Source organism: Tauraco erythrolophus, chromosome 25 (assembly GCF_009769465.1).
Source record: "Tauraco erythrolophus isolate bTauEry1 chromosome 25, bTauEry1.pri, whole genome shotgun sequence".
NCBI lineage: Eukaryota > Metazoa > Chordata > Aves > Musophagiformes > Musophagidae > Tauraco > Tauraco erythrolophus.
Window position 1 is genome coordinate 898,122 of NC_141489.1, and position 52,468 is coordinate 950,589.

A 52,468-nucleotide genomic window follows, 5' to 3' on the forward strand; every position below is an offset into this window, starting at 1 on the left:
TTGTCTGAGATATCGGCACAAAAATATTGTTCAGCAAATTATTCTTGGCACAAACAACAAGGTTGGTAAATGCCCCGGGAGAAGGAAACACCCTGATGGTGACACCCACTGTCAAAGTATAAATAGAGAGAGCTGGGGATGAAAATTTGCAGTCCTGAATCTTATCAGGCTGTGCAGCTAAACTTGGGATTGGGGTTAGACTCCTGCCTGCTGTCACTATGAGCTGTGGCACTAAGTCTTCGACTAGTAGCACTAGAATTAGCTGTGGAGGTGGTGGTGGTGGTGGTGGTGGAGGATATAGTGGTGGAGGTGGTGGAGGGGGTAGCAGCTCTGGAGTACGTAAGTCTGGTGGATACTCCTCAGTGTCCACAAGAAAATACACCTCTTCTGGAGGAAGTGGAGGCTTTTCTGGGAGAAGCTATGGTGGAGGAGTTTCCAGGAGCAGCTATGGAGGGGGCTTTAGCAGTGGCAGTTGTGGAAGGATTAGCCGCAGTAGCTACGGTGGGAGAATAAGTGGTGGTAGTTACGGAGGAGGAATAGGCTGTGGAAGTATAGGAGGAGGATATGGATCAGGTGGAGGTGGTTTTGGGGGAGCAGGAGGTGGTTATGGAGCTGGTCTCGGTGGAGGTAGTTTTGGCGGTGGTGGATACAGTGGAGGTGGATTTAGTGGCTTTGGGGGTAGTGGTGGCTTTGGTGGTGGCAGCTTTGGTGGTGGTGGCTTTGGTGGAGGTGGTTTTGGTGGAGTGGGGTTTGGTGAAGATGGTGGCTTGCTCTCCACAAATGAGAAGCTCACCATGCAGAACCTTAACGATCGCCTGGCTTCTTACATGGACAAAGTGCGACGCTTGGAGGACGAAAATACTCAACTTGAACATCTGATCAGGGAGTGGTATAAAAATCACGGTCCCACTCACGCCAGGGACTACAGCCAATACTACAGAACAATTGAAGAACTGCAAAACCAGGTATGATGTCATTTGACTGACTTTGAACGGATTCTCATTAGGACAGCACTTGCCTCCTGCAGCACAACATCCCTCTTTGGGCTGTGCTATCGCTCGTTAGTCCTCGGACAGGGGATAAGACAATTGCTTTGCCGTGCTACTGGTGCCGTCCTAACTGCATCTTTTCGTGAAGGACGAGCCCACATGTGCACTTAGCCCAGTTCAGCCATTTAATAGTCCTGAATCTGCTACACGAATGTGGTTGTTGCCAAATGCAATGGTAAATGTGTTTTCCCACTGGTTTTGGAATATGAAGAGTTTATTTAGTTACTCTTTCCAACAGGTATAACATTTTTAATGGATATTTGTAAACCAAAATTGACAGCAAAGGCACTTTCTTTTAACTGGAAGCAAGAAACTCCTCTCTCTCTGTAGCTCCTGCAGCACTAGTCAGGCTTGACATTACCATAAACAGTCTCTGAAACGTGTTTCCAACAGGAATTCTTTCCCCTATCTGTGTGTCGGACTGAAAAGACAAGTGATCAAATAACATCTGCCCTCTCCGTTTCAGCTTATTGGTGCAAACGTGGACCTTAACAAGATCCTTCTTGACATTGACAACACCAGAATGACTGTGGATGACTTCAGACTGAAGTGAGTCCTTCCCTTCCTGTCTCACTCCCTCTTGCCTCCCTTTACCCCCCAGGAGTTCAGATCCCAAATTAATGTCTGTAGATGCTATAGCCTCTTGGTTCCGATGACAGAATAAATAATTGTTGAGAAAAGCATGCTAGGAATGGTTTTGTGTTAGTCTTTCATTATTATCTTTCTCTGGACACGTTACTGGAGAGTGCTATTTAAAGGACATTTTGAGTTTCTCCATCCTTACACGTAGAGTTCTCAGCATAATCCTCATCGCATACATCTCATAGAGAGAAATTCTACTGAAATCAAACAAACCTATTGGAAACGGAGAGAGAATTACGTCCTTTCTTTTAAGAATTGAGCAATGGAATTAAAGACCAAAAATGTACTGATGGGAACTGTTCATAATCAAGGTAACAAAGAAAGAGTTCTGGCAGCACGTTTACTATCCTTTTTGTCTGTTTTTAGATACGAAACTGAATACACTCTCCACCAGAGTGTGGCAAGTGATATTAATGGATTACGTCCACTTCTGGATCAACTGACCTTGGCCAAATCTGACCTGGAGACACAGTTTGAATCCCTAAAAGAGGAACTGATCTATCTGAAGAAGAACCATGAAGAGGTAAGTCTCTCCACTTTAAAATAGTAACTAATGAAAACTCAGCACTCGGAGAATTTCCTGTGGATTTCTTCCACTGGCAGTAGGCAGATTTTGGCTGCTGGGTTTGATCATCCAACTTGACACAATCTGGCTTTGGTTTCAGGAGTACGTAGCGTGCGTAGCTGCCGCAGGGATGTGATGAGACACTTAGGTCAGCATGTGGCAAAATGAGACCAGGGAAACAAATGGCTTTCAGCACAAAGCACAAGTTTGTCGCTGAACTCATGGAAGGAAAATTAGACAGACGATAGGCAGGAGTCAAAAGGAAATATTTGTACTATCTATCTGCAGTGATATTTGCCACGGAGAAGAAAAATACATAAAAGGATTTTTAGAAAGAGCATGCTGCATAGAATTCCTAGGACCCTGAGGAGAAAATGTCAGGGTGCGTGGTGCCTGGCTCCTGGTCACTGCGAAGTTTGGCTTAGGGATGGCAGAACTGGTCCCTTTCACGACTGGGCAGATGAGGTCCCTCTTGCAGGAGGAGTTGTGGCTCTTTCTTTTCCTTTATTTGAAACTGTGACATTTCTCCTTCACCCTTTGAGAGCCTGGTGCACTTTTTGTGTTTTTTTTTTCAGGAAATTAAAGGACTGCAAACACAATCTGGTGGTGATGTCAATGTGGAGGTCAATGCTACCCCTGGCATTAATTTGATGGAAAAATTAAACGAAATGCGTTGTGAATACGAACGGCTCATTGAGAACAACCGCAGAGAGGTGGAAAGCTGGTATGAAACCAAGGTAAAGCACAGGCTTTTTTCGGTTACTAAATCTTTCTCAAAGAACTGGACCTATTTCCACCCAGCAGAGGAAAGGCTCCTTATCGCCTATTATTTAAGGGACATGAACTTTAAATGACTTTAAGCAGTTTCCTGTAACAGGTCAGTTCTGGAGTACTAAGGTTGTGCAGTAAAGGACGTGGGATCTCTGTGTTCCAGCAGCAAAGTGAATTACAGAGTGAGCGAGCTGCGGGGCGCGTGGGAAATACACAGTCAGCCTGCACTATGTCTTGCTTTATTCTTATTAATTGCTTTCTCAATGCTTTCGTGATAACCCACAATGTTTTCTCATTATCAGAAATGTCTCAATTGTGTATGTGAATTTTTCAGATGGAAGAAGTTAATCAACAAGTCCACTCCAGTGGCCAGGAGATACAGTCCAGCAACCAACAGATCTCTGAGCTGAGACGTGAATTTCAAAGCCTGGAAATTGAGCTGCAGTCGCAACTCACCATGGTGAGTAAAGATGTTTGTTTCTGCTTCACCTGTGGCACAGGCTGCATGTGTCACTAGAACGAAAGAATGGCTACACCTAGAAAGCACTCCGGCTGCAGAGAACAGGATACCAGGTTACTTGTCTTCGAGGAGATGCTTTTTTCTGCTTTGTGAAGGTATCTGATTTTTCCATGCAAATGAGTTAAACTCGCCACGTTCCCAGTGTATTTTGTTTTCCATTTGCAGGCGGACTCTTTGCAAACCAACCTGGAAGACACAGAACGTCGCTACAACATGCAGCTGCAGCAGATCCAGGGCATGATCGGCCCCTTGGAGGAGGAGCTGGCCAGCATCCGCTGCGAGATGGAGAGTCAGAACGAAGAGTACAAGATGCTGCTGGGCATCAAGACCCGCCTGGAGCAGGAGATTGCCCAGTACCGGGCACTGCTCGAGGAGGGGCAGCACGACCTTGTGTACGTACACTGAGAAAAGAACACAGCGAAGTGTGAATCCCGGGGTGGCCAGATTAGTCACCCAGGCAGGAAATTAACAGTCTAGATTAACAGTCAGATTTCGTGCTGAAATGAGGCTGTTCAGCTGTCTTGGCCAACTGCCTCTCAGCTTTGAGGTACTGCACATTTCTTGGCAAACCTCTTCCGAATATAAATCATGTGAGGAAAAATTAATGCAGAAATTATGAACTACTGATTTGGGGCTGGAGAGGGAAACCCATGTGCAGAGCCTTTCCTTTTCCCTGGCTCCAGGAACGGAGCAGACAGAAGTCACCTTGGAAAAGACTGTAAACAGAAAAATGACCATAGTTTTCCAAACTTTCACAAAAGTCTCAGCGTGCAGCTCTCTGAAAGTTCCCGCTACTTTGGTTTCCCTTATGCTTTGAAGTGGCGCCCGAAAAAACAGCTAAAACTTCCTTTTCTGCCTTCCAACCTGGAGCGCAGCGACACCACACAGCAGCCATCCTAAACGTTGCAAGAAATGTCTGAGCAGAATGTGGGAAATGCTAAAAGTCTGCACTCAAGCCGAAACTGCGAGACTGATTTTTGGCACCGCGTCAGTTGTCTTGCTGACCTGTGCCAGGCTCTAAAGCAGAAGCACAGGCAAGAGAAGTGCAGGCTCCCGTGCAGTACCTGTAGACACATTTCCTCTGGAGATCAAAAATGCACGTGATTAACATTTTTTTCCCTTTTTTCTCTCTCTTTGCAGAATCCCAGGAGGAGGAATAGGAGGAGGCATAGGAGGTGGTAGAATAGGAGGTGGTGGCTATTCTTCTGGAGGAGGAAGAGGAGGAGGAGGAGGTGGTAGTAGCATAAGTGGTGGATATGGAGGTGGTGGCATTTCCTCCGGCAGCGGAATAGGAGGAGGAATCGGAGGAGGAGGAATTGGAGGAGGAGGAATAGGAGGAGGCAGTGGAGGAATAGGAGGGGAAAGCGGTGGTGGATGCAGTAGTATTGGAGGAGGAGGAGGAGGAGGAAGGATCTCAGGAGGCATCAGCAGTTCCCACTCCTACTCTTCATCTTCCCAGTCTCAGTCCTGCAGAGGTGGTGGTGAAAGCCAAGGTGAGAACTGTTTCATGGGCACACTGCTCCCTCAGTCCCATCCTTCCTAACTTACAGGCTGTATCGATATCCTTTTCCAGAGGTAAACAGCACCGAGGATAAACTAAAATTTCTGGAAAGTGTTAGATAGACTTTTAGTAAAAATTCTTTCCTATTTGTGTGAAAACAACCAACTCCGCTTAAGAAACACACGTCCAACTTCTATTCAGTTTTGTGGGTGACATCAGCTACTTGTGCCGTTAAAACCTCAGCTGTCATCTTCACCTCTCTCGCTCTTTGCAGAACCTGAAGTTTTCCTTTGTGCTTTTGGAATGCTTCTGGTCATCTATCCCATAATCAAGCTTCTTTCCAGTCTGGTAAACACTGCTGCCTCAGAGATCCAGTGCCAGTGCTGAAGAAATTAACCCTTGCCTTATTTCTAAACAGGGTATGGCAGAAAATCTTTTGACTAAGAATACACCTTGAGGATCCTACAGCGCAAGACCTTTCAAACAGAAACTGGCCCAAATCCTCTACGTTCCCCGTGCTCCTGAGGAAAGAGATGCTCTTAATAGTTCCTCAACGTTGCTGATGCCATCTATCCACCTGCCCGCCTGCCCCGCACGCTATGCGCCTCTTCTGCCCGGAATGCTCTGTGACTTCAACCACTGGCACTCGAGCTACTCGCTTGACGGAGTCAGCCTGTCTGTTACTGGGTTGTTCTGGATCAGGAAAGTGTCGCTAATAAAACTTCTTTTCTTTCTGATGCAACCAGAATCCTGTGTGTGGGTTTTCTTCCATTCTGTAGGAGTAAACACTTAAAAAGAAAATACAAAGCCATGCCAACACGTGCCTCCAGGTAGAAAAGTTGATGATACTGTTACTTAAAAACATTTCTGACTGCAGTTTGCCAAAAACTTGCTTGCTCGGCTGCTGCAACAGCTCGGAGCACCTCAACAACCAACCCACCAGAAAGCACTCCCTTGTTATGAGCCATCTTGTGGAGCTGCATTTGCTTCTGTCCAGCTTTTTATAGGCTTTTGTACAGTCACTATGTCAAAGAAATCATAGAATAGCTTTCTCCAGTAACTGGGACAACTTCGTCCATGAAAACAAACAGTAGCTTGTTCATCACAGCCCACCCCCATGGATAAAACCCATTTCCAGAGACTTAGTTAAAAAAACCCTTTGCCTTCTGGCACATAACAAATTCAGAGATCCAAGGAAATGAAACGTGTCGTCCCAGGCCTTTCGCGGCAGTCTCTTGTGTTTGAGGGATCTCAGGAATTTCTGCATGAGACGACAGAGGAGAGAGGGCTGCCACAGTAGGCAGATCGTAAACCACAGCTTAATTAATTAAGCTTAATTAACTTTAATGAGAAATTAGAAGCTGAATTCATAGAATCATAGAATGGTTTGGGTTGGAAGGGACCTTAAAGATCATCTAAAGATCATTCCTCAGGCTCGTTTGAAAATCTTAGTCCGCTGTACAGCCACCACCCAGACAACACAGAACTGAAGTCAGCCACAGGCTGTGCCACTCGCGGGCAAACCCAGCAGGGGCAAACCCGGGCAGGAACATGACAGCCCAGTGCCCACCTGGCATGGCAGCCTCCCACAGCCCCTCTGGGGCAGGCTCAGCTCAGACAGCTGTTTGCAGGAGGCTCCGTTGTCACCCGGCCAACATGGAATGTCAACGTGAAGCTGTTCTAACAGGCGCACAGCGGTCCGCGCTCCGAAGGCTGGCAGAGTGCCCCGGGCAAGCAATGGGCCACAATCACCCCACGGCTGCAGAAGTGAAGGGTCTATTTCCCTGGTGCATGGACTCGCAGGCGGAACCGCGACGGCAGGGCTGTGCCCAGGGAGCGGCCCCCAGTGCCAACGCGGAGTCACCGCCTGCGCGGGGCTGTGGCACAGGGGCCAACACCACCGACTGGAGGTGAAGCCGGTTGACGCAGAGGGGTGTGGATGGAAAGAATAGATGCAAAATTAATTTCAGAAATACAGGAGACGCTGCCATACAAACTTTCTCAGCACTTGCAAACCATTCAGGGAAACAGGAACACCCGACCTGCCCCGAACCGAAGCCTGTACTTGTGTGTGAACCAGGCTCCTCAGACTTGTGTCTACACAAATGCTCCCAGGGACACACGACAGGAAGAAAGAGATTCCCGCAGTGCTGATTTCTGTCTCTTTGCTTTACTCAGACTACACACACCATCCAGAAAGAGATGTGATGTTCCTCCTAAATGGTATGTGGATTATTTCAAAATAATCAACTGTGCTTATGCCAGAGCCCTCTAGAGGGTACTATCTTGTTACCTTTTGCACCTTGTGTCCACCTCCACAGATGTCAATCTACACTTTAAATCGACCTTTAAAGAGATTTATTTTCCTGTCTCGTAATTACCTTGCTTCCCAACAGGCACTGAGTGCTACGCACCAGTTCAGAAGAGGTTAAAACAGACAGAGTGGAGACAGGACCTAGTAGGCGACTCAGAGGGAATGAAGGATTTTCAGGAGAAAGCCACTGGTGTGGTTAAGGAAATTAAAAATTAGTATGAGAGAGGAATAAGGAATCTCACTGTATCTTGAACAAAGATTGAGGAAAACCCTGTGCATCTAGACAGCAAGAATATTTTGATGAATGGAATACAGCTGGGGTCTTCCATGGAGAACTGTGAAATTTGAGGATATTTCCTCCTGAAGGTTGTGGCCACAGAGATGCTTCTCCACTCAATACACAGAACATCAAAATGAAGAATGCCACTAACTCCACTGTCAGTTCAGGGCACGTAGACAGCCTGGGCTGTATTTCGAGTGCTGTAACTTTGGAGGCCCTGTCTCAAAAATAATATGATGGTGCTGGAAAAGATTCAGAGAACGGTGGAAAACGTATAGAAAAGATTTCTGCATGTGCACTAGACAGTATCCTGGAGCATTTCAGCCTCAGGAGGAGACACATCATGACCAACGACATCACAGCACTCTCTCTAAGCACAGCCATAGGCGAAATCACGACTGACATGAAGGTGTTTCTAATTAAAGTTAGTTGATAAAAAGTTGGAAAGTCATAATTTTGTAGATGATTTTCATAATTCAGTTTCGCTTTAAGTTCAAAATTTTGTTTCTCTCTTAAGGAGTATTTCCCACATAGGAAGTCCCTTTCCTTCTGGAGTCAGAGCTAACACCTCTCGGTTCTCGGGAAATCACCGGCAGTATCGACAAGGACATGCCTCTAGGCACCTGAACCAAAGCTCTGGGACTCAGCACCTCAAGATTATAACTCATCTCATATGCAGCCTTTAAGGACTGAGCACTTCTACAGATAGAAGTGGGAACGGTTCAGACCCCTCCCCTTCCAAGTCACCAACATTTTGTTGACAAGCCTTTCTGTATAATTCCTCGGATAAAGAACATCAGATATAAGGATATACAAAAGCCTATTGTCAAATCATAAACCTATTAAAAAACCTCAAACCAGAAGACTCTACAAGAGTATGGCTCCACCCAGGGCGAAGCTGTACTATTCTCAAGTAGTTCTCCGTCAGCTTCCAGAGGCATGGTGGGAGCAGGAGCCTTGCCTGTGCCCAGCTTTGTTCAGTGCCCGCGCTGCCCCGGGAGACGGGCGGGTAGGAGAGCTGCTTCACTGGGGCTTGAGAAGCTGAACGGCAGCACCCACGTACCACGGCCAACGCACCACCCAAAGGTGCTGCTCTTTGTACATCCGTGGGGCACACGCAGGCACTGTCCTCCAATTCAGACACTCCTGCTCCCTCCTCTGACGCGTGCCTTCATGTGCAAGGTGACTCAATTCCTTCTCACTCTTCTTTTGCTCATTTTAACGAGTTCATTTCTTCTTCGGTAATATAGAACCTCTTCCTAAAATACTTCTAGGTGGAATTCATCCTTCCTCACTGTGGCTACGTTGATTTCGAGGTGGTAATTCACAGCGGGTTCCACCAGCTCCTTGTGCTTCCTTTGCACCAGCCACATGACTCTTCTGTAGGAGTTACAGGGCCAGTATTCAACGCACAGCTGGGAACCCCAGAATTCCCGTCTGTCCAAGGCTTTCCTCAGTTTCACAGAAGGCTGATTAGCAAAGATGGAAAAAGCAGCTCACTGAACATCCCATACTGCACAGGCAGTGGAAAAAAATACACAATTGTTTCTTACTGTGTTTCGTGTTGCAAGACACTCTCTAACCATTGGTAAACACAATTCACTGTAACGAGCTCAGGTAATTATTATATTTTTTCAGATCTAATCTTTGGCACTGCATCACAGTTATTAATTCAAGGACATATTCTGAGGAATGGCTATTTTAGTATGATTGTGAAAATACAAAATATTTTCCTCAATTTTCTCTGAGTCCATTTAAAACAGCTAAAAAAAATAATAGCTGTTTGACAGGAAAAGTTTTAATATGTTTTCCCTTTCAAAATACTACTTCAGTGGTTGTCACCCCCTCTTCTTCAACAGGAAGAATGGCTGCAATCACCACCCTGCACTTTCAGAATGAGTTAAATGCCAGCAGGACCTTCCTCAACATAAGCAGTGACAACAGAGTAAAAAATTCAGTGGGAAGTTCTCTTCCATAACAGACATGGAAACGCGGTTTTAAAAATTAATAATTTATTAAAGCAGATTTCTAAATAGCTAATGTAAATTCCAAATAAATGAAGGAATGAAGAGTCCCCCGGAGGCTGCTGGCCCTGAGGAATCGCTGTCTGCGATCGGAGGAGGAAGGCAAAAGCTGAAATACCGAGTTGCGCCACAGAAGGCTGAAGGAGACAGACAAGCAGGTGGAGCCTCATTAACTCCCGTTCCTGGTGATAAATCGCCAGATTAATGGCAGCTGTGAGATATTACAGTATCCAACACAATACCCAACAAAGAGACACCCACACGAAATTAGAGCGAATGCTTCGTGTGAATCAACACAGACATACTTGAGCGGAACGGTAATGCGCTTTGCTCACCTCACACTAAATTTCCTTAGCACATCACTTTCGGCATGAGCACGAGGGCTGGCAAACTCCCTGGGAAGCTGGCCGGCCTTCCAGCTGACACCCACCCAACACGGTATAAATAGCCACCGGGCAGGACAGGAGGCTGCAGTCGGATTTTCTGTCTCAAGCTGTGCAGCAGGCTTTGCATCCGGGGCTGGATACCTGAGTAACCTCACCATGAGCTGCAGCGTCAAGAGAACGACATCCAGCACCTCGTACAGGAGCGGTGGCGGCGCAGGGGGCTGCGGTGGCGGCAGCGGCAGGAGCTCCTCCGTCTCCTGCCGGCGATACGCCTCCTCCGTGATCGGCGGTGGGAGCTATGGCGGGGGAGCGTGCGGCGTGGGCTACGGAGGGGCCGTGGGCGCCGGCAGCCTTGGCGGGGGCTTTGGGGGTGGCTTTGCAGGAGGCTTTGGCGGGGGCTTTGCAGGAGGCTTTGGTGCTGGGGGGGACCTCCTTCTGAGTGGCAATGAGAAGGTCACCATGCAGAACCTCAATGACCGCCTGGCTGCTTACTTGGACAAAGTGCGGCGGCTGGAGGAAGAGAACGCTCAGCTTGAGCACCACATCCGCGACTGGTACAGGAAACAAGCTCCCAGCGCCTCAAAGGACTACAGCTCCTACTACCAGACCATCGAACAGCTCCAAAATCAGGTAGGACAGCCCCCGCTAACATGGCTCCATCTCCCCACGCTATTCCCACCTGTAAGGGCTTCCTCCTTCCCACGAGCACAAGGGACGTGCTCTGGGGGCACAGCCCGAGGCACCAAGGAGCGCTCCACCAGGCCCCAACGTGCTGGGGCACGTACCTGCAATCCCACCTTGCGCCGGTGGCTCCACGCCAGGCGCGTGTGGCTTCCAGGCTTTCCCTCTGCTCCCACCCAGTTCAGCTGGATGGAGAGCAAAGCCAAAGCACCTGGACTGCAGGAGCTGAACTCCCTTTGCCTCTGCACACTGCTACGTACGCCTGGTGGAAGGACCAAGGCTTGCCCTTACAAGCAGCTTACATTGGGAAAAAATATAGAGTAAACACACTGTGAAAAAGCAAATTGCTGAAAACATTGGTTGGGACACAAGGAGAGCTCTAACTCGGGAAAGAAAAGCAAAGAGTTGTGTTTTGGAGGGATGGTCTGTGAGAGCCCGAGTTTCCTTGATAGGTAAATTGGGAGCATTACCCTCTCATATGGCCCCTGCATTACAGCAGGAAACAATTCCAAGACCTGCAATAAAGCCCCACCAAAGATTTGGGGTTTTTTCTCTTCTTGTCCTGAGTGCCTTGAACACAGAAAGACTCATCTGCACCTTCCCCTTTCGTAGATCATTGCTGCCACTGTGGACAATAACAAAATGCTTCTGGACATCGATAACAGCAAGATGACTGCTGATGACTTCCGAATGAAGTGAGTACCTCTCTGTGAACCCTACATGCCTTTCAAATCCTCCTCATAATCTCAGGAGACAAGGCAGCACTGCCCCGAGAGGTGTTACTGAGTCTCCATGTTTTATCGGGATACTGACCTTGGAAAGATGTGTGCCATTGACTGTCATCATCGCATTTCCCATTTCTTTGTCTCCCTTGTCTGTGGTACAGGTATGAGAACGAACTGTTCATCCGTCAGACTGTGGAGGCTGATATTAATGGCTTGAGAAATATCCTGGATGACCTGACTCTGGTTAGATCTTCCCTGGAATCCGAGCTAGAGTCCTTGAAGGATGAGCTGATTGCTCTTAAGAGAAACCATGAGGAGGTATGATCCAATGATAAGTAGCAAGTCCAAGACACAGTCCTTTGATTCTTCAGCCTTCCAAAAGTTACCTGTCAAGTCAATCCAGCCTTATGTCATGTGATTGTCACTCCTCTCTACCTTGCTACTGCTTCTGCATTGCCCACTGTCCCCAACACAAGAGATGACCTCTGCTCTTTCTTCCTCCCTTCGGACTCCGCAGGAAATAAGACAGCTGCAGTCTCAAACCAGCGGCGACGTGAGCGTGGAGGTCAACGCTGCCCCTGGCGAAGACTTGACAAAGATACTGAACGACCTGAGAAACGAATACGAGCAGATCATCGAGAAGAACCGCAGAGAGGTTGAGCAGTGGTATGAAGTCAAGGTACGGAGCACTGCACAGGGTGGAGTGTCCTTCTGGGGGAAGACCCAGACACCCTGGTGCTGGGAGTGCGATGCTTTGGCTAAAAGGAGGAGCTGCTCAGTGGGCCCGCACTTGCACAGCTGGGGAATGGGAAGGAAAAAGGGGGAGCAGGCCAGGTCTGATGGGCAAAGGTGGGTGGAACGACAGGATCTAGGGAGCAATGCCCAGGCTGTCCTCGGAGAGGACTCCAAGAAAGGGAGAAGCTCCCTGGCTATCTCAGTTCTCAGTCAGCAAACCTGCTCCCTGATGGGATCTTCTCACTCAGAACTTGTGTTTGGGGTTTCATTCCTGCAGATTGAAGAAGTCAATCGCCAGGTCACTTCCAGCAGCCAGGACATCCAGACCAGCAACCAACAGCTGACTGAACTGAGACGTGAAATACAGAACCTGGAGATCGAACTGCAGGCGCAGCTCAGCACGGTACGTGGGGCAGGATGGCTGAGGGCCCTTCCCTCCTCAGAAGGGGAAACTCCTGCCTTGGGCAGCAGCGGGTAGAGCTCGGGTCCTAAACTGCTGCGTTTCCACTTCCAGAAAAACTCTCTGGAAAACTCCTTGGCAGAAACGGAAAATCGCTACGGCTGCCTGCTGCAACAAATCCAAATGCAGATTAACTCCGTAGAGGAGGAGCTGGCCAGCATCCGCTGCGAGATGGAGAGTCAGAACCAGGAGTACAAGATGCTGCTGGGCATCAAGACCCGCCTGGAGCAGGAGATTGCCCAGTACCGGGCACTGCTGCAGGAGGGACAGCAGGACATTGTGTAGGTGTTCCATGTTAGAGTAAGGGAGTAAAAAGAGATCCTTGTGTCCTTAATTGCTAATAGAGACTTGCCCATAGAGCAAGCTTTTTTGACTGAATACCCAGTTGTTAGGTGTTTTGTGGTGAATTAATTATTCCCCTTTTACAGTGTCTCCCAAGGAGCTTTCCAAGGAGGCGGAAAATCCTCCCATTCATACTCTTCTACTTCGTACTCTCATTCCCAGTGTGGTGATGTGTCAGGTAAGACAACACTTTGTTCGGCTGTTTATGAGTGGGTTGCATCTACCCCAAGGACTACACTGCATTTTGTCAGAAAAAAGTTTTGCATTTTGGGCTGGGCAAGATTCCCAAGTCCGGTAGCTAAGGAGCGAGAGAATCTCATTGACTCCATCATGGAGGAATCAGGGGTTAAAACACAGCAAGTTTTGCCCTTCACTCCACCTAAATATAAAACACAGACTATAAACTTTACAGAATGGCATATGCTCATTGGAATAAAAACCCCACGGTTGCGAGGACGTGCTGAGGGCATCGCGGGGCTCAGAGCCTCTCAGCGTCCCCCCAGTGCCCTGTTGCTAACACAGCGTGTTGGGTGAAAGGATGCAGTCGAGCAGAACATCAGATCTCCCTCCCCCTTTGGCAACGCTTTGCTCTGCCTCTCCCCAGGCCAGTCCAGGGTGTGCTAGAGCCACAGCCGCGCCGCTGCAGCCTCCAGCCGAGACGCACCGACCACGGACGGCGAGAGACTGGACCGAGCGCTTCTGCAGCACAGCTGGTGCAACCGGGATGGTTTGGAAGGAGTGCCTGGTCACCACCTCATCACCCCCTTCTGCAATGCTTGTCTTACTCAACTCATTCTTTGTCAAAGGGCTTAAATGCTGCTGCTAACACTGCCTCTAATAAAACTTTACTTCTGCAATGCAAATAAAACCAGTGCGTCTGAGAAATTTCATTTACCAAACTGCGAACAGGTGTTTATCAAACTAACCGATCGAATACACCTTGTCCTGTCACACTTCGTAGCAGTCCAGAACGATCTCTTTTGCACTAAGAAAACAGAGACCACGCCGAGACAGTATCACTGAGGACAAGGTGACGTCGCTAATTCCGAGCACGGCTGCACGAAGGCCGTGCGACATGCGGCAGGGTCCAGGCTCTGCCTACGGGAGCTGTCGGCCAGGTGAGACCATCACAGCCCTCTGCTCGAAAGCAAGAGGCATAAGGTTGAAACCAGAAACCCATTCTTGACACAATTTTTCTCCTTCCTGGGAAATTACAACCCATTTACCATTTTGTTCTCTAAAGGCTGCTACCAGACTGCTTGCTGGCCCCTCGCCTTGCTGCTTGTTACTGAAGGCTCTCTGAATGATGGGAGTGAAAGGAGAAAGAAAGTGCCAATGATGGGTAACTCCCTGAAGATTATTTAGTTACCTGTTAATGCCCCAAACTGTGCTCAATTCCACTACTGTGACTCATGCGAGTTCACTAATTTTTGGCTTCACTCAGCTCATCACGGCTGGGGTTGCCCGGGAAGGTGTGACTCAGTACCGGCAGTTCCAGGACAAATGGGCTTCCTGACTTCAAGGATTTCTACACCTTTGACTACACAAAGGATGACGTACCGCTCACTCTGTTAGGAAACACGGCCACCAGGGCAGTGTGCCGCCTTCCTCCAGTGCCAGGCACCAAAAGCATTCCTATGTTTCATGACAGAAATCTCGATTTAAATGCCAGTATAACACCAAGAACCCAGTTTCCGTCAGCACACCCGTTTGGTTGATGCTGTGCCGTAAGAGGAAGGAGGGACTGTGGCGAGCTGTTTCTCTCACGCAGTCCCACTCCTCTCCCAGGTTGCAGGTTTTTCCCCCCCTTCTTAACTATGTCATTGCTGAGGCGCTACCACCATCGCTGATGGGCTCAGCCTTGGCCAGTGGCGGGTCTATCCTGGAGCTGGCTGGCATTGGCGCTATTGGACACAAGGGAAGCTTCCAGCAGCTTCTCACAGAAGCCACCCCTGTAGCACCCCTTGCTACCAAACCCTTGCCATGCAAACCCAATACACAGACACATTTCATCCACTGAAATTCTTCCCTATACTTTATTTTTCTGTCTAAGAAGATAAATCATGCAACAAACTCGGAGATGAGCAGGCGCTGCTAAATGAGAAGAGCTATTTTGTACCTGCTGTGCTTTCTGAAGATGACAGTGAAGCCCTTTTCCAATCTATAACTGTGCATCGGATGCACAAAATCAGTCAGGTTTCATTCAACTATAAGTGCCTGTTGTTCCCTTCTCCACTTACCAAATCTGGTCTCTAGTATTTGCTGTTTCATTTAAGACTGAGAGTGTTCTGTTAGGGAAAGATGAAAGGTTTTCTCATCATAAACAACTTACAAGAGTATTATTTGCATTAGGTTTTCTTCCAGTAGTCATGTGGCTTGGCTCTGCTATCGTAACATCGTAATTGCAGTCTGCAGCAAGAAGCCACAAAGAAGAGAGACCTTCTATTCATGTCAAAAAACTGGGTTTTCCAAACCAACTTTTTTCAGTTAGCATCAGGAATTTGGATGAAGAAAAGCCCTCCTCCAAAGAAAAAAAGGCTCATTTCAGGTTGAATCAGTAAGGAAAGTGATGTAAAGCAAAGGCAAACACTGCTTTCCTCTCCAAGGGCTGCCAGAATTCGTTCTTGTCTCAGCTGTACTTAACACGGGCAAAACAGCTGAAGAAGACACCTTTTTGGAGGCAGGATTATGGAAACTTGAACTACAGTTAGTGTATCTAAATAAGCACTGAAAGGTTGTTTTGCTTCCTCCTAATCTTCCAGAAGCACAGACAAGTATCAGAACGGTCAAAAACACAGTCTCCCCAGCCAGAGAACACACGGGAACACCAGAGCTGCGGTGGTCTGTCCCTGTTTCTGAAGGGTGTAAGGCGTTTGTGAGACAGGCGGCACTGAGAAGAATCTCACGTTAAATTGCAAACCCAAAGCTGTGCAAAATCTTTAGCCTGAAAGGAGCGGGCACGCTGCAAAACCACCTGCGGCAGGTCGGATCGCTGGCGGAGTCCTGGTGCTGACAGCATGGTGCCGGTCGCACATCCCCGCCGGCTCCCGAGGCACTAACCTCCATCCGCGTCCTGGGGAAACGCACGGAACACGCCGTGGGCATGGAAAGGCACAACGTGCCTCACCGCCTCCATCTGAGGCTGGCAGCTGCTCCAGAAACTGTAATATGTTCACTCAGGTATCCTGATACCCCTGTCTGCTCCCGGCACAGCCTCCGCTTCCGCCACGGTAGTTGGCAAAAGCGGTAACAGCTGCTTGTTGTTCTGAAAAGATCTCCAGGAAAGGAAAAACAGGGCTTTGGCAGGGAGGAACTTAGAATTCAATTCGTTAACACCGTTAATAACAGCAGCACATTGTAGCAGGTAGAGAGAAAGAGAAGAGGAAAGGATTGCTCTATTGGAAGAGCTTCACTTCCCTTGGGAATTACTGTTAAACTTTTCCTTTCTCAGTGGTAGGAAGGACTGCTGAGTAACAATTTGCACAGACTGTAGGACTGACACAGCTCACGTTTAATAGGATTTGCTGTAGGTCTCCATATGTGCAAGCTATAAGGGTCCGTCCCAGGGAGTCACATAAGAGAAAAATGAGAACAGGATCTGGGGCTGTGGAAACGGTTCCTGTCGGAACAAACTGAGGTGAGTGACGCTGGAGGGTGACGGGGATAGATGAGGAAAGCGCAGATGGAGCTCCTGATGAAACCGATGGGAGCAGCACTCTTCTTACCAAGACCACAGTTGACTCATTTGTTGAAGAACAATTAATTACCAGTAATTGTTTCTGAGGTTGTCCTCTCCCTCTTGCATGACTAAAGATGTATATCCAGTAATGGCATCAAAGCTTCTGTGAAAACCACTGACTGCTTTTGGTTCTTTTGCCAATTCGGAGTATCTGTTTGTGGCTCTGCATCCAGTTTCACCAGTGGGTAAACAGCACTTGGAAAGGCTTCACAACACTGTTACTTCAAACAAACTTTTCTGATTTGCAGAGGTTCATAAGGTGCATTATGAGCAAAAAGTCTTCCAGGATAATGTTCGATTTCAAAGCTCTAGCAGTCTCTTCACATGGCTGAGGAGCCTCTACACCCTACAAGAGCCAATGTCTGACCTTCCTGTCGTCACTGGGATTGTGACTGTCAAGGGCACCTCAGGAGACCTGGCTCTTCTGGCCTGTAAGGCAAATTGGAACGTCCGAATTGACTCACAACAGCCATCTCAGGCCAGAGAGCTGTGTCCACAGGGTGGGAGACCAAAAACACACAGGGGACATGGAAACACCCATGAGTTCCAGAACAGAAAGTCGAAAGTCAAAGTATTTGTGACACAGTCCGAGCAGTAAGCACAGTTAGATCAGCTATTCAACAGAAAGGAGAGAGGGACGCAGAGCCAGAGAAAAGGCATCTGATGACAGTATGAAATTTCAGCATTGGGAAATGTTTGAAATTGTTGGGTCAGACATTATGACGCAACAATGTCGAGGAGATATAAAATCAACACCTCTGGCATTAATGGCAATCGGCAATAAACATCTCATAGGGAAGAATAAAGGTGCATTTCAGCAATCTAATGAGGAAAATATGACTAAGGAATCACACCCTATGAGAAAATGATTTTTATTTTTTAATAATGATGACTCAGTCTCAGTAACATATGCAAAGCAACTGGTTCTGACGTGCAGATAATTAGAGAGCTACCAATAAAAGAACAATCATAATTATGAAGATCAAAGTATTATGTTATCTTCAGCATATCTATGAAAGTTTGTGTAGGGGTTTCAAGAGAGAGGGTAAACAGCTTGCCCTCATTCTTCAGCCAGCCACAATACGCATCAGGAACTCCTGTGGGTCTCATAATCCTTGTGGCTCAGAGACTAGATGTTGCTCCAGCCACAACTGCAAGCTCTGTATAAGTAAGACCATAAATGAAGAAATCACCAACAAAATGAACTCGCACTTTTTAACTTCCAAACAGAGAGGAATACCCATCAAAGTGTAACTCTGATGTAAAGAGGACCCTTGGCTTTCAGGTTTAAAATTTATGTCTTCCATAAGTTATTTAAAGGCAAAATTGCATTTCCAAAGAAGGGCTGATCACATCCTGCTGTCTTACAGAAGTGCTGCAACTGTGCAGCAGTGTTTGAGATCTCCACGGTGTCAGAGAGACAAAAGATAGAAGGTCAGGGGGACCTAAAGGGTCATCACAGCTGCCTCTACTATCCAAGGATGAAATCCCTACCATCAGTCGGTCGAAGCCAATCTCAAAACTGTTTCTCTTTTCCATCTAACATTCCCACAATGGAAGCACCTTCCAGACCCTTATACCTCCCAGAGACAAAAAGCTCCCCTTAGTTTCCAGTGCAAATACACTCAAAATCAGATTATGCCCTTTCCTATGTGGACAACAGGATCATCCTTTGTTTTAAACACCCTGGAATCTCCTTCCTCAAGAGCAAGCTGGTAACCATCTTAGCCTTCGTTTTGCTAAGTTGAAAAGCTGAATCCTTTTGCTCTCCTCTCCCAAGACAGAGTCAGTGATGCCTTACAGATTCTACACATCTATTTCATTTTAAAATAATCTTGGAGTGACTGAAAATTGGCACAAAATTTTAAAAAATCACGATTTTAAATTCCGTCACTGCATGTCCATCGCTCTGCGCAGGACATAGAATTATCTACTGGAAGTGATACTAGTAGAGTTTGGTGAAAACAGGAATACCATTGCTTCGTCAAACGTTCTTCTACTGAGATTTACTGCAGAGCATTCTGAAAGACAGCACCCAGCTGAGCCCCCTTTTCGGGAACGACCTGTTTCTTAGAGATTCAGTTTCCAGTGGCGCCAGTTACCAGCAGTTCTGAAGGCAAAACGGAACCGGACTCACACACGGGGTGCCTGGGTTCATACTTCAATTTTGGAACTAAAAAGGAGTAACGAGGTGGTGCTTTCACCACCTGTCTTCAAGACAAAAAAATGACTACAAAGAACAAAGAGCAACTAATAAAATGAGTCTCACTCACTGAGTAGCCAGCACCACACTATCTGAGACACAATCTAACGCAGAGCCACCCACCTGAAATGAGAGGCACGCTTGGTGTGAATCAGCACGCAAGCACAATGTCTCTGGGGAGGGCTGCCCAAAGCCCCACAAGAAATTCCCCTTACACATCACTTTCGACACAAGCACGAGGGCTGGCAAACTCCCTGGGAAGCTGGCCGGCCTTCCAGCTGACACCCACCCAACACGGTATAAATAGCCACCGGGCAGGACAGGAGGCTGCAGTCGGATTTTCTGTCTCAAGCTGTGCAGCAGGCTTTGCATCCGGGGCTGGATACCTGAGTAACCTCACCATGAGCTGCAGCGTCAAGAGAACGACATCCAGCACCTCGTACAGGAGCGGTGGCGGCGCAGGGGGCTGCGGTGGCGGCAGCGGCAGGAGCTCCTCCGTCTCCTGCCGGCGATACGCCTCCTCCGTGATCGGCGGTGGGAGCTATGGCGGGGGAGCGTGCGGCGTGGGCTACGGAGGGGCCGTGGGCGCCGGCAGCCTTGGCGGGGGCTTTGGGGGTGGCTTTGCAGGAGGCTTTGGCGGGGGCTTTGCAGGAGGCTTTGGTGCTGGGGGGGACCTCCTGAGTGGCAATGAGAAGGTCACCATGCAGAACCTCAATGACCGCCTGGCTGCTTACCTGGACAAAGTGCGGCGGCTGGAGGAAGAGAACGCTCAGCTTGAGCACCACATCCGCGACTGGTACAGGAAACAAGCTCCCAGCGCCTCAAAGGACTACAGCTCCTACTACCAGACCATCGAACAGCTCCAAAATCAGGTAGGACAGCCCCCGCTAACATGGCTCCATCTCCCCACGCTATTCCCACCTGTAAGGGCTTCCTCCTTCCCACGAGCACAAGGGACATGCTCTGGGGGCACAGCCCGAGGCACCAAGGAGCGCTCCACCAGGTCCCAACGTGCTGGGGCACGTACCTGCAATCCCACCTTGCGCCGGTGGCTCCACGCCAGGCGTGTGTGGCTTCCAGGCTTTCCCTCTGCTCCCACCCAGTTCAGCTGGATGGAGAGCAAAGCCAAAGCACCTGGACTGCAGGAGCTGAACTCCCTTTGCCTCTGCACACTGCTACGTACACCTGATGGAAGGACCAAGGCTTGCCCTTACAAGCAGCTTTTTTTATGAGACAAATTACAGCATCAGGGACAAAGACATTTCCTTATACACCTAGAGTGTAGAAACCCATAGGTGTTGGTGATATCCCATTATAAATGATCTTTTGTTCTTTCCTCCATCAAAGTAGTCTTTCACCAGAATGCTTGAGGAGGTCAAAATCTGGCACACACCAGTTCTTGAGGCATGGCATTTCAACAACTTTCTGTGGCCCCAGCATTACGGCAGGAAACAATTCCAAGACCTGCAACAAAGCCCTATCAAAGTTCTGGGTTTTCCTTCTTCTTGTCCTGAGTGCCTTGAACACAGAAAGACTCATCTGCACCTTCCCCTTTCGTAGATCATTGCTGCCACTGTGGACAATAACAAAATGCTTCTGGACATCGATAACAGCAAGATGACTGCTGATGACTTCCGAATGAAGTGAGTACCTCTCTGTGAACCCTGCATCTTTCATGTCAAGAATATTACGAGACTCATGAATGCAGGTGATGAAACCATTTCCCAAGACATATGACGAAGCCTATGCATGTTCGTGAAATGAATGTGAAATGCTTCTGTTTTCTTTGGTGCAGGTATGAGAACGAACTGGTCATCCGTCAGACTGTGGAGGCTGATATTAATGGCTTGAGAAATCTCCTGGATGAACTCACTCGCACCCGGTCTTCCCTGGAATCCGAGCTAGAGTCCTTGAAGGATGAACTGATCGCTCTCAAGAGAAACCATGAGGAGGTATGATCCAATGATAAGTAGCAAGTCCAAGACACAGTCCTTTGATTCTTCAGCCTTCCAAAAGTTACCTGTCAAGTCAATCCAGCCTTATGTCATGTGATTGTCACTCCTCTCTACCTTGCTACTGCTTCTGCATTGCCCACTGTCCCCAACACAAGAGATGACCTCTGCTCTTTCTTCCTCCCTTCGGACTCCGCAGGAAATAAGACAGCTGCAGTCTCAAACCAGCGGCGACGTGAGCGTGGAGGTCAACGCTGCCCCTGGCGAAGACTTGACAAAGATACTGAACGACCTGAGAAACGAATACGAGCAGATCATCGAGAAGAACCGCAGAGAGGTTGAGCAGTGGTATGAAGTCAAGGTATGGAGCACTGCACAGGGTGGAGTGTCCTTCTGGGGGAAGACCCAGACACCCTGGTGCTGGGCGTGCGATGCTTTGGCTAAAAGGAGGAGCTGCTCAGTGGGCCCTCACCTGCACAGCCGGGGGAATGGGAAGGAAAAAGGGGGAGCAGGCCAGGTCTGATGGGCAAAGGTGGGTGGAACGACAGGATCTAGGGAGCAATGCCCAGGCTGTCCTCGGAGAGGACTCCAAGAAAGGGAGAGGCTCCCTGGCTATCTCAGTTCTCAGTCAGCAAACCTGCTCCCTGATGGGATCTTCTCACTCAGAACTTGTGTTTGGGGTTTCATTCCTGCAGATTGAAGAAGTCAATCGCCAGGTCACTTCCAGCAGCCAGGACATCCAGACCAGCAACCAACAGCTGACTGAACTGAGACGTGAAATACAGAACCTGGAGATCGAACTGCAGGCGCAGCTCAGCACGGTACGTGGGGCAGGACGGCTGAGGGCCCTTCCCTCCTCGCAACGGGAAACTCCTGCCTTGGGCAGCAGCGGGTAGAGCTCGGGTCCTAAACTGCTGCGTTTCCACTTCCAGAAAAACTCTCTGGAAAACTCCTTGGCAGAAACGGAAAATCGCTACGGCTGCCTGCTGCAACAAATCCAAATGCAGATTAACTCCGTAGAGGAGGAGCTGGCCAGCATCCGCTGCGAGATGGAGAGTCAGAACCAGGAGTACAAGATGCTGCTGGGCATCAAGACCCGCCTGGAGCAGGAGATTGCCCAGTACCGGGCACTGCTGCAGGAGGGACAGCAGGACATTGTGTAGGTGTTCTGTTTGCCAATAAGGGCACAAATTCGGTCGCAATCTTTTCTCTATTGAGACTCAGAGAAGACAGAGCAGAATGTTTCAGCAGTCTGTAGCTGAAACCTAAATACAATAGGTTTTTTTCACAGCCTCTGCACTGAAATGTATTTATCATAAACTCAATAAGCACATCAAACTCAGAGGGAAACACGGAGCTTATAATTACTGGTGTATTTTCAGTTAAACAGTTCCTCTCGGCCTGTTTGTGCAGAGAGAATTCCGTCTCAGGAATCCCCATGCAAAGCCAAACGGTACCATACTGCCTTCTCTCCCAGCTGGGCTGTGAAAGTGGAAGAACTGCACTTCTACGGCCTTTTGTTATTTCTGCTTCTACAACTTTCTCAGAAAATATAGCTGAAGGGAATGAAATAAAAAAATATAAAGAAATATTTTCAAGGTCCAGGAAAAGCCAAGCTGTTACACGCGCTGCACATCGTGTCGCAGTATGTCTCTTTATGAGTGTTATTTGTCATTGCCTTAATTAAAACTCCTTTCCTTGCACAGGACGTCTCAAGGAGGTCTCCAAGGAGGTGGAATATCCTCCCACTCTTATTCTTCTACTTCGTACTGCCATGGTCAATCTGGTGAGAAGACAGGTAAGAAACATCTTCCAAAGAGGATCCTAATTTATCCTGCTCCCACGGCTTTCATATTTTGTGTTTCACCTCTTTTCCTGTTAATACTATTCCTTGTGTTATGGCTTCCACATTTGCCATTGCAACAGGGATTAAACTGTTCACAATCAAATCTCTTAATTTCAAGGTGTCCCAGCTTCAGGTACAGAACCAGGCTGAGCTCCTTTCCCACGCCTGTGCTAATGCAGACGGACATTTGAATAGTGGATACATCTGAACTGTCTGTGTTGCAAGAGACTCTTGATTTCCCCATCAGAGTAATGGTTTGTTCTTTCACTCCACAGGGCAATCAAGAGTGTGTTAAGATACCACCAACGCGCCGGTCTTCCCCGACCCACCTATTGCCGTGCAGCGCGGTAATTCAGACAGCACACGGGCTGCGTGCCCACCCAACACACCGACTGCTCTGCAAACGTTACTGCTGAAGTTGAGATGAATAATTTCTAGGACTCTCCTAAAATTATCTACTTCTTCCTTTTTATATAATTCTTCATATGCAATCACTGTATCTACACACACCTATCTGCAATGCAATCGGTGATCTACTTTCTGCTGATAACAATGCCTCTAATAAAACTTTTCTGCAATGCAAAGAAAACTGTGTGTCCAGCGATCTGTTTGGTGCAGTAATACTGTATTGAAATGTAGGCGGAACAAATGAGAGACACCTTCACAGAGAAATCAAAGTTAGGCATAGTATATAATATGGCCCCAAAGAAAATTGTGTGTCCTAACGTAATCAGGTGATGTCGGGACAAAATATAGGAGATGAAGGAATACATTCACATTAAACTCAAGAGTGACACCTATAGGGAAGAAAACAGGATGGCGAAACCCTTTTCCTAGCGTTCCCTAAAAGGGATGTGCGAGCGGCGGATCTGCCAGTTCAGCAGCTGAACTGAAACAATCAGGATTAACTAAATCCAAAACTTCGCGAAATTTTTGAGAAATCAAAAACATTTTCCTTTGGGTCACTGAATAAGAAATCAGTCATATTCAGGCAGCCCTCTCTTCCCAACTTTTAGATGAGGGATCTCTCTCTAATCTTGTTCAATAAAGGCAAAGGATCAGATCAGGAAATGAGTGATGAGTATGCCAAGAAGTTCTCCTTATAACACAAAGTTCAATTGTCAGGATTATTCCTCCTGACATGTTGGAAGATCTGGACTCAGGTCTTTTATCTGATGGTTCCAAACAAAGGAAGTGTGTTCCCTTATTTCATCAGACAGTATTCCCAGATCTGTGGCTGTACGGGGTTCTGGACGGAGGGTGGAGGATGGCAGGGCGGAGGGAAGGTTCAACCTTTCTTACTAAAACCCCCGTTTCATGTAACACACACTTATTATTTGGGCTTGACAGAGGAAGAAAAATCGGTGAAATATCTCCCTCGTTTAAAACTTACAAACCAGCCTTTGTTTTGCACTGGGCTGGGAAAGCAGCTGAACAGGGTCTGCCACGTACCAGGGGGGTGATTCGACGCTGCCCGTGACAAACCCGGTGGGTCTCACACGCCTTCACTGTTGGCTGGGCAGCACACAAACCACTCGCGGTTTTTATTCCGTCAAATAGCTCTGCACTTGCACTTTGCTTTGCAAACAGAGTCAGGTCAGGCCAAATACCACCTTTTTGTACAACAACGTGTTCCTCAAAAAGGCATCGAACCGCCTACGTGATACACCCCAACGCCGGATTCTCGGCCCATCATAAAGAAAAAGACAGAGGAACTCTATCCCTAGAAAACAAAGGAGCTTTGTAAAGTCAAAGCAAAAATACCTCTCCCTTGAGTCACAACAGGGCTGTGCTCCTCCTGCACCGAGACTCCTGCTCTGCCTCATGCTCCATTTTACTTCCCATAGCAGCCAGTGCTGACTACCTAAAAAAAAAAGCTCTAAACCTCAGCATTAGCCGGCTACAGCAGACTTTGGGATGAAACATCTTATTTGACCAGTTTAAACAGAAAGAATGTTTCTGATCCTAGAAAGGGCCCTGTCTGCCGGGAACATTCGAGTCTCCCGCTCCCCTTCTGCCATCTCTCTTAAGTGGGAGAGAAAGCCCCGTGCCGGGCGTGCTGCCCTCGATCTCTCCGGAGCATCTTAACGGCAACGAACCGAGGGTGCGCCCACCGCTGAGCCCGCACACCCGGCCCTGGCTCCCCTTTGCTGGATGGAGTTATGGGGCAGGACTCACCAGAGCATAACTCACCCATCGTGATAGCAAAGTCATCAGCACACGACGGAGCGAGCTGAAATCAGCCTGCTCTGGCAGTGGCAGGGCAAGGGAATATCGTACTCCGCACAGCTCTGCTCGGCGGGCGGGCGGCACAGCAGGATACATCCCGCACTCGGTACCAGGGGCACCAGGGCAGGCGGTTTGGGAGGTGCCAGTGCAGCGTGTGGGCTCTCACAGCATCCTCTAGTGGCACATTCAGAACACAGACCACAGCAATTGTGACAGTCCCAGAATTAAATCCTCAGTCGTGGGAAACGGTCAGGCCAAGGAAAGAACAGCTTAAATAATAATAAAATAGACACATCCACTGTGATACCAGATGGGTGAATAAACCAAATGAACAGACAGACAGCAAAAAGGTTAGAAATTAATTCATTATGAAGGACAGAGAAGAGAAAGAGAGGAAGTATGTTTCACATAATTCTGCCTGAAGGTTTTGAGGTAATTCCATATGAAATCAGCAAATTCAGATTAAGCCAAAACTCCTGGATTGTTCCTGCATGCGTTTAATTAGTGTTGAAGTTGGTTTGTCTCTGTTTTCAACTCATTTAGTAGCAGCAGTGGCTGCCACAGCCAGACGGGGAGCCTGGTATTGCCAAGCGAAGAGGAGGAGAACTTTGTCAGGAACGAGGTTCCATCAAAGGGTGCTGTGTCTGAGAACCAGGTCCGCAGGGGGACTGGGGAGATGCCGACGTTTCGTATGGTCACTGTTTCCAGAGGCAGCCAAAGGTGCATTCTCATCTGTGGGTGTGTTTGAGCTTCTCAGTTCTGGGAACTAAGAATCTCCACTTGCATAATATAACATTTTCAGAAGTTTGGACAAAGATGAGAGGGGAAACAGCTGGACAGAGAAGAATCCAAACCAAGAACCAGAAATGAGTGGACTGAATTCTCTGAGGGGCTTCATGCCAATCAGGACTGCCTCGGAGCTGCAGGATCGAGCCCCACAGCAAACGTGTTTGCTTGCAAAGGCAGTTGTCAGGTACAGACGGGTACCCCAGCCCATCGCTGCAGTCCCGCAGCTTTCTGCACACTCTTCCCAAAGTCTCTTACGCTCCTGGCTCCAAGGGAACGGCACCACTGAGACAGCACCTGCTGCCTGCAGCCTGCTCAGGCTCTTCTGCTCCGGACAGCCTTCTGCAAGGTGACGTTCCCTCCTGGCCCCCACCACTGCTTCAGGTAACGGAAAACGAAAACCTGTGCTTCACTGTGCCTCTGACCGAAAATCAGAGGAAAGTGTCGCTCACATTCACCAGCCTCCTGTAATCATGAAAGTAACAGCAGTCAAGTTAAGGAAGTACAACATTTCTTGTAGGAAAATCCTTTCTGTCTGTATTCCAAGCAACGCATTTCTATTACGTTGCAGTAATACACAACATTTTGGAGAGGTAATCCCAACAAACTTCGGAATGTCTTTAAGTATTCCCACCCTATGACAGATGTTAAGGGCAAATGTTCTCTTGTGGTTCACCCAGTGAACACGCCATTTCGGGTGCACTGGAGCTGACTTTCCTAACTGGTTTGGTACTGCCTAAAGAGAAGTTTATGCACACTGCAATTACTCCTAATAACCCTCATTCACGGGCCCACGCTCAGAGGCGCACGGCAAAGACTGGCTGCAGGGAACACCTTTCCGCTGGCACGAGCTCCTGTGCTTTAACAGCCCTGGCAGCCGCAGCGCGACTGCATCAAAGGCACTTGCAGCCTTATTAAACAACTCCAGTTCTTTCCCAACGCCAGACTGTCAAAAATCCCAGCAATACTAAAATGTTCATGGTGATCACACACACATAAAGATTTTAAACAAATGCTGACATCCCCTTTCTGGTGAAAATGCTGTTAGAAATCACGTCACCAGAATCTTAGAATTTTTAGTAGTTATTAAAGCTGAATCCATTGGAAAAGACTGAAAAGACACCCAGCAAGTATTTCAGTCAGCTTGATTTGGTGGTGGTAGTCTGCCCAAAACGTCTATACAGTCGGCACAGACCGCAGTGTTTAATTAAAAGAAGATTTAAAGCTGAATACAGTGTCAGGGGCTGCTAGAAAACCATGGCTCCCAGTTACAGTTAACAGCCAGGACTGTCCAGGAAGGGAACCTGCCGGATACACACAAATACTGTGAAACTTGCCCTTAAACTACTACTTTTTGAAAACAGAGCAAACTGTTAATTAGAAACACCCTTTTCCTCCTCTAAAGGTATGTGGTCATCTGGGCAGGCGCGATCAGGGCTGCAGAAGGTGTTTCCGTGAGCTGGTGGTTGCTGTGAGAACAGGCTGCCTGGAGAACGCCGCCCTGGCCGGAGCTCGTCAAACCAGCAGCTACAGGACCTGCCCTCGTAGAGCCGCACGGACTTTGATTTTCTCACTGAGCCTAAGAGAGTCCTGGAGACTCTGAGAAATTCTCTCAAGCAAAAAAGCTCCTCTCTCTCTCTGCGCTGTGAAACCTGTCTACTCTGTTTCTACCAGGTCTGAGATTTCTTTTTCAGTAGGAATTTTCCATGTGTCCTATGGGAAAATGCCCTCTGAATAGCTGCAGGCCTCCTCCTTCAGCGTGAATCACTGCAGAACCACGGCTGACGTGCCAACCTTGCAGCAGGAACTTTGTTCCTCTGAAGCCTGGGACAGGTTGAGTCTCTTTGGTTTTGGCAGTGCCCTCGAAGTTGCTTACTGCTGCTGCCTGCAGGAACTTGACTTTGGAACACATCCCCTCGTCAGTCCGACACTTGACTCTTAATAATAGTTTCCAGCCCATCATACTCTGCGGAGATTTGCCAACCAGATAACAGGTTAAAGGAAGTGCAAAATGTACTGAGTGACTTGTCTTTCGCTCGTCAGGGCTTGGGGTCCTAACTGATCCTTTCTTCCCACACAATTTTTGATCATACTCTAAGAAAATCTGTTTTGTTTTCCTGTCTCGGGTGCTGTACTCCCTGACGTGCGCTATCATTATAGTTCTGGGTTGACAGAGAAGTCTACTCCAGATTTTTAAAGCTGTTTATGTTTCCAGGGAAGCAGAGACAATAATGAGGTATTTCCAAAAGTACACACCACAGCCAGTTTCAAGTATTTGCCAAGTTTTACATTGCTCCCAGTTATTTAAGTATTCCAGTTCTTCAGGATCTTGTACATATTTTCCTCATACTAATTATTTAAATACTATATAAGTGATAACACTGAGAAATTAAATTATGTGTCCCAATATCGCTCCTGTAGCTGAACAGGAGTTCATACCTTTCAAGCTCAGCTCAAATCACTGAGTTATTGTTTCTTTTCTGCCATGAAAGAACTAGACCCCTGGACAAAACTCAGTTGTCCTGTGTCTTACTCTCCTAATTTCTTTTAAAACAGAACCCTTACATGACTTTATTTCTCATCTCCTTCAGTGCAGAAAATCAGGGCACCCACATGCATTTTTCACCAAATCACATTCCCTCTCCTTTGCAAAACCAGTAATTTTGAGAAAGTGAACCCTCTTTTTAAACAGCTAACAGCTGTGTGTGCATGTGCTACAACCTGCCTGTGCAGCACGTAAACATTCTTGTCTTTGAATCTGTTGGCACATTCAGTGAGTATGTGGCAATGCAAGGTTTGTGAAGACTGAAAAAAAAAAGAGCAATGATGGGATATAAAAGCAAGAAAGCCAAGAATTGTGTAGTGGGCAGATATTCAACACAGTCAGCTGCAAATCAGTTCTTGTTATCAGCGGTTCTTCCCACAAGGAAGTTTAAAGAACAAATAGAAAAGTTTGTGTTTGGATTAGAGATTCAAATGTTTTACGCCTATGATCTTCAACAGAAGAGAAACACATAGAAAGTTGTGATTTTAAGAGGGCATGTGCCAGGATCAGTAGGGTGGGGTGACCAAAGTTTTGATAAGCAGGAGATGAGATGAAGATCAAAAATGCGCACACAAAAGAGTGAAGAAGCACATTTTCACTGATGGAAGCAGAGGTAGAAAGGAAAAATTATCAGAAGGGACAAACACTTAAAGATTTGGAAGGTAAATTCAGAATCACAACCTGACTTGCCTCATTCATCCACGGAAGCATCTGTGGAGTTGCAGGCACCAACAATGTAGGTTAAAATGCTCACAGAGTTTATTTAACTGTAACTGCATTAGCAATCCCTGGAAGCAAATTTAGCGGGATGTGACAAGAGTGAAGTATACGCCAGTGTTGCTTAAGGTCAATAAAAAATGGTTTACAGGACAATTCATAAAAATACCCTGAAGTAATACGAGCAATTCTATAAAGCAGTGGTGACCAGTAAAGCAGAGCAGATAAAGGTAAAGCAGAACCAGGTCTCAGCCAGGAGCTTGGGTGTGGGCTGTTTCCACCAGTCTCTGCACTACTTCACTTTACGAAATGTGGCTTCCTTACCCTCAGATAAGTTGCAGATAAAGCAAATTCCCTTTGTTGTTACGTTTCTTTCAGGGAAAAGCTGACCCTACGATAAATTCCGTTTATTGTAGTGGGGGGAAAAAGGACCGGTGCAGAATGAGAAAAGCATCTTCTTTCTTGAGCAATACTTTGCCATACTGAAGGCTTTTCCAAGTGTTTAAGTACCTGTTACCACCTTAAGGGAGTCCCAGCAAAAACAAACACAGGCAGCCACTGAGGTGAAAGAGAGATGGAAAGTTAAAAGAAAATCAAACCCTTTCTGGAAACTTTGGATGCAGTTTAGTAATTACGCTGCTAATATGATTTGATACTAGAGACTTATGATCCACTTGGTGGTACAAATCAGATTAAACAATTCCTTCATTTGACAGTGTATCCCAAGCTTTTCCTCTCCTGACACTTTCAGAGGTACTTCCAAACTGCCACCAAGAGCTGCAGTTCTTTGGGAAGTTTTTCCGCGCGTGTTGCAGCCAACCTGACCTGCCCGCAGTACGTCGACGTTCGAACGGTGCCATGTGTGATGATGGCAGCTTTTCCTCAGGGGCTCGGAGGGAACACAGAGGCCTCCCAGACCCCAGTTTTCATGAACTGGATCACAAAACATTATGCATGCAGCATCATAAACAGGCATTTCATTTTGCAGACCCCCAAAATGCACTGCTTCGAGGTGCTGCCAGAGGAGTCTGGAGACAAACCAGAATATACCAGTATCTCATCTCCTTTAAGCTTGCATTTCTGCTCAGTGAAGAAAAGCACATAGACTTACATTCTTTATGCTCTAACTATGGACTTTAACAAAAAAATAATCATTCTGCAGCTTTCTTTTTGCCTGCAGGCAGACTGTAACTGCCCAATACTATTCTTTCCCCTATCCACAGGACTTGGAACAGGCACCTGCTGGGCAGGTTTTTCCTACCCAGAAAGGTAGGACATTCAGATCTACAGAAGGAACGAGCAGTGTGCCTTTGGCAGGCAGAGGGTCCTCTGTGTCACTTAGGAAATGCTGCACAGCTTTCCTGTGCAAGCTGGAGAGAGGTGGGAAGGCAGCGGGCTGCACGGGAAGAGAACTGGGCTGGGACGCCCACAGGCTGCAGCACCACAGCCGGGCAATGTATGGTACACGGAGTGTCCCAAGGGATACATTCTGTACCTGGGTCACTGCACGATTCCTCCTTCTGGTACCACCTCACCAGTAGACACAGACCCATGGGGCTGTTGATAATGGTGCCGTGGCCAGCTTCCAGTTGGTGTGTTTGTTCTTTTACCCTCCCTGTACTTGCCCGGAGTGCGACATTCCTCTCTGTGCAAAGCGAGTACGGCACCAACGTGTGCTCTGAAGTGCCCGATGCATTTTGATGGGTATGGAAAGATGAGACAGGCCCTCACACAAAGGATGCATTTCATTTGGCTTATCTTTAATTCTTGATTTTGGTATTAAACGGATTTCTCATTGAAACATCCCAGCATGCATCTTGTGCTGCAAAGGTTCTGTTTAGTGGAAGCACTTGCAGGTGGCAGAACATCTGCCCAGACCTGGCAAATGCTGGTGGGCAGCTTACTGCCTCTTCCTTTGAAGCAGTTCTCCTGGGGAGTGCCAGAGGTCTGGAGCAAGTGAGCGGTGGCAAGAGAAAGGAGAATGGAAGAAACGATGTGAGTACCCTCTCGTGTTAGGGATGCTCACGGAGGAGCTTGCACTAACAAAATCAACGTTGCGTTTGAAAATGCATCTTGGGTAACAGAGGACTTGAACATTTCAGAAATTACATTTTCCTGAACCTCAAGGACCACAAGACTAAGTGCTCGTGTTTCTTCTGTTCACTTCTCTCTTTCAGCAGCAATGAAAAGGCTGAATACACAACTGGGCACTTGTTTCTGCTGCTGCTCGCTCCCCAGGTGCTCAGGGAAGTTTAATGCTTCTCTCTGCTACAAATACAGCGACGGTTCCTTGGAAAGGATTCTTGTTTCTTTGGAAAACTGCACTGTTTCAGACAAGGCATGTTCTCTGTCAGACCCTCTCTTCTACTGTCAGCCAAAAGGAACTGAGAGCAATGAAAGTGAAAATCATACTTCTGAAAGATTTTTTTCCAAGGGAAATAAGGAAAAAAGAGAGGTGGGAACTTGTTTTGTCAAGGTCCACACACACTGCTCACCACTTGGGTTTCTTTGAAGCTCTGTTATCGGTCTACCAACTACTAATTTAATCACTCTCTATGAAAATTCTTTCCTGAGACGACATGAAGCAAGCTGCTGTGTGACTCCGCTGCGGACGCAGCGCTGGCTGCAGCAGGGCCGTGCGCTCCCAGCCCTCCTGTTTCCATGCAGGTAAACTCTAAGCGGATTTGTGAATGCCCCCTGGGCACGATGCCACCTTCTCTGCATCCCACCTTTTGCTTCAAGAAGCAGGGGTCAGAGGGAGGGGACCAGCTCCTGTGCGTGAAGGTATTTGGGAAAGAAACACAGCCCAGTTCCCAGCAACTGCCCAATAGGAGGAATTGCCGTGTTGGCAGAAGGCTGGAGGCTGATAAATTCCATGGTCTCAGGTAACACGCTCCGGAGACAACTCCCATTGTCACAGGCATAAAAAGGTGGGGTGGGGGAACGGAGCACACGCTCCTGCCTCAGGATCACGAGCTGTGCCAGCTGCAGTTGGGGTTAGGTCCTTGGGACTTCTCGCCATGGCCAGTTACAGCTTCAGGCAGAGCACCTCTTCCGTGGCGGGGGGACCTGGCGGCTCCGCGCTCCGCTTCGGTGCAGGCGGCTTCCGGGCTCCAAGCATCCACGGGGGGTCTGGCGGCAGGGGTGTGTCCGTCTCTTCCGCTAGATTCGTCTCTTCTGGCCCGGGAAGCGGCCTGGCTGGGGGGTATGGGAGCAGCTTTGGCAGCAGCTTCGGTGGTGCCTATGGAGGTGGTCTGGGCAGCGGCGACGGCCTCCTCTCAGGAAATGAGAAGGCCACTATGCAAAGCCTGAACGAACGCCTGGCATCTTACCTGGGCAAAGTGCGTGCACTGGAAGAGGCAAACTCTGACCTTGAAAATAAAATCCGAGACTGGTACCTGAGACGAGGACCAGGCCCAGTTTTGGACTACGCTCCTTTCCACAAGACTATCGAAGACCTTCGAGACAAGGTAGGAGTTAACCTTCCTTAAAAATTGTCTTAGATTTGCACTTAAGAAGCAAGCACGAAAACCCAAAGAGAACAATTTCACCAGGAAAACACCCAGAAGACATTGCAGCTTATGAAAAGGAGAGGAAGATGAAATGAATAGGTGATGATTGGGTGGGGTGGATAAAGAAAACGATCAGTATGGAATTATCTCCATTTTTAAATGCTAGCTAAGAGACTGCAGAACAGTCAGTCTGAGATGCCTTAGTACTTCTCTGATAATGCTTGTGTTTAACAAAGCATGAATCTACACACACACACACATATACACACACATGCTGGTCATATACACCCATATGACCAGTTAAAATAGATATATGACCATATACACACTGATAAATATAAAGAGAGCCAAACAATGACAGCAGCCTGCCTGTCTCTGCAGTCTGTTACGTGCCATAGAGCTTGAAAAACTTCAGAGTTAAGTACAATTTTGTAAACGTGAAGATAGCAGCTCAAGATTTCATCACTACACCTTTATTTTTCTTTCACGTTTCACTTACTTAAGCTTGGAATTGAAATAAGAGTGCTGAAACATTTGGCTTATGGAGAAAGGAAGTAGCAGACATGAAGTAATTGATCCCATATATAAATGCAGGATTTGCCCCAATCGCCCATGGGTACCTGATAACAGATCACTTGGAGATGATACACACCCCGGAAAACACAGGGAGTAGCTGATTAAACTGTGTAAATTAATGAAAGAAAACTTGAGGTTTCATTTTCACAGTTCAGCTTGGAGTTCATGACCGCTCCCACGCGGTTTACTGGCTCCTTGCTTCAACCCATTCACATTCTCTACTGGTTTAAAAAACTGAGCTCCAGTAAAGGCAGAACTGGCAATTAGATTTTCTCTTTCAGTATTCTTTTCCCTCCTGGCTTTTACTCCCCTTAGTTACGGGACAGAAAATGTTTTTGTGGATGACCTTTTGAATTTTAAAAGTGGCAGGCAAAACCCACATGCTTTCTGGTTAGAATTAACAGGGATTACTTCTAAATAAACAGAATTTCCTGTAGAGGCTTTCACGATGCATTAGAAGGATCAATAAACACTATCTTGGATATTCCAGGAAATACAAACGTGTTCAAAGACAATGCGATCTGAACCCTTATTGTTTATGAAACACAAACATGTCACTTATTTTAAAATCACACAGACTTTTTCATCACTTCCCACCGTAACAAAAACGCTAACTAGAACAAATTCTGCCAAGAGGGGTCTGCAGACTTTGCTTCCCTTGCATCTCTCCAGGAAATGGGCTTCCTGCCTAGTCCTAAAGCACCACCTGCCCCCCGGCTCTCCAAAGGCCTCTTGTCTCACTGTGGGGCTTCCAGCCAAAAGCCACTTCCTATGCCAGGCAAGCGTCGGAGGACCTGTCCGTAACTGGCAATCATGGCAAAAGTGCTGTGATAAACCTGTGCTACGTATTTGCTACGGATCATGGATACTTTCCCACTGAGAGTACAGAAAACACATTTTTATTTGGTGTAGCTGCAGATTAAATAAAATCTGAACACTTTTATCTTCGGATGAGGACAGCAGGTGACACAGCTGTCTCAGCCTCAGCGATGAACTCTCACTGTTTGCAGATCCTCGATGCCACTACGGACAACTCGAAGATCGTTTTGCAGATCGACAACGCCCGGCTGGCGGCTGACGACTTCAAGAGCAAGTGAGTAATTTCTGAAAGGAAAAAGGTCTGTTGAGCAGGGAAAAATCCTCGTTGAGTCAAGGGCAGTGGCCATGAAAACAAAAGGAATGCCTGTAAAATCTCTGTGCGAACACGAGTTTGATCCTGTCGTGGCATTTCAGCCCTTGGTGTATTTGCGGAAAGCACCGTCTGCACCGCAGAGAAGTTTATAGAATGTAAAATGTGTGGAGAAGAGTTTAATGCTGGACACCATTTGCTACACCATAAATCCTACAAAACCAGGCATGTTTACAGCAGATGGTAACATGTTTCGTGGTGGGCTGGCTTCATCAGCTTAACCAGAACAGGTTTGTTTTTCTGTTTTGAGGTTCGAGACGGAGCAGGCTCTGCGCATGAGCGTGGAGGCCGACATCAATGGCCTGCGCAGGGTCCTGGACGAGCTGACCCTGGCCAGAACTGACCTGGAGCTGCAGATCGAGAGCCTGAAGGAGGAGCTGGCCTACCTCAAGAAGAACCACGAGGAGGTAAAAAACCCCCAAGAAACACGTTTGAAAGTGACATTAGAAAAACAGTGTGTGTTGAGATGTGGAGTCCCTCCGGATTGCCCCGGGCTCTCCAACAGTGAAGAAAAGACTTCTGTGTAGACTGGGAAACTAAAGATACCCCTGCAAGTATGTAAGGGAGTCAGTCCGACCTCAGCCCTTGAAGAAAGAAAGTTCCTAACATCTTCATTTGTGATTTTAACCTCTTTTGTCTTCCTCTGCCATGTCCACACAGGAACTGAGCGCCCTGGGAGGGCAGGCAGCTGGGCAGGTCAGCGTTGAACTGGACTCTGCTCCAGGCGTTGACCTGTCCAAGATCCTGGCTGACATGAGAGACCAGTATGAACACATGGCTGAGAAGAACAGGAAGGATGCTGAGGCCTGGTTCCACAAGAAGGTAGAAAAAACTCCATACTACACAAACACTAACCAAAAAAATCCATGAGAGAAACTAATTACTAACCCACCCAGCAAACTGCTGTGAAAGCCTTAGGACCTCTGCTTAGAGGCCCCACACATCTCACGTAACGCTTGCCCTGTTTCAGACTGAAGAGCTGAACCAAGAAGTCGCTGTCAACACTGAACAACTGCAGAGCAGCAAGTCTGAAGTCACGGACCTGACACGCACCCTCCAAGGGCTGGAGATCGAGCTGCAGTCCCAGCTCAGCATGGTACGTCCGAACGGCGCCGCGTGAACCACCCCCCACTGGCTCGGGGGCGTACTCCCCTCCCTACAAGGAGTCCTGCATCTGGCAGCAACTTTCCTGAGATTTGCCCCCACCCTCTCTGCTCCCAGAAAGCCGCGCTGGAAGGCACCCTGGCCGACACGGAAGGGCGTTACGGTGCCCAGCTGGCACAGATCCAGGGCCTCGTTGGCAGCATCGAGGCGCAGCTGGCTGAGCTCCGGGCTGACATGGAGCGCCAGAACAGCGAATACAACATCCTCATGGATATCAAGACTCGACTGGAGCAAGAGATTGCTACTTACCGACAACTCCTGGAAGGCCAAGAGTCCCAGTAAGAAACTCTGCTCACTGCAGAAAACCTTTCTGTGTAGCTTCAGAAAGTTTGACCACACCATGATGCTCATTTGCCACAGCCACAGTAAACAGAACTCCAAATACTCCCGAGGTTCTAAAACTTTTAACTGATTTTTCTGGACCACGTTGGAGCTAGAAATGTTGCAACTCACATTTACATTAAGCGAGTTCCTTGAAGAGTTTCTGAAAAAAAAGGCAAACTGACAGGCAGCACAAGAAATTCGTTGCAACTAACAGTTCGAGTGATAACTAGTCCTTAGCTGCCTGACATCCGTAGCGCAGTTAGTAATGGTTTATAGAACACAAGGATTAACACCAAATTCCCATAAACTTCCTGTTAGCAGTTAAACAGCTCATAGGAATCAGTGCAGAAGGACATATCTGCAGAGAAGTGAAGGCAGCCAAGGTGCTGCTTTCAGACAGCCGCTAAGTGGACCTCCCACATGGTCGTTTCACACATAGCCTCAAGGAGGAAAGTATCTCATGGCCGTGAACAAAAAAATTAGGAAGGAGTTGAAAGGTTTTGATTTCCTCTATTCCTTCATTCCATAATTGTCTTTTCCCACGGCAGTTGTTGAAAAATACATTTCCTACAACAATTCCCGCTCCTGAGCTGAGAGGGAGAGCAAGGAGATGATCGTCTCTTCTCTATGTACCAAATCTGCCTGACAGAGAATTTGCTTTCATACATCCTCATCTCACGCAGCACTTTGTTACCTCTCCTTCCAACTGTTATCTCTTTGTTTTACAGGATGTTTGGTTCCCTTTCCGGAACTGCTGGTAAGAATCCTTTCTCTTTCAGGACACCTTTGGGAGTCAAAGGACTCACACACACACATTACAGCAGTCGTGTCCATTTTAGCAACTGGGCTGCTGCACTGATCTGTGTCACAGAAAAGAATCTAATAAGTAACAAATGATAGGTAGAAATTAACAAATTTCAGTCATTAAAAGATGTTAGACATCAGAAAAAATCTCAGACTGTGCTACAGTAAAGGCCAAGTAAAGCACAAAATGCTTAATCATTCCCCCAGATGAAAGGATACAAGAAATGTAAACTTGGCCAGCTCAGGGGAACTGTACAAACACGCACGTAAAACTTGCCTTGAGCTTTCAAAGGTCAGCTGTATCGTAAAAATGATGTATGATTCAAATCAATGCTATGAAGAAGAAAACTTCTGAGAGAAGAGAATGAGAGATGAGACACAAAGTAAGCTCAGCCCCCACTGCAGAGTGGTCTCGGGTGTGTTCTGCTCAAGTAACTGCTGTTCTTTCTCTCCATACCATTGTAGACAAGAGAGACAAGGTGGCGGATGGAAAATAGTACTGCAAGTCCTCCAAATATCATCTTCAAAATAAGAAAAAGCATATGGGAATTGAAACGGAGAGGAAGCACTCTAAACTGCTGGGAATCACTATCTTCAAGCACAGAAAATTCTTGGCCACACAAAGTTTAGGTAGATTCATCCCTTTAGTGGTGATTGATTCGCAAATCGGGTTGGCTTTTCGACTGTTTCTAGTTCTTTCGTGTACTGCATTGCTGTATCTGCTCCAATAAAGATGATCTTCTCGCACCCTTAACTCCTTCTGGGTTATTTGATATTGTCACTGAAGTTTCACTTCGGTCAGGCAGGAAACAGCTTGCCCGCAGGTTAGTGCTCAGTGTCTGCGGGCGGGTGCCTTCGGCTCCAGCTCCCATTTTTTCTGCTCCTCTTGCTGGCAGGAGCTCTGAATATGGAGCAACTCAGCCCCTCCGAGTGGGGAGTCCAAGAGTGATTTATGTTTCTAACTACAAGAGCTTTGCTCTCGGAAGAGCAGTACCAGCGAGAAGTTAGGTGACTCTGGCGAGAAGCAAGAGCTGGGGGACACTTTGTTGGGTACAACAAAAGCTGTTCCAATGGCCTGCAGAGAACTCCTGCTGAAACACACAGGAGTGAGAAACACTTGTGAGATTCCTTCACTCTTGTCCCCAATTCATGCAGAAGTACCAAACCATTAGCACCAATTTTCGCCATTTCATTCTCACGCCATTGAAAGGATATTATCCCAGCTGAAATCCTAAATGTGAGCACTTTCAGTTCAGGCCTCCAGAAATCAGTCATTTCCAACCGTCCCTCTGCGAGCTTACAGCCAAGGAAACTTCTCAGGGTTTGTGCTAAAAGAAAATCAGGGCTACAGCTGAACTCTGCCGTTCCCACCTCCCCCCAGTACAAACGGCACGTCGCTAATGGACTCGGGGCGATGCTGAAACGAGAGCCCGCCCGGACCAAGCACCCCAGTACTGCGCTGCAGCAGAGCAGGTGAGGTTGCAGCCTGTTTCAGGGAGACACCATCAAATCCATCAGCACCTCTCTCCTTGAACTTGTGAGGGAATAATGCTTTCACCCTTGTTCATGACCAGTTTACAGATTAATGGAGGGTTCGCACAGCGAGGGCCATCCCAAAGCCACGGGCCTTTCTCCCAAGGTTGGGCAATCTGTGATAATCTACGATAATCCTGCTCACAAGAGGTGCTGGTGCCTGGGTTTGGCTCAGCCGTGACTCAGGTCAGCATCAGCTGCCAGGTACTGGCACACACCATCCCCACTCGGCCTCTGGAAATCCAGGCAGTGGCTTCACCACGACAGGGAGAAGCTACGGCAGGGAAGAAAAACAGTCACGGAACGTAAGAATCAGCAAAGAGAAGAGGACGAGCTGGGAGAACAGGGGGACGAAGGCACTCTGGGGGAAACGTGCCGAACCGAAGGGCAGCAGTGGCACGGAAAGCACCGGCACACGAGACACAAGCGGTTCTGCAGAAGCTCACTCGCTTACACGGCGCTCGTGTCGGAAGAGCAAGGAGAGGAAAACTCCCGTGCACCAACACTGGGGTACAGGCTGCTCCTGCGTGCAGGCACACCTTCGAGTAAACGCTTTGTACCAAATTTATTCCCTACAACAGTTAGACCCGGAATCCTCCCAGATGAACGAACAAACAGCTCCGGGTCTGTTTTTTAATCTTAACAAATCTCATTCCCTGAGAGCAAGTTCTCGTGACAAAACAAGACTGAAACAGCCTCCAAATCCCCACCACCAGGGTTTTCTGAACTACGTTAGAGAACATAACCTGTATTGGCTGCTTGATTCATTTTTATTTTTCCTAATGGTAGACATTCTACAGGAAAGAAACAGCTCTGCACCTGCCTCCTGGCTGTTGGAAGTGTTCCTCTGACAATCCAGAACAACACGCAGGGCACTGGAAAAGCAGCCAAGGGTGTTTCACCAGCGAGTTCCCAAAGAAGTTATGAAGACTGAGTGAAGAAGTGAAGAAGACTGAATGAAAAATCCCCAAAGTTTCCTGTTAAAGTTTACGGTGCTTTCTAGAAGTGATTTTGCCAGATTTTTTTTTTAATGGAATTTAATCTTGCTCGTTGTGGGATCACTCAGAGTTAAACAGCCCCCAGCACCATGCACACCGCAGGATATTTACACTACGGGAGTCTTAAAGGAACTTTTTTATCTTTAGGAGAGTTTGTCTGAACTTGTTTCCTGAGATACCGACTCCTGGCGATACAGGGATTTGGCAGAACTGTTCATCTGCCCAGCAGCAAAACCGAACTGCTGTGGCAAAGGTCCAGGTTCAGTTGGAAACATGTTGCCACAACTGCGAAACGCCGCCAAAGGCTGAGCGGGCACCCCCGGAGCCAGCTGCCACGCTGTGTGCCACAGCCAGAGTTGGGAGGCTTCTCCCTCCTGGGTACTCGGCTTTCCTCGGAAAAAGGCTGCGCGTTTCCCCGCGCTTGCACTAAAGTCCCAACTGTAGATTTCAGAAACCCCCTGGGTTTATTCCAGCAACTGGTACGAGCCCCAGCTGATCTGAAATCACTCGTCCTGAATTCTAAGGTGATTTTCTGCTGATAAGTACTGCCAAAAACTGCTAAAACCAGTGCTCTCCTCATTATGTTCTCAGCACAGGTATTGGGGGTTTTTTCTTTATTTAAAAAAAATTTTGGTGGTTCTGAACTAGAGACCAGAGAAAGTTCCTCCCATCTTCACTTTGTCGCTGCTCTTTTCCCTCCTGTCAACCCCCAGTTTCCTCAAACCACGATGTGCCTCAGCACCCATTTATTCCCTCACCACCCCCTACTCTGCAAGTGCAACTTGTGGCTTTCATCTGAAGAACATCACCGTGTTGGGCAAAGAAATGGGACTTTTTCTTCCAATTCCACACTGCTGCCACACTCCACCTCTCCCCCCGCCATTATCCCCAGTACATACACCCCAGCGGGTAAACGAGCAGTTAATACTTCCTTAAAACCCTCCCAAATCTGGCTTCCCAGAATGGTGCAGCGCTGAGCAGAGCTGCGTTACTGGATCGCTGCCTTTCCCATTTCACCAGCACATTACTGGTTTTGAAATACACTGGTATTTCAGACTCTTGCTTTAAATGAAGGATTAATATGACTCTTCTAAGTGCTCCTCAAAGCACATTTTCAAGAATTACTCCATTTCATAGTGCATACTGGCATTAAACACGTTCATTATTATCTGAACAGTTTCACCTTAAACTCAATTTGTTTGTGTTTTCCAAAAGTAACAGGAACTTAGTCCTGCCCCATTCCTTCTTTTAATTGAATTATTTCAATCCTGTGTTGCCCTTCTTGACAATTTCACAGGCATTAGGAAACGAACTGTGCCCGCTCGTCCTTGTACAGTGATCGATGCCAATTGTTGCTCACACAACACTATGACTATGGGCTTTTTGTACTAAAAATTCAGACTCCAAAATCTAAATATTAATTTTAAGCAAAGAACAGGAATAAGAACATTATCAAGTTCAATTCCAAATTGTTAATGGAAAAAAATATAGATAGAAAAGAAGAAATAATGGTGCGATGAACTGATGATTGTACATTTTTCAACAAAAGGAGAATTTTACTTAAACTTCATTTTCAGAAAAAGTTGATTTGCTTAAAATAACCATGGTGGTTGCTGGATGGGTGTGGTCCCACTCACTTTGTTTTTCCATTCTTAAATGTCAGAGAAGAAAACTCCAAGTTTCAGAACTATAGCCTGAAGAAAAAACACTCATCTTGAATCATCTCTTTTGTTTAATTAAAACCCCAAGCCCTAGCCCCTGAGACACACAGCCAGCTCTCTTTGTGAGCAATTTCATCACAATTGGCCTCACCTCAAGGGAGGAGAAATTTGGGAGGGAGGGCTGCAGGTTGGGTTTCTCTCCTAACACCCTACCTGGAGGATATAAAAGAAGCACCAGGGCAGGGAAGGCACATATTTTCCTTTTCTACACCAAGCTGAACAACTGCCATCAGCGCCTTCTGTGCTGCAGCCATGGCTACTTCCTTCGTGCAGAGCTCTTCTTCTACCTACGGTGGGGGCTTTGGGGGTGGTGGCAGCAGCAGCTCTCGCCTTTCCTCTGTCCGAGCAGGAGGAACCTGCCGAGCTCCAAGCATCCATGGAGGATCTGGTGGCAGGGGTGTCTCTGTCTCTAGGTATGTCTCCTCTGTAGGAGGTGGATATGGTGGTGGCCTCTCTTCTGGTTTTGGTAGTGGTTATGGAGGAGGCTACAGCAGCTTTGGTGGTGCAGCCTGTGGCTTTGGTGGGGGAGCTGGCTTTGGTGGGGGAGCTGGCTTTGGTGGAGGAGCTGGCTTTGGTGGAGGTTTTGAAATTGGTAGTGGCTTTGGTGGTGGTGATGGCCTTCTTTCTGGAAATGAAAAGATAACTATGCAGAATCTGAATGACCGTCTGGCCTCGTACCTGGACAAGGTACGAGCACTGGAAGAGGCAAATTCGGATTTAGAAGTTAAAATCCGAGACTGGTACCAGAAGCAAGCTCCCACCAGCCCAGCCCGGGACTACAGTAATTATTACAAGATAATTGAAGATATCCGCGACAAGGTATGACATTCATATGTAGGGGAGTTGTAAGAATGCTTTAGAATTGTGGAACTGCATATTCCACTTCTTTAAAATAAACTGAAATAATTACTAAATAAATGTTAATTCCCCAACCCCAAATATATTGTGGTTATGAGCATTTTAGCAAAAAAAAAAGAGTAGCTTTCTCTTAATTTAAAAAGCAAATATGTTATCCTGAGAATGTGACATTTCTTAAAATAATTGCACTAAAAGTTAGCAAAACATGGCAAAATGTGGAATTATCAATATATTTGACTGGCAATCAGACAGTAAAGAATGTGATAGGTAGGCCTCCAAGTCTGAAAAACTAATTCTCCTAGCTACAGATAAGATCAGGTGTTGCACAAATGTGTTTCCTGATTATGATTCTAATTTGTTTTACACAAAGGTATCTCAGCTCTCTGGTTTGCATACAGAACGTGGGAAAAAGCTGAGTGTTTTAGGTTTTTCTCCATAAAAGCTGTAAGAATTTCAGCGTGACCAAAGAGCAACATAACAAATCGAACCGGCTATTGCAATCCAAGAACATGTTTAATCAGTGGCAGCGTAACAGGTCCATTTGTTAACACCTCCTTTGGCAGCTTACGGTCTCAAAAACTACCTACTATGTACTCAAGACCATAATATTTCACCATGATTCTGTGTTTCTTAATTGCCAGATCCTTGCAGCTACTATTGACAATTCCAAAGTCATGCTGGAGATCGACAACGCCAGGCTGGCTGCAGATGACTTCAGGCTGAAGTAAGTTTGCCTGGACCACATTTATCTTCTCCTTGTCTCTCTCTCTCAAAGCAGTTTGCTGAAGTTTCGTAAATAGAAAATAAAGTTCTTCAGTCACTGAAGGACACATTTCAAAATTATGGATAGGTGTTTTTCCTTGATAACTTCTGACGAGAAACACCCTGGCAAACAGAATCAAGGCGATGAATTTGGAATATAAACCTGATAGAACAGAGTATCCGGATCACTGAGCTGTTTACAGAATAAATTATAGCACGTCTTAGTTTTCTAATGATGCCCTTAACTATTTTTACTAGCCTAAATCACAGGGGAAAAAAGACAGGAATAGGTTGGGATTTCACTTGAAAGGAACAGAGAGATGTGGAGAGATCGCTGTTTGGTTGCAGAAGTTCTCTCTCAAAGAGTCTGAAATTTAGGAAAGAAAGACAAAGACTGATTTGGGGCTTATCCAGCTCAGGGACTCAGCAGCACATCAGGCACTGCTGAAAAGATGATAAAGATACTGGTGCAACTGCTTCATCTTGCAGGGATGCACCTGCAGGTTTGTATTTTCTCCTCCAGTGCCCCGGGCAGAACTGGGCAATCTGTGCGTTCCTTCACGCTGAATTTGAGAGGACGCTGCAAATGGACTGTCCTGGGAGACAACTTGTCTCTTGATGCTGATAATCATTATTAGGTTCTGCCAGGTGAAATGTCATGTGCTCCTCAAGAATAAAATCAGATGGCAATGCAGGTTTTTCATATGTTATAGCTGGATGTTGGAAAAAAACATCTTTACTCCCTTTGCACTTCTTTTCGATATATGTGTTTGCATTTACAGCCCACTGTTCCTCCTATGGTCAATGTAAAATTTCATCATTTTACAGCTCCACTGAACACAAACTGTGCACATCCCAGTGTCTGCTTCTTTTTTAAACTGCAGATATGAGAATGAGCTGTTCCTGCGCCAGAGCGTAGAGTCCGACATCAACGGCCTGCGCAGGGTCCTGGACGAGCTGACCCTGTCCAGAGCCGACCTGGAGATGCAGATCGAGAGCCTGAAGGAGGAGCTGGCCTACCTCAAGAAGAACCACGAGGAGGTGAGTCCATAACAGTGCAGAGATGAAATTATTTCCCTTTGGAACTTATGCCTCTTGGGTGGGGAGGGGGAAATCCAACCAAAAAACCAGAATGACAACATTACAGCTTAGTAAGACGGAAACTGTAGCATGAAAAGAATCCAAAGTGTGTCCTGAGAAGCGTTTCTGTGATTCCAAACTTCAGACATGTTTCACCTTGACATTCACAAGCACATGACAGGTCACTGACATAGTTCAGCTGAGTAAAAGAAACATACATGTAAGTTACGTGTACATTACGTGTCAGTTACACGTGTAAATACATGTGTGGCGTTTGTGAGTATACAGAGTAGAAAAGCAGGTGTGATGAGAGATAAAATTTGGTAAGTTTTGATGTGTGCTGCCCCTCTGGGGGTTGATAACAAACGCAGTGTGTAGCACTGCTGATGGCAGAGGTGTACGAGGAGAGAGCCTGATCTTCGCTGTGTCCTCTGCCTTCTGCCCACGCAGGAGATGAAGGAGTACTCAAACCAGCTCAGTGGAACAGTCAACGTGGAAATGGACGCGGCTCCTGGCATCGACCTGACCAGAATTCTCTCTGAGATGAGGGAACAGTACGAGGCTCTGGCGGAGAAGAACCGCAAGGACGCTGAGGCTTGGTTCTTCACCCAGGTACAGCTGCGCCCATCAGCTCCTGCCCAGCAGAGGGGACGGGCTCTCCTTTTCTCAAAACAATTTAAAAAGATTTATGCAACATGTTTGTGACTTTACAGCTGTTTTTATCTTTCAGACTGATGAGCTGAACCGTGAAGTAGCCACCCACACACAACAGATACAAACCAGCAAATCCGAGATCACGGAACTGAGGCGCACGGCCCAGGGCCTGGAGATTGAGCTCCAGTCGCAGCTCAGCATGGTACGGAGCTGTGCCAGGCACACGAGGCACTGCCAGGGCACCCTCCCTGTCCCCCTCTCTGTCTTGCCTCTCCTCAGCCCCCCCTCTGCAGGACAAATCCGCACGCTAACCTGCTCTGATGCTGTTCCACTTTAGAAAGCTGGACTGGAAGCCAACCTGCGCGACACGGAGGGACGATACTGCACACAGCTGGCGCAGATTCAGGCCCTCATCACCAACGTGGAGGAGCAGCTGAGCGAGCTCCGCTGCGACATGGAGCGGCAGAACCAGGAGTACAGAATGCTCATGGACATCAAAAGTCGCCTGGAGCAGGAGATCGCCACGTACCGCCAGCTGCTGGAAGGCCAGGATGCCCAGTACGTTGCCAAACACAAATCCCACGGTGATTCGTTAAGTTAATCCCAGGACACGCTGTAAAGCAGGGATTTGTGGTTGCTAAGCTGACCCCAGATTACCAAATTACACTCCCTGCATACGCAGCCCTTTGAGTGCTGGCAAGACAGCTGCCCGGCAAGTCCCAGGCGTTGCTATAACTCCAGCTGAATCACTAGATCAATTGTGCTGATGATTTGAAAATACAAATGTGACCATTTTGACTGCAATGAGTTGCAGAAGGCACCAGGCTCCACACGTATGTCTCACACAATCCTCTTGTTGCACTGGAATAACAGCTCTCAGCCTGAAGTAACCTATAGAAATCTGCTCTCAGGATTTCTTTAGCTCTTGTGCACAGAGGTGAACATACTCATCACCACACAGCAGTACTCTCAGCTAGAAAAGAACGTGGTACATACCACAGCTTACTCCAGTACAATCTGCCTTGAAGGGCCCATTTCTCATATCTGATCTACATATGGCATCACTTTTGATCTCTGAGGGGCAATCAGCTCCTTACATTGTTTCTAGTTTATGACATTTTGAGAAGTATATAGACACAGACCAGGATCGAGAACTGGTCTGACTGCTCTTCATATTTGCTGTCCAGTATGTAGGAGTGGCTGCAAAGCAGAAAGCACCTTAGCAATAACCCAGCAACTACGCACCGGAGAACAGTGCCTGGAACGGAGCAGTGTGAAACCACGGCCGTTCGCTCGCAGCCAGTCCCAAACGGATCCCAATGGATCAATGGTTTGGTGCACAGGGTCACTGACAGTCATTAATCAAACATTTCTTCTTTTCTACAGGTTATCAGGAGTGAACCCGAAGGATGGTAAGAAAAATTTGATTTACAGAGGGACTGAAATGAATTGACAAAATAAGATTAAATAAACCTATCTTTTTTGCTTAGCATTTCTTCTAACACAGATTACATTCTCTGCAATGACTACATTCTTTATTGCTTAGAGACAAAAATATAATACTTTATCTTATTTTACTTGCACTTTTGAAACCAGTAGCTTGCCAAAATGTTTGCATGAACTCCTCATGGGATTCTAAACTACAGAAATCTCCCAAAGATTCGCACAACATATGACATCGATACATCTGACATGTGATGTGCGCTCTTCAGATTTACTGGGTGGGGATCAGTAGGGAGAGCAGACAAGCTGTAAGGGCAGCGCCCCCTTGGATATGTGAAAAAGATCTTGTGAGGAAACAACAAAAGAACCCCATCACACAGCTCTGCAGTGTTTTTTCCCTAGTTGAAATTTTTTTCTCCTACAGCAATATCTCTGAGCAGTGGAAGAGTTCGCATAGGCGTGGAAGACGATGGAAAATCTGTTTCTATTCGTGAACGGAGATTCCAGTAAAGAAATACCGAAGCCCCTCTTGCACATGACACCCCATATAAAACCAGTGCAGCCTACACCTTGGCTAATGGCAAGAGAAATATCCTTTTACTTTCGCGAAATCTCAAGAATGTAACCCAAGAACGTGCAACAGCTTGATGGCTTTCCTCAAATTTGCTTTCCCTTTTTACATGACCATTTGGCTCTCTGGGTCAGAGCTGACAAGCTTGTCTTCTGTCAGCAGCTATACAATTTCCTCAGGAAAGAACGTACATAATAAAGTTTCTGTTCTGCTTTTGCAAATCCATCCAGTCTTATGTTGTTTTTCTGAAGCCAATACCCACACAACCCCCCCAGCACGGTGTCTCCTATAGCCCAAACAAGAAATGGTCAGTGGGCAACAGTAACAGTAATAACTTTAGTAGTAGTAATAAAGATGATGCTGAATGATGATGCCATTAGATTCCCCCAGGAATCTGAAGCTACTATCGGTAAAAAACTGAGAAGACAGTGCAAAGAATCTTTAAACTCTTTGTTCTGAATTTGAAATGCACAACATGACTACAATTCATGCATGAATAAAATGCACCTCTGAAAAAAAATAATATTTTTCCATATATATATATATGTTTCTGCACTTCCTTCAGCAAAAAGGCAAATTCCTTTAGCTCCTGAGGAAGCACTAGGCAAGGTCCAGGTGAAACGAACGGCTCAAGCAGAGTTTGCTGTGGCTATTTTGGTTTTCATACATCAGGAGGAAACCCACCAGCGTGTATCATCTTTATTTTCCTTCCAACCTCCTTAGAGTCACTATTTTTCTCTCTTCTATTTTCTGTCATTAAAAAAAAACCAAAACCACCAAAAACCCCCCTACACTCCTGGCACCAAGCCCTCACTCGAGCCATGAACAGGGCTGCAGGATCTTGGCACCCCGCTGCTCAGAAACACAAACACTGCTGGCATTCTCACCGCAGAGAGCTGAGAAGAGGCTCTTGCAAACTTCAGCAAAGCAACATCACAACCTACTGGAAAAGAAAAACCAAACAGTACAAATGACATTTTTTCCTACGCCAGAAATCAGGTGACTGTGACACGTCTCACTCGGGGAGTAAGAGAGAGCAATTCCCAGCCAAAGGCAGCTGCCCATTCGTCTTTCAGACGGAGGAGCGGAATCGACGAGTGATGCTCGCAGGATATTTACCTGGATACTGCAGGTGTCAAAACACTCTGCCTGTGCTTAAACTGCAGCCTATAAATTCCGTTCAGTTTGCTTTTCATGTTCCAACCCAGTAAACCAAGCGCGATTCCCAAACGGAGCGTGCCGCAGCTCCCCGGCTCACAGCACAGCTCCTGGGGCACAGAGCTGCCACCATCTCCTGGTGCCACCTGCTGACGGTGCCTTATTCTCTGACTCTTCCCACTGCTTTCCCTCTGCGGAGTCACTAGTTGACTCAAACAAGTCCCACAAGAGCCACATCTGGCTTTGAAGTGAGTTTTTTATCTCTTCCACGGATCCTCAACTGTGTTGCTGCAAACTGTGTGGCATCTTTTCCAGTTTGGAAAGGCTGAGCTTCAGCGGGAACACGTCCGATGTGCCAGATTACCTTTGGTCTGGATTACTAGCCAGAAAAAATACAGTTCTGGTGGTCATGAAGGCAAGATATTCTGTGAAACTCTCGGGGAGCGAGACAGCGGCCGTTCTGTCTCACAGACCGTCAGTCCCACCGCAGCCACCAGTGAATCTCACCGAGCCATTTCAGGCGAAACAAAGGATTTGGTTTATTTCACATCATATTACGTATGCTGTACGTATTTACATGTCAATGCAATATTTCACAGCTTGCTGAACTGCCAGGCGAGAAAATGTAGTCTGAGATTAATCCCTGGGGAGATGAACTGAACAGCAGGATATCACTGGTTCCATTATAATTTGGGCTTTTTTTGGAGTTAGGCCTTCGGGTTTTGTCTGGTGCTTCGAGCTCTTCTCCCTCTCAAGCAGCAGGGCCGCTACTGAACTATAGCTGTCACCAGGATATGTCGTGACAGCCGTACCTCGCACGTGTTGGGAAAACCTGTCTTCAATGATTAATTTCCCAAAACGATTAAAAATGTTAACATTATACAATGGAGGGCATGAGGAATACGAGGAACAGGTTCTCAATGGCAACATAACTGGCAAGGAGAAAATTCAGCGGTGTGGAGCAGAGCTGACACCGAGCCACAGGGAGGAGCTCAAAACCTGCCCTATTCCCTAAACGAGGAGGAGGCGGCATCCCAGGGAAGGAGGGAGTGCAGCAACTCTTTATTACTGAAAAATTCCAAATGAAACAAACAGAGGAAGAACGATCCCTTTGGGCTTCCTCCAGGACAGTGTAATTCTGGTTTGTCCAGTCCCTTCCAACCCCACCACTCAGAGCCTTCGCCTGCTGTAAGGGAAAACAGCTGTTCCATTTCTGAGACAGCCCATGCCCGCTCAGCTTCCCACCTCTTCCCAAATCTTCCTCTCTTCTACCCCTCAGCCATGGTCTAGACCTACTCCAAACCCAGCAATCCCAGTGCTGCCATGGGAGTGCTTCGCAATTCACCACCTACTTATCAGCACAAGGAACAGAAAATCTCGGCGCAAGCCAGACTTGCTCATTCTGGATTTGATGGAAGATGTTCGACAGAAGGCGACTGAAACTTCTGAGAAAGTCTGTTTTCGCATGATTGCCAGGTCAACTTTTAGTTAAATAATCACTTGAATTTTCTGAGTGTTGTTACAAACTCATATTCTAAATATTTTCTATATGTAAACCTACAAATATCTTAATGGTATTAACACGAGCAACAGCAAAGAAGTTCCTGCGTTACTATCTATCGCAAGAAGACTACTGAAATATGACTGCACCTTGAATCATGAAAAAATCACTAGAAAAGATTGTGAAGTACTGAATTTCATGTATTTCAACTGGAAATGGGCAGCTGAAGGGACTAGCTGGGCCCCCCTCGCTCTGGACTGGAGTTTCAGCCAAACGACAGAGGCTGGACAGCCTCATTACAGCCTGGTGTCTCACGCAGGCTGGAGCCGCTCCGCACGTTACCGACAGCCCCACGGGACATGCTGCGTTTCAGGATTCACGGCTGCTGCAATTCCAAAGCCTGCGAATCACAGCAGAAGGAAAGTGTCTGGAGAGACCCACCCCTGCTCCAGCTCTCCAGGTGTTCTGCCGTGGACGATACTCTTCCCCCCATAAGCAGGAAAACGTAACATACTAACTACAGGGTTAGAAAAAACTGAGGCAGACCCGAGCCTGTTCCACACCTACTGATTTCAGCCACACCTCACTATTACAATATGAAAAGAAAAAGAGAAAAAGAGCCCAAAACAAGCAAAAGGAGAGCAATCCGGTGTGTGGCTGCGATTGCAAACAACAACAGTGTGTGCAGGCTCATAAATGCTTCAGACCTGACCAAGAGGAAGCACGTTTCATGATGACACAATCTTGTTGCTGTAGTCATTCATCAAAGGGAAACTCCCACAGGAAAAGGCATAAAGGTGCTCAGGGAAGGCTACGGAGCTGCTCCGTGTAGTCAGCCCAACACCGGCCGAGACTCACGCAGAGCTGAGCATGAGCACCAGCCAAGGCCCCGTGCAGTTTTTTTCTGGGTCCCTCAGGGGTAGTTCAGGGTGCGGTTTGGCCCAGCAAGGAACTTCTTACAGACCTTCAAGTGCAGATGGTGGTGCCAGCAGCATACATACCTCCTTCTCTGCCAGACCCCTCTGGCTGGCTGCTGGAGGAGGGGCAGCTTGGGGGGCCTTCGGCGAGCACCATGGGGAGAGCTTCTTCCTGGGCGGGAATGAGAAACAGACCATGCAAAACCTGAATGACCGTTTGGCTGCCTATCTGGACAAGGTCCGCTCCCTAGAAGCAGCTAATGCCCAGCTGGAAAGCTGCATCCTAGAGTGGCACAAGAGAAAGTCTCATGGCAAGAGGCATGACTTCAACCAGTACGAGCAGAACGTCACTGACATGCAAAGACAGGTAAGTCGGAGCTGCAAGCGGCTGTCATTCTGTGCTCTTTTAAGGAATCTGGGTGTTCATTTGGGCTGATGGTTTGCTTTTAAAGAAAGCTCAATGAAAGCTTTGAAATGTTAGAAACACTAATGAAAGTGGTTGCAGGACCTGGGCATAAACACTGTTTGTGTTCACGAGGAGGAGAACAGGGTACAAGACAGAAAGGCTGGAAGGAGACAAGGGGGATTCTGCAAAGACTGATAGTACGGAGAGATTTACACGCTGCCGAGTGTTCGTTTCTGTACATGAGCCTGTGGTTTGAGTAACTGCGTCTGGCAGAATTTGGCCTTTCTCTCTGCCCATGTACTCAAGCAGATGGCAAAGCAGGCGAGCTGAAGACGCTGCCTTCTCCGCGCGCGCTGGCTGCAGACATGCTGCTGCATCTCATCCCTTTGATTCCTGTGGCAGCAGACAATGAAACTACAGGAGTTTTGGGTCCAACGAGCTTATGTAATCAGATGGAAAAATACTTCATTGTAATTAAGAAAATAGCAGTGACAAATTCCTTGTGGATGTTTTCACTATAATTAAAAGGAGAATTTCTGGTTCTTGCCAGTAGTTAATATTAACGTTCAACAGTAATGCTTTCAATCTCCCAAACTCACGTGTCCTCAAATCCAAGCCCAATATTAATCTGTATTCGGAATGAACACACTTAGCACCGTCACCATCTGTGTGACTAATCAGCGGAATGAACTTTACGTAGCCATGTGGGCCAAAGACCAAAGCTATTCCGAACGCGATGTCGTAGTTTTCCCTCCACTTTTCATAATGCGGTTACTTGGCATTCTCAAGACTGAGACATTTTTTCAAAAGGGCTTGGAAATGGTATTATCCCACATCTTTGCTGATTGAGGCCAGGGACTTCATCAAACTTGCTGCTCACTGTTAAATGTGTTGCCTCCAGGCAGAAGATGAGGCACTCCGACCACAGACAGTGCGTAAGGAGAGCCGGAATTGTCATCACCTATTTCTGTTTTAAGGATGGAGAAAGGTCATCTGTCTCCAGACCTGTCACTTGAGCACTTTGTTTTTTAACTGATCTGGAGGTAAAAACTTGTTCATCAAGAATATAAATGTGTTCACGTTAATTTGGAATCAATAAACCAGAAAGTTTTAGGAAGACAGTAAGACTGAAAACATAACCCTGATTGAGGTAAAGCCCTCACTTCTGAACTGGTTGTACCCAAACCACATCTTTTTGACGCTCACCACCTAAATAGCTGCCACCTGTCAGACTAAGGGCTGTCTCAGCCGCGCGGTGGTGAACGTGGTGGTCATACTGGGCAGGAAGGGCCACTAGGGGACTATTTACAGGTGACAACTCAGTGATTTAACCCAGAATTTTTACTTTCTCTATAAATTATTGCAATTAGCACACCTGACTGCCAGTAAAATGAGTTAAAATATAGCATCTAATTATTAACCATAATTAAAATAATTAACCATTAATTAAAAAGGTGAAACTAATTTAGCACCTAAAATGAAATTTAGACAGAATTTAGGATTCTATATCCAATAACGCAGAAAGTCTGACTGTCTAAACTTGGAGGCATATAATCATTTGGGTCCTACCTTTTGGACCACACTCCTCCCTGGACACTCGAATTCTGGATGAACATGCCAGATGGAGCAGCAAGTTGCCTTGCTCCAGCCTGACTCCATTCCAACCCAGATACGAAGTAAAACTGCACCAGTTCTTCAGATGAATGTCTCGTTCAAACATCTTGTGCTGCTAAATAGTAAAGTGATTTACGGAGCATTCAGAGAGACAGGATCACTGCCGTTGGGCAACGGACACAAGACCTGCTGAGGAAGCAGTCAGTGCAGGAAGCCTTCTTGAAAAAAATCTGGCTTGAGAAGGAATTTGAGCGTGTTTCAAATATAATAATGTGTTGGTAAGTTTGCAGATTGGTATTAGTGATGCACCCATATCCATGATGGATGTAGTGAACAAACAGATAAATGTCCACATCTCTAATGCACTGCTAACCAGCACAGCACGTGATATTGTACAACATCGAGGGTAAAACGCTGACAATTGTAACTCCTTTGTTGTATTCTTCATTCTTTCAGATTGCACAGAAAGATTCAATAGCATTTATATAAACGTCTTGCATGATTATGAAATGGCACAAATGTGAAGAACTCCTATGTTGCTTTCTCACGGCCTTGTTACCTTCCATAGTAAAATTCACCATTCTCTAAGGATGGATTCAGGAATTGCCTCTCCTCTGACAACAAATTCCAGGCAGCGACCCATTTAGGGTGTTGTTATTCTCCTTCAGCTG

General features: G+C 47.1%; 6 protein-coding genes across 6 annotated transcripts in view; all 6 read left to right on the forward strand.

The window, feature by feature from the left end:
- The first annotated feature begins 218 nt into the window (after nucleotides 1–218).
- On the forward strand, nucleotides 219–5,492 carry LOC104379190 (keratin, type I cytoskeletal 19). The gene is made up of 8 exons (XM_009986403.2): nucleotides 219–965; nucleotides 1,516–1,598; nucleotides 2,058–2,214; nucleotides 2,832–2,993; nucleotides 3,362–3,487; nucleotides 3,713–3,939; nucleotides 4,688–5,040; nucleotides 5,467–5,492. Exons 1-8 carry the CDS (start codon nucleotides 219–221, stop codon nucleotides 5,490–5,492), a joined length of 1,881 nt encoding a protein of 626 aa, XP_009984705.2.
- A 4,716-nt stretch (nucleotides 5,493–10,208) lies between these two features.
- Nucleotides 10,209–13,619, forward strand: LOC147526908 (keratin, type I cytoskeletal 19-like). The gene is made up of 8 exons (XM_086626633.1): nucleotides 10,209–10,682; nucleotides 11,346–11,428; nucleotides 11,620–11,776; nucleotides 11,976–12,137; nucleotides 12,471–12,596; nucleotides 12,708–12,934; nucleotides 13,082–13,173; nucleotides 13,600–13,619. The coding sequence occupies exons 1-8, from the start codon at nucleotides 10,209–10,211 to the stop codon at nucleotides 13,617–13,619; spliced, it is 1,341 nt and encodes a 446-aa protein (XP_086482759.1).
- A 5,719-nt stretch (nucleotides 13,620–19,338) lies between these two features.
- On the forward strand, nucleotides 19,339–23,030 carry LOC104384627 (keratin, type I cytoskeletal 19-like). The gene is made up of 8 exons (XM_086626653.1): nucleotides 19,339–19,809; nucleotides 20,498–20,580; nucleotides 20,733–20,889; nucleotides 21,089–21,250; nucleotides 21,585–21,710; nucleotides 21,822–22,048; nucleotides 22,596–22,687; nucleotides 23,011–23,030. Exons 1-8 carry the CDS (start codon nucleotides 19,339–19,341, stop codon nucleotides 23,028–23,030), a joined length of 1,338 nt encoding a protein of 445 aa, XP_086482779.1.
- Nucleotides 23,031–32,032: 9,002 nt separating this feature from the next.
- LOC104384625 (keratin, type I cytoskeletal 19) lies at nucleotides 32,033–37,078 on the forward strand. Its single transcript, XM_009993051.1, has 8 exons — nucleotides 32,033–32,482; nucleotides 34,111–34,193; nucleotides 34,540–34,696; nucleotides 34,950–35,111; nucleotides 35,260–35,385; nucleotides 35,511–35,731; nucleotides 36,506–36,534; nucleotides 37,047–37,078. Exons 1-8 carry the CDS (start codon nucleotides 32,033–32,035, stop codon nucleotides 37,076–37,078), a joined length of 1,260 nt encoding a protein of 419 aa, XP_009991353.1.
- Nucleotides 37,079–41,085: 4,007 nt separating this feature from the next.
- LOC104384624 (keratin, type I cytoskeletal 19) lies at nucleotides 41,086–46,140 on the forward strand. The gene is made up of 8 exons (XM_009993050.2): nucleotides 41,086–41,652; nucleotides 42,333–42,415; nucleotides 43,338–43,494; nucleotides 43,984–44,145; nucleotides 44,264–44,389; nucleotides 44,525–44,745; nucleotides 45,574–45,599; nucleotides 46,055–46,140. The coding sequence occupies exons 1-8, from the start codon at nucleotides 41,086–41,088 to the stop codon at nucleotides 46,138–46,140; spliced, it is 1,428 nt and encodes a 475-aa protein (XP_009991352.2).
- Nucleotides 46,141–49,730: 3,590 nt separating this feature from the next.
- Nucleotides 49,731–52,468, forward strand: part of KRT23 (keratin 23) — a 10,265-nt gene continuing 7,527 nt past the window's right edge. Inside the window, exon 1 of the mRNA XM_009993049.2 lies at nucleotides 49,731–50,144. Within this exon, the coding sequence (XP_009991351.2) occupies nucleotides 49,731–50,144 (414 nt within the window). The remainder of the gene's footprint in view (nucleotides 50,145–52,468) is intronic.

Excerpts from the sequence above, each read along its gene's own strand:
- LOC104379190 (XM_009986403.2), top strand. The coding sequence starts at position 219 with ATGAGCTGTGGCACTAAGTCTTCGACTAGTAGCACTAGAATTAGCTGT. Across the intron at positions 1,599-2,057 it reads GTGGATGACTTCAGACTGAA|ATACGAAACTGAATACACTC; the intron begins GTGAGTCCTTCC and ends GTCTGTTTTTAG. Across the intron at positions 2,994-3,361 it reads AAAGCTGGTATGAAACCAAG|ATGGAAGAAGTTAATCAACA; the intron begins GTAAAGCACAGG and ends TGAATTTTTCAG.
- LOC104384624 (XM_009993050.2), top strand. The coding sequence starts at position 41,086 with ATGGCTACTTCCTTCGTGCAGAGCTCTTCTTCTACCTACGGTGGGGGC. Across the intron at positions 41,653-42,332 it reads TTGAAGATATCCGCGACAAG|ATCCTTGCAGCTACTATTGA; the intron begins GTATGACATTCA and ends CTTAATTGCCAG. Across the intron at positions 45,600-46,054 it reads AGGAGTGAACCCGAAGGATG|CAATATCTCTGAGCAGTGGA; the intron begins GTAAGAAAAATT and ends TTTCTCCTACAG.
- LOC104384627 (XM_086626653.1), top strand. The coding sequence starts at position 19,339 with ATGAGCTGCAGCGTCAAGAGAACGACATCCAGCACCTCGTACAGGAGC. Across the intron at positions 19,810-20,497 it reads TCGAACAGCTCCAAAATCAG|ATCATTGCTGCCACTGTGGA; the intron begins GTAGGACAGCCC and ends CCCCTTTCGTAG. Across the intron at positions 22,049-22,595 it reads GAGGGACAGCAGGACATTGT|GACGTCTCAAGGAGGTCTCC; the intron begins GTAGGTGTTCTG and ends TTCCTTGCACAG.
- LOC104384625 (XM_009993051.1), top strand. The coding sequence starts at position 32,033 with ATGGCCAGTTACAGCTTCAGGCAGAGCACCTCTTCCGTGGCGGGGGGA. Across the intron at positions 32,483-34,110 it reads TCGAAGACCTTCGAGACAAG|ATCCTCGATGCCACTACGGA; the intron begins GTAGGAGTTAAC and ends CACTGTTTGCAG. Across the intron at positions 34,697-34,949 it reads TCAAGAAGAACCACGAGGAG|GAACTGAGCGCCCTGGGAGG; the intron begins GTAAAAAACCCC and ends ATGTCCACACAG.
- LOC147526908 (XM_086626633.1), top strand. The coding sequence starts at position 10,209 with ATGAGCTGCAGCGTCAAGAGAACGACATCCAGCACCTCGTACAGGAGC. Across the intron at positions 11,429-11,619 it reads GCTGATGACTTCCGAATGAA|GTATGAGAACGAACTGTTCA; the intron begins GTGAGTACCTCT and ends TCTGTGGTACAG. Across the intron at positions 11,777-11,975 it reads TTAAGAGAAACCATGAGGAG|GAAATAAGACAGCTGCAGTC; the intron begins GTATGATCCAAT and ends CGGACTCCGCAG.